This window comes from Anoplopoma fimbria, chromosome 17, assembly GCF_027596085.1.
Source record: "Anoplopoma fimbria isolate UVic2021 breed Golden Eagle Sablefish chromosome 17, Afim_UVic_2022, whole genome shotgun sequence".
NCBI lineage: Eukaryota > Metazoa > Chordata > Actinopteri > Perciformes > Anoplopomatidae > Anoplopoma > Anoplopoma fimbria.
Genome location: NC_072465.1, coordinates 22,368,859 through 22,422,483, shown reverse-complemented (window position 1 = coordinate 22,422,483; position 53,625 = coordinate 22,368,859). Strand labels below are relative to the sequence as shown.

Below are 53,625 nucleotides of genomic sequence, written 5' to 3'. Positions count from 1 at the left end.
TGTGCTCACTAAGCCTTGTGTGAATAATATGTTACAATGTGAACGCCAAAAGGCAAGAGCGGTCTTGTTAGGACAGAAACGGGTTCGACTTGGTTTTGTTTAAAACACATTCCAACACATTCAGGAATCTCAAAATCACAGAAATTTCACCACAGTCTCCATATCCTTTGAAGTGTCACGCTGTGTGTATTAGAAGTTGCCTGGCAATCAAAGAAGCAGGTTTTGCTGTAAAACACGAGAAGTACAACTGTGGCTTCAACTCATTAAATGTTTGTTTGAAAAAGAAAGTAATGATGTGCTCACTAAGCCTTGGGTGAATAATATGTTACAATGTGAACGCCAAAAGGCAAGAGGGGTCTTGTTAGGACAGAAACGGGTTCGACTTGGTTTTATTTAAAACACATGCCAACACATTTGGGAACCTATCCTTCACCAGCATAACACAAGCTGTGAAGTTATGAAATATATTGAAATATTTCCCAGAGGCAGCATTATCATACTTACATAACTATTCTATTTTGTTCGAGCAAATTCTATTATTTTTTACTTGGGCTATCTTGATCAGTATCTTTTGTATTTAATTGTGGTCAAATCTTTAGATAAGCTACATGATATAAAACTATTTAATGTTTACTCGAAAAACTTTGCAGACTGATACTGGAGAATGTTTACAGCAGGGATGTGTATGCGCTTTTTTTTTTATATAATCGAAACAACGCGGTATGTATACAAGGATTTTTCCAACATTTTACTTTTGTCATCAACATCTCTCTATCTTTTGTGCATGTGTAATGTAGCAATTAAAGCAAACTGAAGCAAAGTAAAACACAAAAACCATCAGTAGTCAAAATTTAAATATGCCAACTATTAAGCTATGCTAGTAGCCCTGTTAGGCTGTAGATAGACACAGTGGGCCTGAAAGCTTAATGCTAACACATCTTAGTTTAGCGTGTTAGCACGCTTATTAGCCGTGAACATGAGCTACAGCTGCAAATGATGGAAATGTCATTAGTGTTACCGGCATTTGGTCATCAACCTAAGTATGGGACAATTTAAAATTTTGACTCAATGGCGGCGCTAGTGGAAACATTAAGGTATAACCAGTGTTATTACAATCCATCACGTAGGGACCATGAATGTGTGTAGCAAATTTCATGGCAATCTATGAAATTTGGAAAAAAATTGGAAATATTACTCTCAAAATCACAGATGTCAACCTCACGGTGGTGCTAGAGAGGTTAAGGGATCACAAAGTCATTAGGACACGTAGTCTGGGAACCATGAATGCCTGCAGCAGATTTTGTGTGAATCCATCGGGTAGATCACTAAAACCAAAGGCACTAGAGGAAAAGTAGGCGGGATTATGAACTGACAATGAATGTCTCTACTAAAATTGTGATAAATCTATCCAGTAGTTGTTGAGATATTTCAGTCTAAACTGAAGTGGTGGACAGTCCAACCTACTGACCGACTGACCGACAGCCTTTGCCGTCCCTTGTGCATGGTCAAAAAAAAATCCCACATTTTTTCTAGTTGAATAAACACAACACAAACAAACTGTATGGTTTGTCTGAATGAAAGACTGATCGGTATGTGTGCCACACGGCTGGTTCTGCTGACGGACGCAAATTCCATTTCATCCACTGTTTTTTCCATTTGGGTATTAGGCTTTTCAAAACACCAGACACAGGGAATTTCAGCTGGGCAATTCAGACCATTGTGCGGTACCAGTCTGATGATTTTAGAGCTATATAAAGTCAACTGTTGGTGTAAGATTCACAGCATAATTAACCCTCCAGTTATGTGGGTTTATGAGAAAAGCCATGCTCGATCATATAGATCTTTGTAGCCAGGACATGTTTTATATTCATGAAATGGAAAAATGGAACTCCTTTGCAAAGTAAAAGAAAAACAACATATATATATATATATATATATGTATGTATATATATACAGTACCAGTCAAAAGTGTGGACACACCTTCTCATTCAACTACTTTGAAGAATCTAAAATATAAAACATATTCTGGTTTGTTGAGCATTTGTTTGTTTACCACATAATTCCATATGTGTTCCTTCATAGTTTGGATGTCTTCAATATTAATCTACAATGTAGAAAAAAATAAAAATAAAAATAAAGATAAACCATTGAATGAGAAGGTGTGTCCAAACTTTTGACTGGTACTGACTATATACTATATATATATATATATATATATATATTTACTATAATGAAGATACTAACAAGCATAAAACTATTGATCTAATAAAATGAACCACATTTTAACACAAGACAGTCAAAGGAAGAGAAGCCATTGATAGACATAGACCTAAACATTTTTGTCAGCTGACTCTCTAAACAGAGTGTCGGGTTGTACAAGCTCCCTCTCAAGGTGATAGTGACTCAGCTGTTTAGAAACAGGATTTTTCATCCTCACTTCTCCCAACATACAGCGAGATGGAACTCATCAAGTTTGTTCCACTTCAGCCCCCAAAGACCACACCACCACCTCCTCCTCCTCAGAGTTGCTTCAAGGTTCGTCAAATCATAAAATCCTGTCAGGCATCAGGGACACAAAGGCTTAACAACAGGCCCTCCCGTTGACTGATGAAAGTGAGACAGAGCATCGTCCCTGCTCTTTGTGATATCCATTCAAATGTATTGTTCTCACCAGCTTTCTATTTTATTTAATATTTAATAAATGCGAGAAGCTATCAGAGCCACTGAAACCAATAAAATAAGACCAATAGGGCTCAGTTCCATACAGTAACCGTCTGAGCCTCACACAGTTGTTCGTTTATCAACACAGAGACACTTTAACATAGACTGTAGATAGTCACTGACAGAATGTCGGTAAAATAAGGTGAAGAGAGAGCAATGTCACCGAGATCCACTACATTCTCCGACCTTGAACGTTTGTGCTATTAATAACCTCCAGCTGTCTTCCCAGATGCCCTTTGAGAATGGGAAACTACACATATAAGCTCTACTTGGGATGAGATAAAATTAGACAACAGCTAACTAAGTCACACTGTAATTCTGGTGTTTGGTGACTCTACTGTGTGTTTGTGCGGATCATTCCGGCTCACTGATAATCCATTTAATAAGAGGAGATGCGTCACCAGTCATGTGCCTCCCAGAGTGTCTGCTCAGCCTAATATAGCATCCTGGGATGACAACATGGAGCGTCATGGTCTTGTGTGTGTGTGTGTGTTTGGTAAACAGAAAGCTAAAGTATAGTTCGGCACAGGATGTGATTAAGTCAAGCACAGCTTAGTCGGGGAGCTATTTAGAGATGTCAGCTTTAATTGTGTTGAATTCAGAGTATCCCTGTCAGAGTAAACATAATACGCCTGGCAGTCACACACACACACACACACACACACACACACACACACACACACACACACACACACACACACACACGAGGGTACAGGAGGATAAATAATGCCGCCGTACGATAAGCACGAGTACGGACAATGTGGATATCAGTGTGTCCATAACAAGCTGAGGGATGACCTTCGTCTCCTCTCAAAACATTCATGGTTCATGCAGTTACAGCTCGGCCATTTTAAGAAGCTAATAACAACGGAGGAATCAGAGGGGGGTCATGTAGGAGGTCTGGCCAGGGTACGGGTAGATACGTCTCACCGGTTTGGTACACCTAGGTCCGCCCATGCTGGCCCTGTGAGCACACTCATCGCTCTCCGTCCTGCAGGCACCGCAGTGGCAGCTGAGAGCCACCGGGTAGCTGAAGACGGGGTCGGAGTCGACGGGGCAGCCGGGCAGTATCGCGGCGCGGTACTCCACCTTGTCATAGGTACAGCCGGTCTGGATAAGGAAGCGTGGGCCGACTATAGCCCTCACGTTGCTGTCCTGCTCAACAGACACAAACACATGAATTAACTCTTAATACATTTTAATTACTTGAGAACACAAAACTCTATTTAAGGGCTTGTTTTCAACTGAAAATTGAAAGAAATGGACCCAAAAATAGTGATTTCTTTTTTTTATGTGACTTGACCTAATGTCAAACAAAGCTGTGAACTTTATAATAAACATACACAACATGGTATAAACTTTAACATAATTAATATTTCTGTATGACGGTTTGCCAGGGTTCTTTTTTCCATCTAAAGGAAAAAAATGACAATCTAGGACATACGTACCCTTGAGTAGCAGAATCCCATGCAGATGGTGGTGTTGATGGCAACACAGTAGTCACACTCTGGCCTCTCCACATACAGGGTGAAGTCAGTGGGGAAACACATGGGAACAGCCGGGCTGAACAGCAGAAACAGGAGCCAGCAGGTGAACACTGCAGTCTCCATGTTAAGCAAAGCTACGTTTTTCCCAATCAACTTGGGATCTGAATGGGAAGGAAAGATAAAAGGACAAACTGACAACCAGAAAACAGAGAGGATGAACAGTTTCGTATCTTAAATATCATGTGTTCCCCTCTGCATGTGTAGGTCACCTGCTCAAGAGATGTGGGCACCTGCAGGCCTGATGGTGCAGTGAGTCTGAACGACATCCCAGCTGAACAGTATTTATGCAAACACATTATGATCCACCTGCATCCAAGTTAGCAGTTATCTTCTATCTGTGACGAACAGGAAGAAATTAAAGTGAAGTCCATTATGTGGATGACATGAATTAATGATTTCCTTCGTGGACAAAGTCCATGCAACAACCGAGGAAATGAAGGCAATGGATTCTGCAGCAGCTTAAAGGCCCCGCGCAAATCTGTATCTGATTCTGTCCAAAGAGGTCTGGAGCAGTGTCCAATAGATGTGGCAAAAGAATAAAAGCTTAAATTAATTATGGAAGAATGCATGTTCTTTAAAGAGCTTAAATTTTAACCATCGTTTTACTTCATCTTCCAAAACAAACCTAATCTGTCTCTCATTTGGGTAAAAATTAACTGAAGTAAAAGCACTTCTTGAACAACAAAACACTTCAGAGCACTTCTTGAATGTGCATGTCACAAAGATGCTTTGTGCATTGTTAGTTAGAAAAACATGATGAACAAAATGTTCACAAACTGTCCAACACGGTTGGAAAACATTCAGAGGAGGTTTATCTAATCTGCTCTTCTAATAAGTCATTTTAAAACTACTGAAGTAGACCTAAGCATTCATATCTAAACACCACATTCTTCAGATACAGACTCCAATGGCAAATCAGTACTAGTCAGCAATGCAGGACTGCAGGGATTTCCTTATCTTTACTTTTGTTTAATGATTGTCGAGGATATTCAAAGTCTCTCCGAGACATTAAGTCATAATTGTGAAGCATGCCGTTGTTTTTAATGTCTTTTTAATCTCTTTTTTATTTATAATTCAACAAGACTCCTACAAGCACATTGTTCTTGGCATTCCTGTGCTGTGCTTATAAATTGTGTTATAAATTGTGTTATAAATCTTACAAATCCATGAGACAGATTTTCTTTTTTGCATTTCAATTTGAATTGTCGTCATTCTCTAGTAGTGTGCAAGTATATTAATGAAAAGGAACAATTCTTACAAAGAACATCAGAATACAGTGAGTGAGTGTAAGTTCAGCCTTTGTTCATTTTAGCAGCTAATTGCTTCTCCCCAGCTCTTACCCCCCTCCACAAACATTAACACTATGTGCCATTTAACATTAACTTTCTCAGATTTGACCGGAGCTGATTTTCTCTTCAAGAGTGACTTGAAGGAAATCAACCATAAAATCTCTGTTCATTAGACTACTAATACAAGTAATGACGCAACATTTCCATTGTGCTGACATTAATGTCCCTGTTTTAACACCTACTTACATTTTCACCCCCTGACATCTTCATGTTTCTGTGTTTGAAATGACATGCTTCCCTATGCATCACTGGAATAATAATCAAAGATAATAGTGGACTATGTAAATCAATGGTAATCACATGACCCAAAGTGACAAACATTAAGGTTTAACCTGCCCTTCCTCCTGAAATTCCTCACGACACAACACTCATACTGAGTAACTTGGATGAGATTGGACACATCGAGACCACAGAACGTCTCAAAACAAAGCTCAGGATCTTTTACAATCACTGAAATTACAGCTGACTTCAGTACCGTGTGTCCTTGATGGATTATTAACTACAGTGAACTAATCTTTATAGTCAGCTGAAAACATCAGACTGTGGCCAGTTGCAGGAGATGAACAGTGGTTGAAGTGTCTCATTCTTGCACAACAGTCGGAGCGACCCTACTCGTTGATAGTTGGATTGGACTAAAACCCTGAACTATTTGGATTTTGCTTTTCCTGGGTTGAAGGTTTGAAAGGAAACTTTTTTAATATGAGTACAGCTGATTTACAAACGTCTCACAGTTGACAAATTCTGAAATGCACTGAAAAGCATTTTTCAGCCTTTAGTGTTAATCTTTGTACTTGGTGTTGGTATATGAACAACTGGAGTTGGGGATAATTTCAGGATAATTAGAGTGAAGAGCATAAACATTAGCAAGATTGCGTAAGACAGAGACATTCTTTACGACAGGTCAGAGTGAACTGAGCTAACCATGGCAGGAACAGGTGGTCAAGTGGCCACTTTCTCTGTCTGGGATTATGTTGTGTTTGCCGGAACAATTTTGGCGGCAGCGGGCATCGGCCTTTTCCAGGCCATTCGGGGCCGTAAGGATACCAGCAGCGCTGAGTTCCTGCTGGGTGGACGGCAAATGACAGCCGTGCCAGTGGCCATGTCGCTCACTGCCAGCTTCATGTCTGGCATCACAGTGATTGGCACACCGACTGAGGCCTACAGGTTTGGAGCTGCCTTCTGGATCTTCGGCTTCTCCTATGCCATCATGTCTGCAGTCACTGCTGAGATCTTTGTCCCGCTTTTCTACAGGCTGGGGATCACCAGCGCCTATGAGGTGAGGACATGTCCCAGACTGTACATGATTATTATGGTGCAAAGACTGGCCGACAGGTGCAGCACCAAATAACTTTGAATGTAAACATTAACTCTCACAGATGTCCATGACTTTTACCAGTTTATGTGGTTAATGATACATCCAGTAACGTAGATTAAAAGTGATAATGGTTTAATGGCAATAAAAGGCCGTACAGAATCCAACAGCTGTAAAAGTATTTCCTCTAAAAGGTGAGCCTGCGTTTGAGTTAAAAATAGAGAAACATAAACAAAGAAACAAACGCCCTCAAAATGTTGTTAATGTGGATCAATAAACTAAACCAATGTGTGTTAAACAGTTTAAAGATGTCTGACTGTTTTCCCCTTTCATTCCTAGTACCTGGAGATGCGCTTCAGCCAGCCCATTCGGATAATTGGGACCTCAATGTACATCATACAGACGGTAACCAAGAGATTATTTAAATATTCAACTTCCTTTTGTATTTAGATAATTAAAAACAAAAGTATAAAACCATGAAGAATGGATCTAGCATCTATAATTAACATGTATAATGTACCGGGGTAATACATAAGCAGGCAGGTTTGACTTTATGTGAAACTGATTCTAGATACCAAAGATTAACATGAATCACATGATTGTTGTGTTTCCACCCAATCAACTAATGGTGGCATCTGTTCTCAGGCCCTCTACACCGGTTTGGTCATCTATGCTCCTGCTCTCGCACTAAATCAAAGTGAGTCCATACAAGGGCCGTTCTGGCAACAAATATGAATAAATAGTACTTTGTATGACGCTATAGTCTTCCAGAGGTACTTGTTTTATTTTTGATGTAATCTGTCCTGAGTTGTCTTTCTCTCCTGTTAATCTTAAAGACAGAAAAAGAGGTGACCAGATGTGTTTTTTTTTAATAAAGTGAAAATTCATCGCTTGTTCGAAGTTAGAAAAAGATGGATTGAGATGCACCATTTCAGAGAGATTATGGAGACTTTTGCTTGGGGTTAATATTATTTATCAACAGGTTTATTTTTTGAAATATTAACGGAGCTTTTTTTTGTGATTACACAGTCACAGGACTTGATCTATGGGGAGTGCTGGTGGCTACAGGAGCGGTTTGCATCCTCTACTGCACTGTGGTTGGTATTGTGCATTTCAAAGAATGTAATGTATTGTTTTGAATGAATGATCCTCAAGACCAAGCATGAATGTATGTGTATTTCAAACTGTTCATTATGATCTTAAACTTAAATATCAGTTCTTTATTTTGGTTTAGGGTAAACAAAACTTTTCTGATCTGCTTGTGAAACTAACACAAGTTCTTTCCTGCATGATAATGTATAATTGCACACATTTTCACATCACAAGCCTCATCTAGCTTTTAATTGGCAATACTTTACAAAAGTAGAAATGACATGCTGGTTCTAACATGGACTTTGTTTCAGGGCGGTCTGAAAGCGGTAATCTGGACCGACGTGATGCAGATGGTGATCATGCTGTCAGGTTTTGTGGCGGTCATAGCTAGAGGAGCTGTTCTGCAGGGAGGCCTGACGAAGATTTGGGAAGACGCCCGCCAAGGAGGCCGACTAGAGGCGTTTGAGTATGTGCACAGGCAGAGTTGTGTCAGACAGTGTTTGTTGTTTGTTGTATTAAATCATTATGTTACCAGGTGGATGGTGAAACTAACTGATCCTGAATCAGATCAATTAGTTTGCAGCCACATGAAAACAAGTCAGCTTAACTTTGCAACAATTGTTTCTTGTAAACGTCTAGTAAACAAAGGAAGAGAGATTCACTGGAAGTGATCTAGAAAATGTAATATTTATTCTGTCTGCTTATTGCCTCAAAACTGTCATCTCACGCTGACAGACGTTTGTTCTGTTGACGTCCCCGAACATTCAACACATTTACATGTCGTTGACTCTTCTCAGTTTTGACCCAGATCCTCTGAAGCGACATACCTTCTGGACCATCGTAGTCGGTGGCAGCGTCATGTGGGTGTCTATCTACTCGATCAACCAGTCCCAGGTGCAACGCTACATCTCCTGCAAAACCCTGAGACATGCTAAGATGTGAGCGTTCCTGCCCTTCAGTGCAAACTGTTCATTATTGGCTGTGAGCCACGGCCCGTGTACTGACAAGTCCTCTTTTTGTCTCTCAGGTCTCTGTACGTGAACATGGTCGGCTTGTGGGTGACTGTGAGTCTGGCTGTGTTTTCTGGCCTCACCATGTTCTCCATTTACAAGAACTGTGACCCGCTTACAAACGGTGATATAAGCACCCATGACCAGGTGACTGTAGCTGCAATTGTCTGTTTACTCATCATTATCGTCATCATCATCACATGGGCCCATTCTGTTTGTTGTGTAACTAAGCATTGTTGTCAATACTAAGAATGGCTTGATTTTGCAAACCAGATGCTGCCCTACCTTGTGATGGATATTTTGGCAGACTACCCTGGAATCCCCGGCTTGTTTGTGGCCGCTGCATACAGTGGTACCCTGAGGTGAGGCCTGAGACAAACAAGGAAATAATATTATTTGAAATCAAGATAAAAAAAATGACGTGTCGCTAGGGAAGGAATGATCTTGTAGATAATGAACAATGGGAAGGAAAGAATGAGCTGTCAATACCTGGGATTATGTTACTTCTTGTGAAAAGTCCACATCATCTGCATCCACCATCTGCATCCACCATCTGCAGGCTACCTGACACTAATCTTATCTGTAATCTATAATCTGCCATTCCAATGCATTAGTCTTCCTGTTCCGTCCAAAGACTTAATAGCTTACTGTTTGTTTCCAGCACGGTGTCTTCCAGCATTAACGCCCTCGTTGCCGTCACCGTGGAAGACTTTATTCTTCCACTGTTCAAAAACCTGACAGAGAAGCAGGTGTACTGGATGAACATGGGCCTGAGTAAGTTTAAAAAACACTTTCACAGGCGCCCGAGAATGAGCAGGAATCAGAAAAACTTAAAGTTATGAGCGACAAACTAATACTGAGAAAAGAGAGTTCTGAAGAACGTCTTCCTTAAAACCTTTCCATATGTCATAGATTAACGACCTTACTGTACATTCTGTTCATAAATACCACCGTAATCATCTCACAGTGTGCCCAAGAAAGAAAGAAACCAGTAGACACCAAGATAACGATTATCTTATCTTGATATTCTAGAGGTAATAAAAAGTGCTTCCAGTTCCCCTCCCGAGTTACGACATGATCAGAACTAGTTAACGCTACATGAAAGCCCAGGCTATCTAGTGTTTGAAAAGCTGCTACGAGCAGACTTCACAGGGCTCAATGTACAAACAGTGGTTAATAATACAATAATCTACAGTTTCAACAGTTAAGTTTACTGAGAAAAACCCGCACAGGCAGGATCATGTAGGTTCTAAGAAGTTATTTTGGGATGGTAAGATCAAGGGTGTAGCTCCATTATCCATTCAAACAAGATCACAATGTTCTATTTCATTACAGAATAGTAATAGGTGTTAAATAGAATTAGAAATAGAAATAGTCGCTTTGTAATTAGAACAATCTTTTTTTAACAACTAATTCTGGAAGTAAGTAATTAAAAGAACATTGAGGATGATGTGGCCAGGGGGAGGGGAAGAAAACGGTTGAAGTACAACCAGATATTCATCCACGCGGCGGCTTGGATTGTGAAGAAAGGGTCATTGCTGGACCCGCTTGTCCCATACATGCTGAGTTTCTGCGAGTTTGTCACAAAGCGTATGACGCAGGACAAAAACATGGAAAGTCTAAGGAGACATGGTGGCTGGAAATATTGTCCCTACCAGTGTCAGCATTTGACTTTGACGATCCTGCCGCAAAATGAGCGACCCACTGTGGGCTTTCACATCAAAGCCTTTCCATCTGTCCCCATTCAGTTCAAGTGGGGAGAGGGACAGGACTATTCTCCATTTTTGGAAGAAAACATGTCAACTTTTGGACACTAATAGAGAACAGAATCTGCTGGTGGTATAAAGACAACAGGACGGTCAACACCAACGGTCTTATTCTCACCGGAGGTGGATCCTCGAATCAGCGTCCTCTTCAACATCGTCCTCAGCCTCAGACACTTCCTCCTCCACGTCACTTTCACTGTAAAAGAGCTGTGACAAAACATCATCTGCAGAAAACCTTTGTGTAGAGGTTATTTTCAATTGAGAAAGAGTATAAAGAGAACAGGGCGCCAAGAGAAATGGTTTAGAAGGCTGCTGTACAAACTGTTATAGTCTATAGTATAGTCAACTTTTAGTTTATGTATGTTAACAGCTATCAACAGCCGGCAATCGGATACAAAAATATTTTATAACTATGATCGCTGCCTATTAAAATATTTAGGACTTTTGTAGGGCTTTTTAAAGACTTTTCAAGACTTGCAGATTCCTTGGAAGAGTAAGACAAGATGTCTTTTTTAAATACATTGAGCACAAAAAGCACTACTGTAATACTCAAAATTCAGACCTGTGTTACATCTTTCACTAAATAGTTCACATGAGGACATTTAATATATGTGGGACCTTAAGAAAACGTTAAGCTAACCTGCCATATCATTTGCACCAAAGAACATTTGATTCTGCAAGCTGTTTGTGACTAAAGCCTTTCTGTTGTTCAATAAGTTGATTTGAACTCCCCCCCCCCCAGGTGTATTCTTTGGTGCCCTGTGTATCGGGATGGCTGGAATTGCTTCACTGATGGAAAGCGTGTTGCAGGTAATCACCATTCACCGATAGAAAGGCATTCAGTTATTGCTCTACAGCACCACCCAGAGGTGAATATTAAGAACTACAAGCCTCCTGATAAGTTTTCTGTTTTCAGGCAGCTCTGTCCATATTTGGGATGATCAGCGGGCCTCTTCTCGGTCTGTATCTATTAGGCATGCTATTCCGCACATCCAATTCAACAGTAAGTACTGTCTCCTTGTGGAACATTCACTTGCACGGCTACAGCCAGGGGCACCGAAAAGGGGGGTAAAGGAGACGGATTCTAGGGGCCCATGATGGAGGGGGCCCAGAGAGGCCCCTAATGATGATGAAATTATAATACAGAAAAAATAATGACACTAAGTTATTAACTAACATATAATCACACATGTTTTATTTTCCATGTCCTGGTAACAATTCCTTTATTTGTTTTGGAAGCATCAACCCCTGCAGGGCCCAAAAATTTTGCCGCTGTGTTGGGGGCCCTGTAAAGATTCTTTTCATGGGGCCCAAAATCCCTAGCGGCGCCCCTGGCTACAGCCTCAGACAAAGAGCTCTCACCAAGAAAACAAGTGTGACACATCCAGGAAGTATTTGCCAGCAGTCATATTTACTTTGCAGGGAGGACTAGTGGGTTTGATCCTTGGTCTGGTGTTGACTCTGTGGGTGGGGATTGGAGCCCAGATTTTCCCACCAACATTTGAAAAGACAAATCCTCTCCCAGTCAGCATCGCGGGCTGCAACAGCACTATGGGAGAAAACTACACAACGCCAGCTCCGTGGACCAGTGCAGTGACTGTGACCTCACAGATTGAGTGAGTCATTTCACATCTAACAAAAGGTCCATATGCTGTCAAACACATTATATGGTCATAGAAATGAACACAAAGGGAAAAAAAGACTTCATTCTATAAGTCGATTCATCCGGAAATGTAGAAACTTAATAAACTTTTAAAGTAAAAATGAATAGATTTTGCTGTCACCGAGGTAAAACTGCTCTCACACCATATAAATGCTCCAATGATACATTACTATATCCATAAACCTAATTAAACTAAATCAAATCTGCTGCACCCAACTGCTTTTCTGGACTACATTTCAGCAATAGATTTTTGTATAGGCTTTAAATGCACTCCATTTCCACAGAGAGAGGATCAAAAGACGCTTGGTCTAGCTGGACATGTAAACCTGAACTTCAAAAATTGGTTGATTATAGTAATTAATTAGTCAATTGACAGAAAATGAATCTGCAAATGTTTTAATAAGCAAATTAATTCCTCAGGTATTTTTTTTTTAATAAGCAAAAATGCCATATATTCTCTGGTTCCAGGCTCAATATGTGATGATTTGCTGCTTTTCTCTGTTTGATATCATTGTAAACTGAATATGCAGCCTAACTTCATCCAGTATATCATCAGAAAGAAGTGGCGATCATGTTGGTGTAACGTGGAGGATGATTACTAAAGTTCTTTTCTTTGTGTGTCAGTGTGAGGCCGCCTCTGGCAGACTCCTGGTACTCTCTGTCCTACCTCTACTTCGCCTTGTTTGGTACTCTGATCACAATGGTGTCTGGCCTGCTGGTGAGCATGATCACAGGTGAGTCATTATATTCTGACTTCTACTACCACGGTAGACACACATTAATGCTGGTATGATCTACAGATGTAATATTATAATCTAAATCTTTAATAAAAGAGTTATGAGAATATGTCTCTGTTTCTTTTCAGGGGGATGCAAACAAGAAGAAATGAACCCTGATCTGTTTGTGAAGATGAGTGACCTGATCTGCTTCAGTTGCTGTAGTAAATCAGAGGTAGGAGACGGACCCTTTTGTTAGATCATTTGTAGCAAAGTAAGGATATATGACATATAGATATAACGATTTTGTCATGTTATTAATAGTTTGTTCTTGACCCACTGCAGGCATCAAACGTCACAGAAAAGGCAGCAACAGACTTCCATATGAAAGCTGACGACTCAACAATCAAAGACTTTGACCCGATGTGTAAAGATGCTGAAAAGGCCACCAAACTGTAACGCCGACATATGCATACGTTTTTTTCTTTGTTGAGAAATTTAAATGCCATTGTTTTTATGAACATACAGATGCCAAGTCACAGTTGTTCTGCTGCTACGTCCCCGTGGTTCATTTCATTTCCAAAAACAAACAATTGTATCTCCAGTATTGGTATATGCCTTTTTCATGTTGAATATATATATATATGATGTGTTTTAAACATGCTGCTTAAATCAAAACAGAAAATCTATTTAGATTTTAAATTAACAAAAGAGCTTTACAACAAGTGGTAAAGCTTGGCATAACTAAAACAGAAGCTTGCCTATTTATGTTGCAACCATACTGAGGGTGCTTAAACAACAGAAAAAAACAAGAAATATACAGAAGAATGTTCTGGAACATGAGGTGGAAATCCTTTAATGAAACCGAAGACGTTTAACTATTGTGGTATTCGTCAGAACAATAGGGAAAAGGGATAACACAAGGCTCTTTTATCACACTGTAACTGAGCTGCTCCCATTTCCTATTTAGCAGCAATGTTGCAACTTGACTATTATTGCCCTTTGTTCAATTGTTCTCCCCGTTAGCGGCTGCTAGCTTTATATTCTGAACATTGTCCTCCTTTATTACATGACAGGCACAACACAATACTGTCTGACAATTTTACAACATATGTGATGGCAATACTGTAATGAAAGAACAATGGCCATTTGTGTTTGAGTATTTCTTTAGTGGCTAGTTGTTTATATATCTGGAAATGGTGCACTCTTTATGAACTACCTGTATAAATTAGTCACAACATGTACCTGTTAATAAACATTTTGTACAAAGTTCAACCATGTTGTCTGAATACACACGTACACAAGTACAAACACATTCAGCACAGAGAACTCCAGCGGGTGAAGTATGACCTTTGTATGTTTGTGAGAGGGAATACAAGACAGTGATGCCAGTAAATACATTTACAGTGTAGTTAATGCTTTGGCAATGCCGTTTCTCTTCCAGTCAGGGCTGTAAAATCTATTTGAACAAGAAAGGGGGGAGGGAGAGCGATAGAGAGGGAGTGAGCTTTGGTCTGGGTAATAGCCGTGTCCTTTTGTCTCCTTGGCAACATACAATAGAGGAAGTTTTCAAAGAAGTGACCTGCCCACTTTCACCTGCCACTCTGCCAGCAAATCAACACTCGCGGTTGCAGGTTCATAGGAAGTGAAGAGTCGGCAGTGACATGGAGGCAGACTCGCTGCCAAGGAAGTGAGCTGAGTTTCTGTTTTCAGTGATACGAACAAAAGAAGGTGAGCCAGATCTGCCATTTACTTCTTGATCAAAGTTTGGACGTAGTCAAGCTCTTACATGAGAGGGAGATGAGGAATCTTTCCATTGACGTAACTACAAAAGATGAAAGTTGTGTGTCTGAAGTTATTTCCTGCAACAGATCTGTTCATGTGACGCATATGACCTGCTAGTGAAAGGTCATACGCAATGTTTCGGGTATTGTTTTCACTACAGAGATGTTAGGTTTCAGCTGAGTGTTACTAAGATGAGGAAAACATAAATGTAACAGTGTTTTCAAGTGTTTTTCAGCCGTTGTTTTGTTTCCCAGTACAGAACTAAATGGCCATGGAAGCCATCTTTGCTACCCTGGCTTGTTACCTTCTGGTCATTCCTTTCGCTGCGGCACAAACACAGGGGAAGAATTTGACACCAACAATAACAACCCCTGATTTAAACATGACACACACACCTACAATGTTATCTTCTACTAACTCTACTGGACATGGAACTGTTATCTCAAGCTCCACGGAGAACACGACTCCATTTACCAGCACGACCGGGAACAATGACACCTTCACCCAAACTACAGCAGCTACATCTGAGAGCACAAGTCATCTCCAGACTTCTCAGTCAACAACCAACATGACTCCTCTAACAAAAACACCTGGCACTCCTACGTCTACTGCACTGACAACCTCAAAGACGCAGGTCACAGCAGGTTACATAAGTACAGCAGATACGACAGTAATCACAACTGTAAATTCATCTCTCACTGTCAAGACAACCTTAGATCCAGTTAACAAAACCGCACAAGGTAAGCATCAGGCTTCAGTTTTATTAATGATTTATTTACGCAATGTTAGTTGATGTTTAACTCACGTGAATGACTTTAATTTGTTCATTTCTTTCCTATGTTACAAGGTTTGGTACTAAACATTTCAGAAAAAAATATGACTATTGTCTTCAGCGTTGTACTTGGAGTGTTTGCCCTGGCAGTGGTTGTGTTCATGTTTCAAAAATGCAAACATAAAATCCAATACATGCATCAGCCTCTAAACAACACTGGTGACATGGGTAAGGACTTCCCCTTCATCATACAATCAGTACATACTATTTTGTCTATCTTTAATAATTAAAAAATTCCTATTTCATTTTCAGCAGGTGATTTTGTGGCAGACGATGACACACTTGTCATTTCTGGAGGACTTTATGATGGCCATCCAATATACGACAACGTGCCAACAATCCAAGCAGACCAATCTCAATTTCGTCTCCAGTTCTTTCAATAAGGAGACGGGAGTTCCCAAAGTTTGAGGTGTCACCTTCGGAGCTTCTTCTCTTCCACTAATTAATACAATTTCAAGACATTTAATTACTGTGAAATATAAATTCTTCATGAGAGGCTGACGGCAGAGAGGAAGGGAACATACCGATGGGCAGAACATTCAAACAAGGACAACGCTGATCGATTTGAACATTTATTTTACTTAATTTACTGTCAATATTTTAAAATGTTAATATATTAAGTTAGTAATACATAAATAAACCATTTCCGACACCAACAATATAAACTTGTGCAGAAGTAATTTCATTGCATGTGAACACCAGTAAAGATAAGTCATACAATACGACAGCGCTACAAAAAACTCTGCAGTCACTTAAATCTCCTCCAAACCCAACAAAAACTTGCTAAAAACGTTGGAATATGAACACCTAACTGTTTCTGTTGGTAACAATACAGTTGAACCGATCCATAACTATACTTTCTATGCATGTTAAGAAATAAATTGGCATGTTATTATCATTAATACTGTCTATTTGATCCCTAACAGTGCTGTATATGTACGTTAACAAAGTTGGAAATTGAACATCTGAACCTGTCTATTATGATAACTGCTTATCTGACCTTTAACAGCGCTATTTAAGCAAAGATCTTCTCATTGGTCGTCCTCTTTTTTTTGTCACAGCCAGTAACAGCCGTCCAACCAGCATCTCTCATTCTCTTCATTGCAGCTAACTTCAAGGAGTTCCCTGGTGATTTATGAGCGACAGGGCTCTGAATCTGAAAAAATGTTGATCCAATTCTTTTAAATATAAACTACCAGGGATTATTTATTCTTCGTCCATGTATACAATAAATAAGCATGTTACCTTCTTGAAGATGTTAAGTTTGCACTGTGGAGCAGAGAAATTGGGTACAGGTGCACTTGCAAATGTCTGACAAGAAGAGAAAGAGAAGGCCAAATAAGCTCTACTGGCAATGTTGCACAAATGATCAAAAGCCCTACACACAAACAAGGACAATGTATTCTTCTGACAAACAAACCATAGCAAAAAAAGAAAAAAAAAACTCACCAAGAGATCATTTTGGTCGGAGCTGTCAGACTTGGGTTCAAGCTCTATGGTGCTCTTCCCCCAGTGTGCTGCCTTTTCAGCAGAAGGAGGAGTCCTTATTCTGTACGACTGTAATGGAATACAAATAGGAAATGTCAGCGAAAGTCATTCATATTTTTATGCATTTTGGAAAATGTCAGAAAAATATAGGATATTACTTTGATCTTTGATGTTCCGCCAACTCCATTTGTATTACATCTCTGGGTTTTCAGGTCTTCATTGTGAATTTCCTTAGATACAAAGTCAGTGTCAGTCTGTGTTTTATGATTATGAATGCTACAATAGTGGTTACATCCACATAGACTTAACTTTTAAGTTATGCTGGTCTTTATCATCATATCAAGTTAACAATTAATGAATAAACAGAATAAATTGTTGTTACCTTGGTCTTTGGGGTTGTTCCACACGATGTTCTTATGGATTCAGTGTCAGATTGCTTAACCACAGAAGACATAAAATGTTAATATAGTTTGATTTATTTATTGGCAATGGGCTACCACTCAGTAATAACCTCTAGTGACAAATCCCCCGACACATGAATGCACATATAAATACACAGCTTTTGCATTCACATGCATACACACCAAACACCTTCCATTGTTTATCTCCACTCAGTTTAGGTAAATAACGACCAGTATGTCTGTGTGAAAAGGGCAAATGCTGTTTAATGGTTATAGGTTGGCCTCTTTCATGGGAAGACGGTCTAATGGGACTAACAGGTGAGTTAATACACAATGCCAACAGTATTTTTACTCAACCTGTCTTGAACATGAAAATGAATTAAACTGTCGGCAACAATTACACAAGAATGCAACATAAGTTAAGTCAATATGAAGATTTGATTTCCAACTCTCCTCAAAATGTAAGAATGTGCCTGAAATAAGACAGTCTAAAACTTTTGGTGGATTAAACTCACAGCTTTCTTCTTAATTGCAGTTCTTCCATCATCTTTGCTGTAGGAGGGAGTTTTCTTAGCCTTGGAGAAGTCAAACTGGTGTCTTTTTGAAGAGCTGTCTTTTGGGGTCTTCGAACATCTCCCTTGTTTATAGTCTGAGGCAGGTGACTGGAAATGAAAGGATTCATTCTTGGTTAAGTACATGTGATGACAAACCACGTCATCAGTGGCTGCCTGTTAGATGTTGTACCTGCTTTTTTCTTGCTTCTGACAGCTGACTGTTTTTTATTGATGATATTACCTTCTTCAAGTCAGTCAGCTCCTTCTGCAGGTTTTCCTAATAGCAATGAAAAGTGTTTCTCCATGAATGAACTGTCGCTCAAAAAGTTAAGTACAACCTGTTTCAGTGAAACTGATTCAAACTGGGTCATACCTTCTCTGTTATTTCTGTCTTCAGCTGTTGCTTCAGCTGATCAATATCAGCCTTCTGCTTGGTGAGGTCCAACTCCTGATTTTCAGAATTTAGTTTTCCTTATAATTTATTGATTGTTTTATATGTAAATAAACATTAATTTATTATTTTTCAGCAACATACCAGAGATTTCCTTGAGGCAACAGCTTCCATCTCTTTCCTCTTTTTCTCATCAAGCTCTGCGTCCTTTTCTTCAACCATCCGGTCATACTGGCTCTATAAAAAAAAAGTCAAGTTCCTTCCAATGCAACATGTATTTGGATTGACAGTAATGCTAGAAAAGACAATCTTCAGACGGCACAACATTAACTTCATAATGACCTTACCTTATGTTTCTCCATAAGTGCGACCATATCTGCTATCTTGTGTTGACACTTGAGTTCTATGTCTTCCTTGTTCTTGATGGCCTCTGATGCTGTTAATCTGAGTTTTTGTAGCTGTAAGAAAGGTGTTTTTATTAAAAAATGTTATTATGAGGAACTTAAAATGTGGTTAACAACATATCACACAAGTAACCTCATTCTCAAGCTCTGCTGTAAAGGATGATTTGGACTCAAGATCCAAGAGCATTTTCTGATGGTCTTCTTCATTCAGTCTATTAAGGTTCTGGGATTTCTCCTGAAGACTGCTTATCTGAAGACAAAGACAACCATCTACATCATACAGGGCTATACTTATTATTTCACATGTTTTATATGAATATTACATACTAGAAGAAAAAAAAAACATACCACAATTTCAAGTTGACTGGATTTTGCATTCTCCTTTGCTATTTGTTTCTTAAGCATTTTATTCTGAAAATATATAATTTCACTGTTAACAGAATATATAACAACACCATTCCGTGTACCGCCAATCTACAGCTTTACAGTCACAAACCTCTTTCTGGTATCCCTCTTGGGCTTTAAATTTGATTTCAAATTTTTTTCTGAGATTGCACAGCTAAAAACAAACAATTTATTGTTATTTCCACAAAATTATCAACAATATTAGCATTTCACATTTCAGTTTTTCAATAACCTTTGTTTCCACAGATTTGATCCGATTTTCTCTTTCTGTAATTTCCTGCTGTAGATGTTCACACTATACACAAAATCACAGAGAAATCATCATTCCACACTTTCAGAACAGGCACCATTATGAGGCCTTGTGTTACTGTTGAGAAATGGTTTAGTTGGCATACTTACATGTTCTTCAATTTTCTTCTGCAAAGCCTCTGTTTCCTGATATGTCCCATGGCTTTTGGTATTAATGGAGTTCACTTCCTCTCTATTTAATGAAAATATAAAAATATTAACCTTGAAAACTACACAACGTCAAACCTCTTAATGTCTCTAAAGTGCAAAACTCACCGTAAACATTGGTTTTCTTCTTCCAGTCTTTGAATTTCACTTGTGAACTTCACAACCTTCTCCTTACTCACCTGATCGGTCAAAACAGCTTTCAGCATGTGGCATTCATATGATAGTCGGAAATAAAAAACAAAAACGGAGACAGCTAATGTACATAAGAAAATGATCACATTTGAATGGATAATTCAGACCTTCATGTTTGCCTCAATAGCTTTCACATTAGAAGATCGACTCTCAAACTGCTGTTGAATGGCTGTCTTCTCACACTGCAGCTCGTTAAAGGTGGATAATAGCTTTTGGTACTTTACTCTTAAAGAAATACATGAATTAAACATTATACATTAAGATTACTGCAGTTCAATATAATATTTTATATGCTAATATTCAGAATTGGCTGGCTGTAAGAACTCACTTATGCTGTGTGAAGTCTTTCCCCAGTTGCTCCATCTGAACGGTTTGTTCTTTATTCTTCTTTAATTCACTAGTCAATTGTCCCTCCAGCTCTTGCACTTTGATCTGAGAATATAAAATAAGCATAATGTGGTGAAGCCATATTAGTGTGTATATACACAATTTCACTGAATATTTTTCCATTATAAAAAATATTTTCCAAAAATAGATCTGAACTGTGGGTAAGAGATGATGAGAAGTAAACCATGTAAAAACCTGTGTCACTGCAGCCTTCTCCTTTAAATCCTCTTGTGCGTTTTCAGCAGCTTCACAAGTCTTCTTCAGTAGTTCCTTTTCTTTTTTCTCAATCTCTGCTTCGTTCTGTGTTAACAAACAATTTATACAGGTCTAACATTTCTGCATCTGTTTTAGACTATGGTATAAAAAAAGCTTTCTTTATTTGTCTATAGATAGAGGTATTTATTTGTATCACCTTAAATAGCTGGACTTCTTCAGTTTTCCTCGACAGCTCAGCTGTAAGTTCCTCCACTCTGAGTTCAGTGATTTCAATCTTACCCTTCATGGACTCAACAGATTTAGATTTTTCATCCTAGGAACAACATAAGCATACTATGAGTGTCTTGAAGTTCTTATCTGTAGTGTTCGAACTATGATGACTGGTTGAGAAACAAAGAATGCACTCTTCTAGAAAATTAAGATCCACCCTACCAGTTCATCTTCAAGGGTTTTGATCTGCCCATCTTTCTCTGCACTCTGCTCCATGCTCTCTTCTGTTGAGTAAAACGTCTTATTTTAGCTTGAAAGAGCATCAAATAATAATATCTACATATTTCACTCAGTGAGGCTTACCTAGAAGTGTGTTTCTCCTTTCAAGTTCTTTGTTGTTTGCAATAAGATTATCCTCAAGTTCCTTGCTCCTTTAAAATGGGTCAAAACAGGAACAAAATGGTATGAGGGAAAACTGCATTTGGTCCAAAAAATGCTCTGAATTTACATGAGCTGTTTATACCTCTGTATCTCTAAGGCTAGTGAATTCTGCAGCTCCGTAATGCTAGTCTGAGTCTCCTCCAGCTTCTCTGCTTGCTGATTTTTAATTCTAGTGAGCTCCTGCAAGGTCAAGTCTTTGTTTTGAATCATCTCTCCATATTCTTCTTTGCTTTGGGCCAGCATTGCAGCAATAGCTTCACGATTTTCCTGAGGGATAGGACTCTTTTATCAAAGCAGATAATACATGAAACAATCATGTTTCAATGAAAATGAAAAGAATCTCAACACACTCACCTCAGTTTCTCTACAGTGCTGCTCTGCAGCGTTAAGTCTTTGGAGAAGGGATTCTTGTTCGTTTTTTGAGCTTTTTAGAAGTTCACGTTGGTAATCTGTAAAGTCAGTAGTTATTTAATGATAACATCTTTGGTATCCTTCTCTAGTGATCCTTCAAATAAGTGTACTAGTGTACTCATACTAACAAATATGTTATAGTTTTATAGTAAGGCCTACTTTTTCCCCTTTATGTGTCATTTTAATAAGCAGTTATCCCGAAATACAGACATAAAAGACATAAGAACTATTATAACAAATTAGTAATAGTTCAGGTATTCGTTTGTTGATGTCACAGTCAAAGCTTCTGTAACGTTTAAGACAAAACCTCGAGAACCTTGATATGGTTTCTCACTGTTACCTTCATTCAATCATATTGCTTACCAACTATTATTATCTTTAATTAAACCTTATTCATCTTTGAGCATTTTAATTCTCCTTATTACAGCTGCTGGGAATGTTATTCAAAACGTTGCTGACAAAACATTGAAAGCTGTTGAACAGGAAACATTGTTTTGGTAAACAAAACAATGTTCACGAAACAAACTTTAGCAACACTTACTTTTACAAAACTCTGAATCTAAAATCAAACAGTTATGATCACCTAATCTTGAAATCTAATCATGTTCTTACTTGTTGTCTCTTGTAGTTGTGTGCAGTGCTTCTGGGTTTCAAGGAGGTCAAGCAGGAGTTTTTGAAGTTCATTTTCCTTATCCTTAATTTTAGTTTGAAGATCTGCAACCTGTGAATGTGAGTGAACATCCTTGTTTTGTTTCAAAAGTTCCCAAATAAACTGATCTGAAAATACTTTTATTTGACTTACCTCTTTTTCTTTCATGTTATATTCTTGATGATATTTCTCTTTTAGATCTTCAAATTGCAGCAAGGCCTCTTTGACTGGAAAATATAAAATGGTTATTTATTGCTTGTGGACACATTATCTGGCTTGTTAATCAGTCAATACTTCTTTTTATGTCCTTTAATTTATTTATTTCTGACAGATTCAAATATCCTGAGGTGAAAGGATCATGAGAAGAAACCTTTCTTCATCTCTTGTTGATCAGCTTCTGTTTGAGAACGAAGGCTTTCAAATGCTGCAGTCAGTTTCTACGGAAAAAAGTTACATGTAAACTTATCATCAAACCTTAAATCAAACTGTTTAACTGACTCCTTTCTAACAAATTATCTTCATTAAAAAATAACTTCATTGTAATATAGATTTAGAGGTGTTTTACCTGAATAGTACTACTATTTTCCATAAAGAGGTGATGTGTTTCTTCTCTTTCGGATTCAACTAGAAAATGTAAAGATTTTTATATAAAATATGCAGCAATGTGTCCTTATTTTAAACACTTTAATAATTTTACTGGTTAAGACACAAAAAAATGTGAAGCACTTTTACTTACATAAATGCATTTTCTCAGCTGACCGCTGAAAAGTATCTTTGAGTATATTACACAAGTTCCTTGTGCCGTTGTTTCTGTATTTAAAATTTGTAAAAAATATATATAATTTTACGAATTAGATTATCATGTTTATTGGGCTTTTACAGAGCATGTTTAGTCTTAGAACATTTTCAAACAAAACCCCTACTTGTTCCTCAAATCCTCATTTTCACTGATCTGTTCCTCCAGCTTCACGCTGAGACTTTCATTTCCAAACTACAAAGACAGAACAGACATAATACACACCACTATAGGTATCAAAGGGTGTTATAGTATGCAGTTCCTCTTTTATCAGTAATCCTTTGATTAAAAAAATAAATGAATATGTGGTTAGAGAGAGAAAATAACAGATGAGACACATACCTGCAATTCCTGAATGGCTTTGCGCTGAGTTTCAATTGTTCTTTTGTTTTCTTGGAGCTTCCTTTCCTTTTGCACAGTGTCAGAGTCTACTTTAACCTTCCAACACTTTATTTTCTCAACTTCATCAAACAGCTTGGAATACAGCTGCCCAGGAGTGCAATTATTCTGGGGAATATTAACAATAATGGGAGGTTAAATTGACATGCTTTTGAAATAAACACCAAATCTATCCGATTCATGCTTCACATATTTGAATAATAAAAAGATTACATCGCCTTTTTCCATCGGTGGCACAGCTTTCATCCTGGGGAGTTCTTCAGAGGAGAGACAATAATGAAGTTATTATACGGTTTTGTGATACTTGCCAACTCGCTGTCAAATAGGAAATACCTGTTCTAGTCGGTGCAACCACACTTGTATTTGGGAAAGGCATGCTTGTCTCTTTTTCAAATCCTTCACTGTTACCCTAGGGGGGGAAACAGCATTTATGCTTAGTCACCATCTGTATTCTGTATGAATGATTACTGCCTTTATTCATTACTGCAGTGGGTCTCACCCTTTTTTCAGTGATGTACCCTCCTGTGAAATATATATTCAGCCAAGTAACCCCCTAACCAGCGCAAAGCATTTTTGGTTGTAAAAAATATGTAATACACAGCGCTGTGCCATCAGTGTCTGATTTCTGTCAACACTGAAGATTGCATTGTTGCATTGAATTCAGTTTATGAACTTACACTTATATTTTATTTAATATGTATTAAATAACTATTTTTAAAGGATTTCTGAGTGGATGCTAATTTAAAATATATTTTTGCATTACTGTGTCAGTGCTGAGCTGGCATTAGTGTTTTACCTTGGTGTTATTCATTAATGTTTCCTGGTGGTTAACTATTGGTTCAATACCTGCTGCAATGCATTCATGAAGTCAGCACAGGTCTCAACAACCTCCTGAGGTCGAACGGCTGATACCTGTCCGTTATTCCCCCTGGACGGAACCACCAGTTTGAAGCTAAATCCCCGGTCTCTCTCCATCCTGAAATGAGCAATGGATACAGTTTATATCATGTAACATAAAGTAACGTTACAGTTTATATCATGTAACATAAAGTAACGTTGCAGTTTATATCATGTAACATAAAGTAACGTTACAGTTTATATCATGTAACATAAAGTAACGTTACAGTTTATATCATGTAACATAAAGTAACGTTACAGTTTATATCATGTAACATAAAGTAACGTTACAGTTTATATCATGTAACATAAAGTAACGTTGCAGTTTATATCATGTAACATAAAGTAACGTTACAGTTTATATCATGTAACATAAAGTAATGTTACAGTTTTTATATCATGTAACATAAAGTAACGTTACAGTTTATATCATGTAACATAAAGTAACGTTACAGTTTATATCATGTAACATAAAGTAACGTTACAGTTTATATCATGTAACATAAAGTAACGTTACAGTTTATATCATGTAACATAAAGTAACGTTACAGTTTATATCATGTAACATAAAGTAACGTTACAGTTTATATCATGTAACATAAAGTAACGTTACAGTTTATATCATGTAACATAAAGTAACGTTACAGTTTATATCATGTGACATAAAGTAACAGTTTATATCATGTAACATAAAGTAACGTTACAGTTTATATCATGTAACGTTACATAAAGTAACGTAACGTTACAGTTTATATCATGTAACATAAAGTAACGTTGCAGTTTATATCATGTAACATAAAGTAACGTTACAGTTTATATCATGTAACATAAAGTAACATTATCAAAGACACATTTCGTCGGGAAAAGCATTACATATATACATATATTTATATATTTAGTCAACCTAACGGTGAGCCGTTGGTTATGTCAACTGACGTTACCAAGGTAACCGGCGTCACTTGACGTTAACGTCTTTAATGATAAGTTTAGCTACTTAACCTTATCTAACCTCACTTACCTTTAGTAATTCATACGAAATAATAGCAAAATATCGGCCAAAAACAATTAAAGTTGTTCTTTTGGCAAACAACGGTTAACGGTTAACGTTCGTCAACTGTCATTTATTTACCGTTGGTTAACTGGTAACAGTTAAAATGTGACGTCCGCATGCGAGAATTCTCCTGCTAACGGTTGAGTTCAAATTTGGAGTGACGTAGGGAGATTGTTTCCATTATCGGACAGCAAGGGATTATCTGTCACCGTGTAACGTGTGTTAGTTTACCGGCGTCACTTGACGTTAACGTCTTTAATGATAAGTTTAGCTTATGTAACCTCACTTACCTTTAGTAATTCATACGAAATAATAACAAAATATCTGCCAGGCAAACAACGGCCGGTTAACTGTCATTTATACAGTGACCATGACTTAATGTTGATCAACTGTCATTTATACTGTGACCATGACTTAACGTTGGTCAACTGTCATTTATACAGTGACATTTATACAGTGACATGACTTAACGTTGTTTAACTGTCATTTATACAGTGACCATGACTTAATGTTATTTAACTGTCATTTATACTGTGACCATGACTTAATGTTATTTAACTGTCATTTATACTGTGACCATGACTTAATGTTGGTCAACTGTCATTTATACAGTGACCATGACTTAACCTTGGTCAACTGTCATTTATACAGTGACCATGACTTAACGTTAGTCAACTGTCATTTATACAGTGACCATGACTTAACGTTGGTCAACTGTCATTTATACAGTGACCATGACTTAATGTTGTTTAACTGTCATTTATACAGTGACCATGACTTAATGTTGGTCAACTGTCATTTATACAGTGACCATGACTTAATGTTGTTTAACTGTCATTTATACAGTGACCATGACTTAATGTTAGTCAACTGTCATTTATACAGTGACCATGACTTAATGTTGTTTAACTGTCATTTATACTGTGACCATGACTTAACGTTGGTTAACTGGTAACGGTTAAAATGTGACGTCCGCATAACGGTTTATTTCAAACTTGGTGTGACGTAGGAAGATTGTATCCATTATCTGACAACAAGGGACATATTTCAGATTATCTGTCACCGTTTAACATGTGTGTTAGTCAGCTAGATAGAAATTGTTATATTTCCAAGTCACAGGTCAATAAAATGTTCCCCAGATGCTCAACTACCTGCAGATGGTTGTTGAACAAGAGGCCTGTTCTGTTTGTACGATAAGGGACCTATAGGATGTCTAATCAATGACGGTCTATCAAATGATACAAGAGTGGGTTTATGAGCCTACCCCTATATAAATTATATAACTACACATGTAGCTTATATAAGGTATGAAGTTTAAAAGTTACTATCTATCAGCACAGAGAGGTGAGGCCTGGAGGTTCATAATTATAAATTCAGAAAAGGCCATGCATCTTGAATATAATCAATGCAACCTTGAGTTAAAATCTAAAAAAAAAGGAGAAGAAGAAGTACCAAAGTTATTAGATGGTCTCATTAAACACATTGGGCCTCTTTGGTACTTCCTCCTTTTTGGTTAGGGATTACAAGGACGTGCATTATGCAAGGGAATTTTTTAAAGCAAAAGTGAAATCCTGTCTGTGTCCCTGAAATTCAGTTCATTTAAAAAAATTCTGAAATGGGGAAAGCATGACTGCACATGTTTAATACAAAGACATTGCATCAGAATGAGTTTGCAGGTGAAATAGTTGTATACAGAGGATCAATGCTCAGGTTCTTTCACACCACAACAGTCTCGTCTAAAGTGAGATACTATCACTACCATTCTCCAAAATCTGCCCAAATTGCAATATGTTGTTATCTAATTACGAGAACTTAGTTCTTATTAGGCTAGAGATGCACTCTCAGAACTATTCTGTCGTGTGCTACATTTTCTTTAAATTCATTTATAATGCAAGAGGAGGACTTGATTGGTGCTGACAAGCTGCTCCTTAATCATTAAGTAGACCTTTGCCCCCAAGTGAAGCCTTAGTTCTGCTGGTTGAATGTCATTCTGCTTAATGAGAAGCACAATCTTGTATCAATTTGTATCTTTGATACTATCAACAATACTTAATCAGTTTTGCACATTAGGATTACAAAGGTCAACCAGCTGAAAATAACATCAGAGGTTATTATTGTCTGGACAATATTTTATTAAGCCTACTTCATATTATTTATTTATTTATTTTTACTGTTGTTGTTATACAATGGCAAGAGCATAATTTGATAAACTAACCAAATGCTGTGGAGGCATTTGTCCAATAATACAGCAAATATAACAGATGACAATACAGTAAAGCTAATTATTCCTCCACCCAGTCTGTTTAATAACAGTTAATGGGCATGATACTGGTGCAGTTTCTACAGAAAAAAAGAGAGAAAAATAGAGTTCGTGCATCTTTAAAGAGCAAACATTTTTCTGATCTCAGATTTTGAAGAAACATTAAATACAGACGACTTTTGTCTTCTTGTCCATTTTCTAACGTGTTTAATATACAGTGACTTGCAGTCAGTGGCACATTTCCTATCATGTGAATACAACAAAGTTTAATGCCCTCGGAATTATAAATATTTCCCATCATTCATCATTGAAAATGGACCAAGCAAAATTACTTTGAGAATTTGTATGAATATATTTGTTGCATATATAAAGTGAAAGTTGCACCAAGGATGTTTTCAAACCTTCCAAAACTGCAAAGAGCCAGACAGTCCTTGATAATAGGAAATAAATGTGTTTGAAAGATAGTGTGGCAAACACGGTGAGGTGAATACTATAATTATGCACTTTCGGTGAGAATGTTTGCAATTACAAATTTTTTATTTATTTTTTAAATTGAGCACTTCACTTTGCATGTTCCCCATTGGAAAAAAAATTAATTATCTGATCTTAAATTTAGATATTTAGAAATACCACAAATTGTGTGCTGGAGGAAGGTTAGAGTGATACCATCTGAGATTAAAAAAATCTAAATATCCTAACAATATAAGTGTCATAAAAGGCTACGCAAACCTAAATCGTCTACCCAACACATACAATGGTCCCTATATGAATATCAGAGGTATTTTATGTGGATTGTTTAAATGGCTTCAATTCGGTGTAAATGTTTAACATTAACTTCCAGTGGAGGCTTTCTGTGGTGGTCTTCAAAAACAATTCATTATAAAATATGTTTTTTCATATATAAACGCCTCACGGACAAGACTAAATTGAACGTATCACATAACATGGTACAGAATATCAGACAGTGTCTTCTGTGTTCTTCGCCTCTGCTATCTCCTTGGTAGCGACGTCCCCGTTGGACTTTTGTTCTGTACTTCCCACCCTGGGTCTCCTCTCCTCCTCTTTTTTCTCTTTGGCCAGCAGGTGATAGTTGAGTCCCATCCCCACAAACAGGATGAAACTGGAGACGATGAGGACGATGCCGCAGCCCTGGTATGTGTACTTATAATCGTGATACACGTCTTTGAACTTCCCTGTGACGAGAAGGGGTCATTGCATACATCTTTTAGTCCACGTCGAAACACAGAAATATATGTAAATTGGTGACAGTGTACTTGGAAGTTCATTTAGGAGGGGATTTACTCACCGAGCAAAGGGGGTCCTAACAATACAGGACCACACTCGAGAATGGTGACCAGCCCAACGGCGCTGGAGAAGCGCTCGGTTCCCACCAGGTCCATCAAGGTCTCGAACAGCACTGAGCTCAGCCAGCCGAAAGCAAACCCAAAGAACATGGCGTAGATCACGAAGCCTTTGTAGTCTACCGATAGCGGTGCCAGAACGTGGCAAACGCCGTTGTACAGCACCGAGGCGGCGAAGAAGTACTGTATTCTGGGCCGGACCCATTTGGTGTTGGCCACAATGCCCATTGAGGGCCGGGCGACCATGTCCACAAAAGCCAGCACAGACAGAAGGAAAGCTGCCTTGTCTTTAGGAATGTCTTTACTCTTTGCATAATTACTGAGGAACACCAACGGTGCAAAGAGACCGAAAAACATGATGATATTGCCCATAATATAGAGCAAAAAGCCGCGGTGCTTGAACAGAGAGAGGTCGATGAAGCTGTCAACGGTCTGCACTACAGTCTTCTTCTCTGTGCTCTTCTCGGCGGGTTTGGGTTTTGGTCCAATGGGACGCATGAGGGAACCAGCGACACAGCAATTGAAGAGAAGACCGCCCAGGATCAAGAAACTTCCCCTCCAGCCGAACTTGTCAAAAAGCCAGGTGTTTAGAGGAGCCATGGTGGACAGAAAGACGGGGCTTCCCGCCATCGCGATCCCATTAGCGATGGGCCGCTTATGGTAGAAGTACTTTCCAATCATCGTGAGGGCGGGGTTCAGGTTGAAGGCCAATCCCAAACCTAAAAGAATCAATAAAAAAAAGGAGTGTATTTGAAATCTATAAATATTTGAGTTGAAAAATAAGGGAGCTTTAAACTGTTTGGAGATTATTTCTTGGTATTTTTTACTTTTGAAGAACACTAGATGGCAACAGTGTGCAGTAAAGAAAATAAAAATAAGGTGACTCATGACCAAACTTAGAAGAATAGAAAGTTAAATTAGATACCTCCCACCACACCAATACAGAGGTACAGTGCTTGAACAGAATTGCAGAAAGAGGCAGCAATGAGGCCGGATCCAGACAGACATCCTCCCGCTATCATAACAGGGCGACTCCCATATTTATTAACCAGGATGCTGCTGATTGGACCTGAAGAGAGAAAAAAAACACACTGATATTAAAAGATGAATGCCAGTGATTTCTATCCAATCATCAACGCACAGGTCTCTATTTAACCACCAGAGGGCTCTAGTATCACAGCAGTGACACTGCACATTCAAACAACTTCTGCAATGTATTTTGTCAGTGCTGCACTGCAGTAGATGTGTTCTTGTGCCATTAATAATGCGATGTGTCAAAAAAAATAACATGAAGGCTCTAATAAAATTAGCATTTATTTGTTTCAGAGGTTCATAAAAATTGACAGAGGAATAATTTTGTCGGTGGATTCTTCTTAAATGGACTCTAAATGCATTTGAAATGATTATTGGATCAGATGAGTGGGTGGGTGTGTACGTGTGTGTGTGTGTGTGTGTGTGTGTGTGTGTGTGTGTGTGTGTGTGTGTGTGTGTGTGTGTGTGTGTGTGTGTGTGTGTGTTTGACTGGGAGGGTTGAAGGGACTGGTGTGTGTGTGTGTGTGTTTGTTTGGGGGAGGTGGTTAAAATGAAAGCTGGTATCTTATTATGTGCAGTTTTTTTGTTGCAATTTTGGAACCTGATACATTAGTTTCCAAAGAAAGAAGGGCAGAATGAGGTAACACTAAATCAACTTATCAATATGCATGCACCTCGGATTCAACATCAATTCAGGAAAAATCTGTATGACTTGTAAACAAATGACTAGAATGTGCCGAGGGTTCACGTCGCATAAAACACACACCATCTCCATCCTGGGTTTATAACAAGCGGCCTAAATGAGTATGAGGACCCACATGGAAGACACTTCTGCCTTCCTGCCAAATCCCTGCACTCCCCAATGAACCTAAATGGAAACTGACAGTTTTTGTTTAGAGGTTGTCCAGACTCATTTGCCAGCACGGTGCAAGACAAAGAGGTTTTTAAATTGTAATGCAGCCAGTCTCCGCACCAACAATGAGTTCCTTCCTTCCGCCTCGCAGGGAGAGCTGCTTGGGATAAAAAGGTTGGAGACGAACCAATGTAGAATATTATGAACTTAATGAATCAAAAATTGAAGGAGTACAGAGGTGTGCAACAGTAGGGTTGTTAATGAACTTCTCCCGCTGTTGTGCTCAGAATGTTAAAACGTACGATAACAGACTCGGCTGTCATCCGCTCATGACTCTGACAAACATTTGATCACTTAACTTTCAATTACCATGCATAGCTTGCTTTCAACTGTGTATATTTACATCAAAACATTTGAATTAATTAACAATGTTACACCTGAATATGCAAGTTGAGTCCAATGGGACTCATAACTTGTCAAAACAGGTATATATCTCTTTTACAGCATTGAAAAAGGGGGTTAACCCACCCTTTTGGTAAATACTGCTGTTAAACAACACACTTTAGAAGTGACAGACAAATGAAGAAGAATTGGATGTTCTCACAGTGAAACTCAGTGACCTTTAATAACTGCAGGGAATGTGCTGCTAAAAAATAAGCAGCATTGATTATTTTAACGTTCTTACTTTGTACAGTAATGAGGGCGTAACTTGGACATGAAGTTTTGCTCGCCTTTGACATGCAATACTGTAACTTGGAACATGTTTTCACACTTGTCACGTAGCAAAAAAAAGAATATTATGTTCATCATTATGCAATACCATCATAAAATACTGTCTCCACTTTTTATCTTATTGCTTTTCGATTTCTTGTAAATATATTTTACACTCAGGCCACAATAGAAAAACATTTGATCTAAAGGAGTTTTATATGGTGTAATATTTTCTATATCACATCAGTTTGGCACACTAAAGCAACTTTCCTGAAACTTCCCTGATATTAGAAAAAAGATGCCTAAGTCATCACTTTTTCTGGTTTATCAAAAGAAAAGAGAAGTGCAGTCGTTTGATTTCAGAGCAGACGGTCTTGAGGGACGAGGAGAGCTCCTTTGAACTGGGTTCTTGCCGTGTTGAATATCACGCACATAAACAGAGAGTTTTAGTCACCTGACTGGCCATGATTCATCTCATCAGTTCAGGAACACAACCAAACCTCCAGTAATCTCCCACTCTCGATGGGAAAACAATAAACAGGTATACACAGCTAAAAACCCATTCATGTGCTCCAGAGACAGATTATGTAACACATTTGTAAGCAAATCTTCAATAGAGGAGTTACAGTGTTGTCTCATCCCAGTAGGAAATGTTTGATTGACGCCGCACTATACTTTTGAGAATCTGTGGCCTCTTTGTAGACAAACTGAGGCTAATAGGCTAAAAAACAAGACTGTATTTAAGCACTGGATCGGCTTTTTAAAACTCCAGGAGTAAATCTTTTACAATATGTGCTAAGACCCAGAGACTGATTCCATCTATAAACCCTCTTGATGTGCTGAATGTCAAATGTCAAGCAATGTTTGACAGGTTGAATTTCGGGGTCTTGCTCACCTCCGCCGTACATGCATGCTAACATGATGGAAGAGATCCAGGACACCTGGCTGCTGGTCACATCGAAGATCGCCTCAATCTCTTTGAAGAAGACAGTGATGGACTTGGGGAACGCGTAGGAGAAGCCAATAGAGATGAAGGCCCCGACCACCACCATCCAGCCCCAGCCACCCTCGGGTGGGGTGTAGCCTTGAGGACCACCGACGGAGGGTGCCATTTTCTGTCACAAAACTCCTCTTCGATTTTGACACGTTTTACGGATACGAGGATCTGTTCAGGAGAGAACATAACTTTGGTTACTCAAACTCTGAAGGGCTCTCGGCCGGCCCACATAACTAATTCTTCTTTTTATAACCCTTCACAGCTTCTTAGATATTCCTGTTTTTAAAAATACAAACTATCACACCAATAAGCCAATTGGCAGCTCAGCCTTTTTATACAAAGACTATTACCCCACTACCCTACTCAGAGCTATAAGAGAAGCCAGCTCATCGAACGACAATTGAAACCTTTTTTATTCCGTGTTTCCTTTAACTAGCTGTCGCTTTTGTTTTGTTTTATATTCATCTTTTACATGTTTTATTATTCTAATGCCTTCCTTTGTTTAATCGCTTGGATTTTATCGTGCAGTATTTGTATGTTTTAATCTGTTTTTATTTATTCTCTTGTTCCTTCACATTGTTGGAAAACACTTTAAACTACTCCCCCTGTAATAAAAGGTACTTTATAAATAAAGTTTATCATTATAATAATACTTCATGTTTTGTCCACAGCTTTGAAACGTTTGACATCAACAGCCTTGAACTTTTTTTTTTACAATTCTGTGAATGGAAAACGTCAGCAACAGTTAAACTTAGTATTCAAGATGATCTTGTCACACATAAGGAGTCTTTGCTAATGGTTTTAAAGCCATTCATCAAGCGTTACCTAATTGGATAATAAAAAAGGGGTATAAAAGAAACTAAAAACATAATTAATCAATTTTATGACGATTTTAACATCAATGTTACTGCTGAATTCACAATGACATTTTATACTGGTGTCAAAAAACTAAGGATTTTTTAACCAGTTGGTTTGACTTTTACTTCTCCATTTCCCTACTGTGTATCGTTTACAGTTCACTTGAGGTGTCTTCTGTAGCAACGTTTTTTTAATATTGTAGCAACAGTCTGTTATTTGGTTATATAACAGGAGCTCTTATTGGCTAACACCTGCATGCCGACAGACTCGCCCTTGACCTTTTCCATGATGGTAGAAATGTAGCACAGCTTTGATCTGTTGTTCAGATGAGATCCATTTTTTGCTATTTGCAAAGTGTAACAAATCCTCACTTTAGTTTAATTTTGTAAACTTCAAGGTGCTTGACTAATTCAAGTATTTCCTCAGCTTTTTATTTAGTGTTTCAATGACATGAATGTGGATAAATACTAGTTTAACTGTTGCTGAAAGTTTTCATTTGCAATCCTGATACAAAGCTGTTCAGAGTAGCTGTTGTCAAATGTTTCAAAGCTGAGGAGAGGAGAGGAAACTGTGTTCATCAAACAGACGATGAAAGAAAACAAGTGCAAAGAATAACAACATTCCTTCTGCATAAGTACAAGTGGTTCCATCCTTTAATTCTTCCTCAATTGTAGACACATTTTTTATCTTTTCAGAGATGTTTGGCCTCTACTAAAATAAATCACTTCCCATGTAGAAGATGTCTATGCTGTTTCTTGTCTATATTCCCTTTTCTCCATCTGTCTCATGGCATCTGACCTGGGGGCCTCATCTCCAGTACTAACTGACCAAACTTTCTGGTTTTAATGTATAAATTCCCTCAACATTTGCAAACTGCAGTACATGCTACGCACTGACCTATAAGTACCTCTGAGTACCTCTGCTTTGCTGGTGCCGCATGCGGAAATAGATCAGATTTGTCTCTGAATATTTCCCCGACTCGATAAGAGAGTTTAAGATTAAGGATGAAGTTTTTGGCCTTGCATTGCTTTGAGTTGTTCTCTGCGTGTGTTTACTGAGCTCCCACCCGCCGAGCTCCCACAGTCTCACTTTAGAGGTGATGAATAAGAGTCCATCTGCAGAGTCAAACAACTTACTGTATTGTTTACACAGGGGAGACTACCCAGAGAAACATCGATCAGACCATGAACCCTGGTAGAATTCACGCTGCTGAATAGCTCAGGGCTACGCTCAGGAGTGGGTGATGATACAGTGTTTTTCAGCCAAGGAGGACTTGATTTGGTTGATGAATTGGTTTAGTGCTCTGAAAACTTATTGGATAAGCCAGTTGTGTGCAGCGAGTTGTGAATATTTAATGTGCTAAAGAACTTTTCTTATTGAGCTGGGACTTTGGCTGCTGCTCTGCAGCTGTAAATGTGCCTCCTGCATTATTCTACATATGCAATCGGTAGAGGAGGTGAAATAAGAGCTTATGTCTTTTATTTATGCATTCAGATTTTAAGAGTCACTTAGAATAATTAGATGGCAACCACTTGGGTGTAACCAATTCTATTTGCATATAAATTATATTTAAAAATTACATTTGAATACAAAGTGCTGTATTTCATAAAATGCATGTTTTGCGTTCGACTATCAAGGATTTGTCGCCATGTTTTTATATTAGATAAGATAACAGGCATGTTCGCTGTTACATGCTTTTTTTACTTTAACAAGAGGAAGTGGAATTGTTAGGAACAACAGCTGACGTAATACCTTGGCGCTTGTAAGACAGACCAACACAACATCAACAAGTTGGTGACGCCAACTCGGATTGTGAGGAATCTGGGTGTGACCCTGGACGACCAACTGTTGTTCTCAGCAAACATTGCATCGGTCACACGCTCCTGCAGATTCCTCCTCTACAACATCAGGAGGATTCGCCCCTTCCTCACTGACGAGACGGCGCAGGTGCTCATCCAGGCTCTGGTCATCTCCCGCCTGGACTACTGCAACTCACTACTTGCCGGAGCCCCGGCGTCGGCCATCAGACCTCTGGAGCTTGTCCAGAAAGCTGCAGCTCGTCTGGTGTTCAATCGCCCCAAGTTCTCCCACACAACTTCCCTTCTCCGTTCTCTACACTGGCTCCCTGTAAGAACTCACATCCAGTTTAAGCCCTACACCCTCTCCCGACCACTTCGCTCTGCTGCCCCTGCGGCCGATCCACCCGGTCACAGCTTTTGTCTGTCCTGGCCCCACAGTGGTGGAATGAACTCCCCACTGACGTCAGGACAGCAGAGTCGCTGCCCATCTTTAAACTCACCTCTTCATGAAGTACTACCCTGAGCCTTCCTCGTAGCACTTATTGTATTCGTATCAGTTCGCTGCACTTATTGTATTCGTATTCGTTTGCTGCACTTATCCTATTCGTAGTAGTTTGTAGCACTTATTGTATTAGTATTAGTCTGTTGCAATTATTGTTTTCGTAGTAATTTGCCTCTGCACTATACTTTTGCTCTGGTTTATGCTTTAAGATGCTTGTAGTTCTGTAGTAGTTCTCTTGAATACCTATGTTGAATACACTTCCTGTAAGTCGCTTTGGATAAAAGCGTCTGCTAAATGACTGTAATGTAATGTAATGTAATGTAAGTAACAACTTCACTCAGCTAGAAGCTTCTATACCAGTGTTCAGGAACAGTTTATACCTGCTACTAACAAAGACTACATTAAAGAGAAAGTTAATCATTTGGAAAAATGTGCTTAATCGCTCCGAGAAGGTTGATATCAATCTGTAGGTTGAGTACTTGCCCAGGTAACTAGCCTAGCTTAGCATAAAGACTGACGGTCGGGGAAAACAATTAGCATGTCTCTGACCTAAGTTAACAGTTGTAAACGTAATTCACGCGTAATTAACTAAAACAATCTGTAACATCCTTCCATGATGTTAAATGAATACCATTAAAAATGATTAGGTTGGTTGATAATCACCACCGTCTATACCCCTGACAACATTAGTCTAATTGATGTTATTTAGCATAGCTGATACACCTACAAGCTGTTGTTCCTCTACCTCCTCCTGGTTTTAACATTCCTCGGTCAGTGTCTATACTTATATGTCAGTGAAACTCCTGTTTTTTGTGTTAAGGCTTTACTTTCTATCTATGTTGTTTAACGAAGTCTACATTAAAAGTATGAGCATCATTTTTCTTTTGTTATGTCATATTTTATTCTAAAAGTTAAGAATTTTTTTCACCTTTTGATAAATCGAAGAGCTGGATGTTCCTTCGGTTCACACCTGTCAAGTCTCCCACTCTGGAAATGGAGGGTCTGCACAATTACATGAAAGGTCAGTTGAAAGATTTTCACTGTCTGAGAATAGTCGCCGCACATCCAGAAAAGCGGCCTCTCAAATAGGACAGTATTCTGGGGAAATGCTCTTAGCTGGCAGCAGAGACAGCGCTGCGATTTTAAAGAATGAAAAATTCAGTGGTTGACTTTGGATGATGAATGTAGGAATGAGTTGAGACAGACAGGACTCCAGATAAAATATCAAAAACTGCAGGAATAATGAATAAACCGGATAATTTCACGCTCAGGATTGATCGCTTGGCTCTAAAATGGAGAGAAAAGCATCAAACAATTGAGTGAAAACTGCACAGTTGATTAATTTAAGCCAGGTATTGGAGAATGAAATAAGTAGACAAACGGGCAGAGGCACCAACGCTAACCTCCGTCACAATGTAAAGATCTAAATAAAGCAGTCAAAGTGCCACTTGACAACGCAGACATTCCAGCACAAAGTACAGTCTGTTCAGCAGAGGACAAAAGAGAAGCAAGAAGAGCTGGTGTTACTGAGAAAAGAAACACTGTACCTTGGAATTAATCACTGTTCGACACCTTGAGCTTGTTATGTGAAGCGATGTTTGACATGACCATCATTAGCTGAAGGACAACTGAGGCAAAGCACTGCTTCGTATGGAAACATCATCCATGTGGTGCATTCAAGGCCCCCACTCCTATACATCATCTCAAGGAGGAATTAAATATTTCTTCTTCTCTTCAGATTTATTTTTGTTTTGATTAACAATGAACTACACTAAATGAAACAGTCATAATAGATGTTAAGGTCAAATAGAATGCATTTTTTTAACAAAAGTAGCTGGAATAGTCTTGAATGAACATGAAATTTTACATCTTTGGCTATATGTTTGTGCTTCTGGCTGAAGAACTTTTCATTAATTCTCCCTGCAGCCATGCTCGAGGCCTTTTACGACCTCAGGTTTCTAATTCAACTTATTAGACCTGGTGAATTTGTCTGATTAATTGAAGATGAAGGAACCTTGTTAAATATTTGCTCAGGGAAATCACACACTCGCGTACTGAGCACTGTATTGTTAGAACACTGACAAAGCAACACGTCTTTCATGAGTATCCGATTGAAAATAGCCTACTTACGCATGCAATTACTTTTAAAGTGATGTCTGTTAAGCGTTGGAAGTGCACAGTGTCTCTGTGTCAAGTGTCTTACCTTGGCAGGAGCTCTCCAACGGGGGCCAGATGAGTGCTGCAGATAAACAGCAGTCTCGGAGGCACGTTAACACACTGCAGACATCATCGAATGGGACTGAGCGTCTCTGAATATGCATGAAATGAAATAAATCGCTGCGTATGTTTCACAGATACTCCAGACGTTATCTGTGGGGTCTATATCTGCTGTGACAGCTCAAAAGTTGCCAGTGGCGCCTCGGCCTCAGACTTCATCTGACGTGACTTAGAGTGAAGCTGAAAAAGAGTTGAGTTCATCCAGTGGCCCCAGATCAAACCGTTGGACGATCTGGACACTATGGTGCTAAGTGTTGAGGTCAGTCATGTTCTTATTGGCCTTGGGAGGCTTAGTGCCGTGCCCCTACAATACTTTCTCTCCACCCCTCTGTCATGTGGCCAGCTCACACACAAGGTTGGAGTAATTCGCTGCAGGGCCCTATAGCATGTGTGACCCGAGAGGATATCCAATAATGTCTGCACTCTAAGAGATAAGATGCTTTAAGAGATGCTGATTTCCTGCATCGGCTGATTGAGCAGCGCTATTCAACTGAACATGGCGTCGATAAGAAATCCGGTTTACTTAAACAACAGACATTGTTAACCTCATCCACCTGAAAGAAAGCTCTCTGAACTGTTCAGGGGTCAGAACAGTTTGAGCCAACTCTCCAACAACTCCCCAAGGTGCTATAACGAGCCTGTTTAAGGTCTTGGGAAAGGAAAGGCCTGCGTACACGGTGTTATTGAAACAGTGTGTTCTTGCAAAGTGCCTTCAAATTCTTGACACTATTGAAACATTATTTCTCTTTTTTGTTTTATGTTGTTCCGTTCATTTTTTCGACACCAATAAGGACTTTTATTGCTTCTCAAACAGCGGATGCAGTAGAGCACCACCTACAATTTAGAGTTTTCTCCTGGGCCTGAATTTATTCACAAGTGCAAAGAGTGTGAAGAATGGAAGTGGATTTGAGAAGAACATATTTACACTCACTCAAACACAGACTTACATACAGGCATGTATTTATGCAATTTCCAACAAATATTGCATTCTTTCTTAAATATTCTGCTTTTGCTTTAATGTATAACTTTACATTTTTAAGCCATGCTAGCTGCATTGCTCTACAGATGACAAAGTTGGTGTGTTGATTGATTGGAAAGTCGGTCCACCACCTTGGTCCAGAGTAAAATATTTTAACAACTATTTCATAGATTGTCCTGTACTTTGTACAGACATTCATGGTCACCAGAGGATGAGGCCTCCCAACATTGGTGATCCCCTGACCTTTTGCTTTAATGCCACCAGCAGCCTGACATTTCTGGATCTGAGTTACGTATCTTGACAACTCTGGGATGGATTGTTTTTACACTTGCTACATGTATTCAAAGTCCCCAGAGGATAACCCCTAATGACTTGTGATTTTCTGACTTTTCCTGCAGTGCCACCAGCAGGTCACAGTTTTCACTTACTAAGTGAAATCTCTCAACAACTACTAGATATATTGGTACATTTTGTTCACACATTTATGACTCCAAGACGATAGTCTGATGTTTCCTCCAGCGCCACCATGAGGTTGATATTTTTGTTTTTTATTGAAATATTTCAACATGGATTGCAATGGAATTTGGTGCAAACATTCAAGGTCCCCTAAGGATGAAGTGGAATAACTTTTCATCTGGCAACATCATCAAATCAACATTTCAATTGGTCCCATATTTTGGTTTATGTCCACCAAAAATATTGTGCCACAAGCCTCAGCTGCACTTTGTGTTTAGCTTTAGCAAATAAAAGCATTCTAGCAGACTAAACTAAGTTTGTGAACATAAAATGATATCTGATTAACATAACCATCTTGCATATTCATTGTGTGAATATTAGCATTTAGCTCAAAGCAGTTCAGCCTCTAAGGGCCACAAGCATGCAGTGGACTCAGTCTTATTTACTCATGTTAGCCAACTGGTTGCAAGAATAAATATTGCAGTGGTGTTGACCTAATGTACTGATGAAATACTTTATGTCAAAATTAGTATCCTATTGTGGGCACATCAGGGATTGATAAGTGAAGCCTATGAAGTTGAAGAATTATTATTCAGCTCTTTAAATTAATCTTAATATTTTCTCTCTCCACCTGGGAGCCAATGATCCGAGGTCTGGCTCAGTCTGCAGCTCGCTGGTTAAATGACCTCATAGCATTGTCAGAGGGATTAAAATTGATTAGCTCAGCTTTGTGGAACACAGCTCCTATACAGTATAATAAGCTGCTATACGTTCTCAATCAACGGAGCACATTCACAATCAGCAAACACCACCAGTGTTCTTTGTTCAATACAAGCGCTGCCTTGATTTCAATAGCAACGCTTTGTTCTGTATGTACCCTATGGCATCAAGTCCACAGCACGCACCTCCTCTATTACTCAGATATTTAAAAAACAAATCTCTGCTGCCATATAATAAGAGCATTAGGTCTCTCATGGATAGTTATTTTACAAAAATAACACCAGCAGTGTGACCAGGAAACTAAATAAACATTGCACCGCCTCCAGCTTCCTGTGGACTGAATGTAATTGCACTTTGGCCCATGGAAACTGACACTCACAGGTCAAGGGTCAGTGGCAATTACCTTTTGCCCAGGCATGGTGGTGCAGATGAAAGTGGCATAAATCCTGGTTTGGTGAACCAGGAGAAAGAATGGGGTCTTCATTTCGGGTCAGGGTGAGGGCACTGTGTTGCAAAAGCCAATTATCTCACTTGCACAAGTACGAAAATATCTATTCCAGTTAGAGGCTGCAGAGAGAAGAGAGCTTTCACCTGCTACAGTGTGTAAAAAGGCCTCACTGCACTTTCAGCTCAAACACACACATCACGTTAACGCTTTGCGTGTGTCTGTTTAACTCTTTTCCTCTCAGGACAGACAAGACGTTTTTTTGGCAGACATTTTCTGCTCTGCAACAACAGCAGGCAACAAAGTAACCGACTTGCTGAGCCTTCAATGGCGATGCATCATTTGCTCAGGAAAGTGATTCAGGGGACATTAGTCTTTTGAATGGCTTACTAAAGGATGTTATGCACTTATTAGATCCTTAAGAGTCGAGACGATACACTCATCACACGGCGAGACAGAGCACTATTTGGAGAAATGAAGTCTGTTGTAAATCTCTTGGGACCGGAAGTCAAATACTGAACTATGGCTGGGTATCAAAAACTAACACTACTTTTTAAGTACTGACTGTTCGAATGATTGATGTACTTTTAGGCACAAGAAGTAATCAATGACCTGCTGTGTCAGGTCTGGTTTACATGTTTACATGCTTCGCCTTACTGTTTATTCCATATATTGACAGCAAGAGCAAAAATAGCTAATCCAGGTGGCTAATTTCTGTGTTTTTTGGTCCGATTTAGAGAAATTACTCATTTTTGATGATAGTGCTCTATATGCATTTTTTTCATGCGCTTAAACAGTGCCATAAAAATGTCAGAGCGCTTGAGATGATCTGAGAGTAATTAATAATTTTACTTTGACCATGTTCACACTCCTGGCTACTCTATAAATTATATATTGTGAAGTACATCTTTACATCTTGGGAGGTGAGTCAAAAAGTTGGACACCGGCCACATTTATGAGAATAAGACCAGGTTGAAAGAAAACACTGGAATTTACCTTTAAGTGTTAAATTCCTTAAACAGGCCCTATTATGCTATTTTCCGGGTGCATATTTTTATCTCAAGTTACACTTACAACATGTTTACATGTGTTAATGCTCATAATCGGCCTTATTTTTCTCATCCTGGCTGTCCTGCAGCACCTCTTCTCACCCTCTCTCTGAAACGCTCCGTTGTAGCAATTGCTCGTCCCTCCAGAAAGCAAAGTCTGCTCTGATTGGTCAGCTAGTACGCTCTGTTGTGATTGGTCAACATTTCACATTTAAAAAAACTCTTCCTCTGGAGCTTCAGCTCCGTCTCTCTCTCTTTTGTTGTTTGAGGGCGGGCCAAACTAGCCGGAAGGAGTTTTACGTCACTTCCGTTACATTATGACCTCATAAAGTTACAGAAGTGACAGAGAGAATTCAATGGAGCCGTTTCAGGCAGCTCAGGAGCTTCTGAGGGGGAGGGTAACTCCTTTTAGGCGTGGACTTCAGGTTTTACACTCTACGGACCTTTTACATGTACAAAAATATATATAACACACTAAAGGAGAGGGACAAGTTGAAAAGCATAATAGGGCCACTTTAAAGTGATAGCAGTAAAAGTAGTACTGTAGTACAGCAGAAAGTTAACTAAAAACCTACTGACCTACGATGTTGGTCGATATTGAGAAAACATGCCCCACTGCACTTAATGATCTATTACTTACTTACTGGAGTCGGCAGATTCCAAGATCTAGACCCTGGCAAACAACAGCCAACTGATTCAACATTTAAAGAAGCAGCATCCTGCATTGGGATAACAACAGCTACAGCACTCAGTTTCTAGATACACCTTAATGCATTAATGCCATTACACAATTTGATCTTTGTAATTTGCACTGCAACTGGGTGACTGTGCATCCTAATGTGAGCAGCCTACAGGTCTGTTCCAGGGCTTCTGCATCATGCACAGAGATATTTTATCAAACAACAAAGCCTTTTTGGAGGAGAATTTGAATGCTTTGTTACATGTCAGAGCACATTTCAATGTTATCACGCAGCTTTTTGGATACACGTGTTGCACAGTGATATACACCGATGGGCGCAGTGAAAGAATGGAAAACTACAACTCTAGAAGGGTTCTTGTGAATAATACGAGCTTTGTTTGGATCCTTTGTTTGTTAATGAGCCTCCTCTCCTTCCATCAGACATATGCAGTGTATACTTTCTCTTTTATGGAGCACTTCAAGCACTCTTTGTGCCGTAAGAGATTGTGGCAACACAATACTTCCTGTCATTAACGCTTCAGCCCACTAGAGGTTGTACAGAACGGAGGGCACTTTTCTCCACCTAAATCTCTTGCACTGGACTTTTCTGTGGTGTTTACAGTTGTATGCGTAGGGGATGGTATGTTTTTATGAACGTTTGGAATACTAGTATACTTTCATCTTAAAACGCAATCTGACGATTCACACTAAAGACAGAAAATCAGAAGTTTCCAGATATTGTTGTTTTCACTCCAAATTGTTAGGTTTCTTGTTAAAAGGTTACATGCAGTGTTTCTCACCAAAACACATGCTAGTTTTCCTTTTTCCTTGAACGTGTTTTAGGCAGTTTCTTCCCCCAAAAACGTTTGCAAACATTTTTTTGGGAATACTTTTTTATTGCCCGATGTTGCATGTTACAGGATTAATGTAAAACCGGGGTCTTGGGTTGCATGTGTCCCTTGTGAACTATTCAAATTAAACCCACGCATCAAATCATTGCTCCATAACACTAGTAATGGTAAAAAATATTTTAAAATCAAATTCTGGAGCAAAGTCTATTCATCTTTGTTTAGTTACTAACTGTTGTAATCTTCAGTGTGTTCTTTTGTGTTTATTTATTACATTATCTTCCATATTCTCTGTTCCTTCTCCAGTCTTATCTATAACTGATTTTCCTGCAGCTCAAACAACCTAATTTTCCCGGGGGATCATTACAGATTAATCTGATCTACAAAAATAAAAATCTTATCTAATCTAAAACACACATACACACACACACACCAATCACAAAGCACACAGATTTTTCTGGAGAGAAAAAATTAAGTTATGAGTTAGAATAAGTTCATCCAACACTGTGGGGAACGTACAGCCTGGTGGAGATTTGTCACACATCAAACATCTGTGACAACAGATGAAAATACCTACAGCCGGGCATGTTTCGTCATCACAGGGAGTGCTATTGTTTCATGAAGAAGCACTTTAGGAAACGAGGCTAGGACCGCTGCAATAGATGGCCCACAGTGCAGATTGAACGACTTGGAGAGGGCAATAAAGTCCCTTTTGAGTTTTGTTTCCTGCTGTTTTTTTACACCGGAGCTTAATTTTTGGCTTTTGTCTATGAACAATAAAAACACATCCTAGTTTTATCATGAATAATTCAAGTGGAAAACAAATAAAACACTCTCCTTCTCACAAACTCATAAGCAATAAAACACACCCTTGTTTTAATTCAATACGTTTAGGGATGCACAAAAGTGTCATATTGTTTCTGGAATCACTATTGCAGCCATACAGACTACACTGACATGAAATGATTAAATTTACGGGCTTTCTTTTGTGACTTGCCGTTTTATAATCAAAATGCATATGCATGCTAAAGATGGTTGGATGCCTTTAGGCTTTAATAGTGTTTCTAAACCCCTCGTTGTCTCAATAGGAAGCCATCTTATGTCGTCAACATGTTGCTCTCCAACTCCAGCTGTGCTGCAGGAAGGTGGCTGTGGTCATTAAGGTATCCGATATGTGATTGGAGCACAGGGGGCGGAGGGGTGGAGGCCCAGGGGAGCTGGAGAGAGCGCTGGGTGTGAGGTGAGACAGGCAGTAAGAGGAGAGCTGTTCTGCTACTTTGTCCAACAGCACGGAGCGCTGACCTTGAGGGGAATGGGGGGGAAATTGACAGGGGGGGGGGCCTGGCGGTAACAAGGGCCAGCTATATATCAGGGAGGCAATTTGGAGCGGTTTATCCGATGAGGGTCAATTCCTGCCGCAGTACCATAGATCAGAGTTTTCAAGCCTGGGCGTGCCGTCGTTGGGAGAGGTTGGGATGGATCCATTTTCGAATGACTCAGCCACTGATCAAGCCGCAGCAAATCATTCACACAAAACACAGAAGACCGGGGTAATCATGAGGATTTGTGATGCAGGAGGGCGCGCATCAGTAGATTTATCTCCTGCTATTTGTGGCCTTGGCGCTCTGGCTCTGGTCCAAATCAAATCGTTTTGAGGAGCCAATTTCACAATGTTCCTTTCAATTATTTTACATATCAAGGACATGGAACAGGTTATTATCTAGAGGATACAGGCATTAACGGCGTTATTATTACCAGCATTAGAAACAGAACACGATCGTTTGTGACTCAAGCATATCCCCTGTATAGAAAAGGCATCAAAGATTTGCACTAAATCTGTCAGTGTGATGCTGCGATGCCAAGAGAGAGAGAGAGAGAGTAATTTTACAGATGCATTTACTCAACGTCTGACCTTTTTCCATTGCTGCTTCTATTTTGGATCACTGTCTCTCTGCACCTCTGAGACTGGCCAGATGGCAGGTCTATTGAGTGATAAAATTTGAGAGACAAGAGCACTGTTACACCACAGGACTCTTTGGCTCGGGCCCCAGCTTGGGTAAAGGCTGGAATGAGCACATAACTCCGGCATAACATTTGAATTCCCCTTCATTATCTCCTCCTCCTGTGTGGCCAACAGACTGAGCCCGGTTCATATGCTCTGCTGTTCAGGCCTACATAATGAAGATGGTGACTCGTATAGGACATCCACGTGCAGATTGGTCCGAACTGAATGGACTACTTGGGAGGAAATGAGGCGTTTCTAAAGTCGAATACTCATTGTAAAGCCAAATTAAGAGACTCATAAAACATAATATATTAACAAGGGGACATCTTGTGGACAAAGTTTATTTTGCACCATGTGGATGTTCCAAATGTGAAACAGGAGGCCTGAAAAGGCTATAAAATAAGGAGAAATCCCTGCATTAAATGTACATTTAAGCTTTTTAATCCTTCTTTTTTCCTACTCAGTTAAATTCAGCACCACCTGTTTAATAAATGGGTAAGAGGTTATAGCTTGGCCCTTCATTCCCTTAATAAACTCCCAAAGGAAATGGCTAAAGTAGGGTGGAAAAGTCTGACAGCAGTTGATTTCTTTTCAAAAAACATCAGCATCAGCAGCTATTTATGTGGTGAAGAGCCGATCAAAGCGCTGTACGGTTTTAAACCCCCTTTCTATTTTATTATAATTCAAATCTCGTCATTGTGTTGCTGCGTGGGTCAATGACTCATTCATTACGTGTCAGTTTTAACTGCATCCATTAGTGTCTTTGCAATGCCACGGCTGCATCACAAGCATTTACTATGAGTTTATTAAATCCATTTATCCATGAATTCATAACTATATAGCTCTGTCAGCTTGAAGACTGAAGTGTGTGTGTGTGTGTGTGTGTGTGTGTATATATATATATATATATATATATATATATATATATATACACACGCACACACACACACACACACACACACACACACACACACACACACACACACACACACACACACACACACACACTGGCTAATACCTAATAAAAGCACAACAAAATCAAATCAGAGCCAGAAATGGTCTGATGAGTCAGGCACATTACCATGGAGATCACAGGAGAATATTTATGCAATGTGATTCGAGGTACAGTCGGTTCCTGCTTATACAGGATTTTCACTGTATGCCATCATAAAGCAGATATACTACACAGTCCACGAATGCACTATCGCATCTTATCTGTGCTCTGCTCATTTTCCACTTGAGGAAGTTGGGAAAATTGACTTAGAATTGCTCCATGCAAAGTAGCTGCACTCTCCGCTCACATGGTTAGACACAGGGCATCAGAGTGTGGCACAGGTATGCATGGGTTTTCAACAGGCGGAAGAACAGGGGCGTCCGTGCTGCAAATAAAAACCATCAGCACCCCCCGCTCTCACTAATGTACTGAGGTTTGCAGATGAATTTAAGATGCAGCTTCTTTCCCCGTGGAGGCGCATAAAAATGCTGTGTGTGCTTGGGTAAAATAATGGATTATGCAGCCAAAGCGGAACCTCTGTCTTCTTCTGAAACACAATTTGTTGACTATTTAGAAAGAATGACACAGGCGGTTCTTTTCTTGTAAATGTAGGTGTGCTTCTTTTCATATGAAACACAATCTGGATATATGCAACCAATTCCCATGTTGCACTTCTTTTGAACAGCCCACTCTTTAGACCCTGCACTGCAGCGGTCAGCACAGTAATTTGATTTAAACCCTGAATACATCAACACACCGGATCCTTGTACAATGTGTGTTCTTTTCCTCTTCAGCTAAAGAGCGGTAGCATGCAAAGCAGCCACATCCATCATAATAATCTAACGTTTTACAGAGAATAAAAATGCTAATTTGGAGACAAATGCGAAGAAAACAAAGTTCTGAGAAAGTGAAGAAGCCCGTTACACAATACCATTTGCATTTCTTACATCTGTTTCTACGACAGGTACATACAATCCTTTATTTCTTCCTTACAGAACTTTCTCTGAATGCTAATTCTGCGTCGCCTTCAGAGGCTTTGTCAGGAAAGGTATGTAGGCCTCCACTGCCTGAAAAGCTCCTAATGAATAATTAATTGGTGCCACTGCAGTTAGGGCATAATTTACCTCACTATTTCACAGTGATTTTATTAAGTACTGCGGCTGGCTGGCCAGTCAAGTAGGACTCCATGCAATATTCATCAGAGGAAAAGATGGGACAACAGCTCATAGCCAGAGGATTTATTTAGAAAAAGCAACAATAACATCAACAAATCCCACCCTCTTGTAAAAGCCTGGCGTGCTTCGAAGCTCCTCCAGCCGGTTGTGCGTGGAGGATTTGTGGAAACCTTTCTGTAGGAAGCCAAAATGGCTTGAGAGGAGCCTGCAGCCTTATGGCCTCCAGGGGATAAGAGTGGTGGTGGAGAGCAGGGAAGCAGTGAACGCACCACCACGCTGTCCTGTATGTGCAGTAAATACAGTATGAGCCAAAAAGTTATAGATATTTTTTTTATTTTACACATTCAGGACTAGAATGCAACTGCTGCTACTACTAAAACTGCTGAGTGGTGGAAAAAGTACTCAAGTAATACAAGCAATACCAAACTATAGAAATACTCATTCAAAAGTTTTGTCACGTGAAAGTATGTACTATGTAAGAATTATGAACAACATGTACTTGAGTATTAAGTAAAAATACTTATTATGCAGAATGGTCCATGTATCAGTATGTCAGTGCTAATTATTTTATTATTTGATCATTATTATTATTATTATTAACATATAAGCAGCACTTTAAATGTTATATGTTGTATGTGTTACATCACAGTACAGTCATATCATTTAATTTATAGCTTAAAAAACACTCTTTAAATACTTTGGGAAGTAAAGCCACTGTTTTTACATTTTATGACACTGCTTCTGTTCTGCATTGGAACCCAATTTAGGGGTGTACACATAATCTAGTGTTTTTGCTTTTGCACAATCATGTAACTGACAGATTTGTTACCAATAAGACTTTTAAATATCTATGTCCACTAATAATACTGACATAATGCAGCATCAACAACTTACTTATGTTGTTTCCTCTACCAAATCCAGCTTCAATGTTCCTGCATGGGATCAATAAAGTTTTCTTCAGTATCGGATCTGCAATGCTTAATTTAATCATGAGCTGGTCTCTTATTTTGTTCCATAAATTTAAATCTGTGATTTTATTTTGAACGGCAAACAAAGGACCAAGAGCAGCTTTATGACTGACTGGTGAACAATCCCATCCCTGTATACAGGAAGCACCACGGGCCAGAACAGGGGTTTAATCCAGCGAACATCTGTATGCAGGCAGGAGAGGTTCGGTAGGCAGCAGGGATGAAATATTCATCCGTTGCTGTCTTTTGACAATGAAACTACATGGCAGTGGTCTCACTTTCAAATGTCTGAGACGCACAAATCCAAACGGGAACTTACCTTACATCATTTCTATACTTGTTTCATTCAGTGCTCAAGTGTCTAGGCAAATTAGACACTCGAAATCCAGCGGCACAATTAAATGAGAGGTTAGTGAATCAGCGTGATAGAAATAATGCCCTTGAAAAAAAAAAAGGCTCACCAACACAGAAAAAACCCCATTGTATGTAAATATGAGGAAAGCAGACCATGAATATTTGATTTTCTGGCAATGTAGAACAGAAGATAAAAATAATTCCTCCTTCAAGTTCGCACCTCTTTATGAAATCGGGGTAAAAGCTATTCTGTGTTATCAGATTTTCTTAGAAGCCCTGGCATTTCTTTTGAATTGCATCATATTTTATTTAAATGTCAGGATGTGGCTTTCCGGTGCTGGTGTTGGATGATGATTCCTGCTTTTCGAGATCGGGAGAACGAGGCGGACACGAGAGTCGGATAGGATTGAACTTTGAACACAAAAGGTCACTTTAATGAAAATAAAATGCTGATTTTACATATTTGCTATGTTGAAGGATTTTTTTATATTGGATATACACCATACAGGGGATAGTTTCCTTCCAACAATAAACATGGCAATCTGTATTTAAATCCAAATATGTTACTGACCTAAATCCATTAATATCAACAGACAAGAGGATGGATCTAAATCTAAATCTACAGTATGGTAATCCCTACTTTCTGAAGACACTGAATGTCCTGATAGACTATCTGATATTGTAGATTGGGATGCTTCATTCGATACAGATATCTGGGCTTTGAGTACCGAGTACCGATCTGATACCAGCGTTTAATCAATACGCTGTATGCCTCACTGGGTGGAAGTGACTGGGATCATTCTTTTATGTGTAAGTCAACAACAGGCTTCAAGTCAACATTGCTTTCTTAACAATGTAAAACAAAATGTTACAAATGAATGCATTGATATAAATGTACTGAATTGTTATTTGCCAAATGAATGGTATCCGATACCAGACTTGCCCAATGTCACTAATACCACATCCAGTTATTTAAGTCAGAATCGGATCAATATCCGATATAAATATCAGTAAATCTCTAATTGTAGATATTGTTTTAAGCCTTGATTCCTGATGTCTTGCATATTCATTTTTATAGGTCACATACTAAACATAATTCACACTCAGAAAGAAACTAATTGAGAGGAACATGTGAGGTAAACTTTATCCTTATCGTTTTTTTAGTGACTTTGTTGGGCAAGTTACTTAGGAAGTGTTACTTTTTTCTTACTGTTCTTAAAAAAGTAATACTTTTATAGTACTTGGTATCAAAGGTAATCTATTACCTTACTAGTTATATGTTGTCCACATCTGCTTTACAATGTATGAAAAGAGCGTCTCGTTTTGTTCATGAAATCCCTACAGCATCTAAATGCATCAGGACAAGTGTTGTCACAACAACTAATGAAGACCATGTGATGTGGTAAAAAGGTTAAGAAAAAAGAAAGAAAAAAGGGCAGATTTAGAATGATTGGATTATGACTGGTGCTCTTAAAATAAGAGGCTTACACAGGGATTTTTATAATAAAGTATTTCTGCCTTGACGACATTACCTCCCCACATACAGGATGTTTTTATTGAAATGCCTTTTTTTGATATTTTTTGAAGATTTTAGGAGAAAACTGAAGATCCCTCCATTATTTATACCCTTTTCTGAAAATGTATAAAACATGAAACTGTTGGGCATTGTTGTGGAAAAACAGAATCGCACTTGTGATGAGTTTGACATCATGTATAGTCAATGTTCTATTCATTTCTTTCTTTGTTTTGGGAGCAAAGATGCTTAAATAAAAAGGTCATGCACTGCTGGCCGGAGATGCCAATGCTGATGCAAAACTTGCATATTATCTTGCAATTGCAGTTCCCATGAGTCCAGAGCAAACATTATCAGTGTACTCACTCTCATTGCTAGAAGAAAGTTCTCTCTCCACAAATCACAAACGCTGACAAGCGTAGAACAATTATGGCTGTGTTTAATAAGGATGACTGTCAGGAGCATATATTATGCATTTTATGGCCTGCATAAATAAATGGGTCCACTATGAAGCATATTGAAAGTTAATGTGTTGTTCATTATTGAGGCCAACAGATCATGTGATGTTCTCCAGTATACACACACTGCATATGGGATTTTAATGCTAAGAAACTAACAACCCAATAAAAGGGAATATTTTATTAATGCTCCACTGACATCACATCTATGGGCCGCGAGAAATCCTTTCCAACTGTGAAAACAAACGCTTCTGCTAATTTATTCAAAATGAAATTCTTACATCAACCCACAATAAGGAATAAGTGTAAGGATGTTCATGGTTGGTACTGAGGACTCAAAATATTTCTTCTTTACTTTTTGCCACAGGTCTGACAGGTGATTCCAGTGTTGCTACTTGTCCCAATGCCGTCTTTGTTGTTTTATAATAAGAAAACCTAATTAAATGTTTTGGTTTAGCTGGATGGGATCTATCAGTACTCTCACTCTCAGAACTAAATTGCTCTGTATTTCAAAGTGAGTGTTCAAATTAAAGATGCAAGATAAAATAGTTAGGAGACTTTTGATTGCCTGGAAACGGCTCTCAACATGACATCGGCTTTCCAGCGGCGCAAAGCTAGCTAACGTTTCTAACAGTGCAAACAGCGCTAACAGTTATAACAGCGCTAACAGTGCAAACTAAGGCAAAAGGGTTTAGTTGAGGTTGAACCAGAAGGTGGGTGCTACGCTTCTGTTATGATGCTGTCGTTCAGGACGGTGTACTAACATGCACTTAAAGCAAGTGTGGCCGGCTATGTCAACAAAGCAACTAGAAGCTGAGATACCAACACACAGAGGCAGAGCAACTTCCTTCTCTGATCAGTAGTCATTACTCCACTATATCTTTACATAGATAATTATAGTTGGTTGCTGCTACATTAATGTTCAGAATGTTAATTACAGCTCCTTTAAGTCCCCATAAGAAGTACAGCACAGTTATTATAGTTAACATACAGAGTCCCCAAGAGTTAAACACTTGATGTTAGCCCAACAATAATTCAACAGTGACTCAGAACGTTGCTTTAGCAACACATTAGCCTCAGACAGCTATTATAGTGGCCAACTTGGTCAGCAACAAGCTAATCATAGAAAACTAAACTCCACTGTCACAAATCAACTGACAGATATAATATAAAATAGATTGCCATAATACTCCAACAGAGATAGTAGATAAAAGATGCTATCTGAAAAAAACACTGGATATAACAGTGTCAGTTAAACTACTGTGGAGCTGTGTCAGTAGCGGTTGCTACAAGCAACAGAATGTTTAACTGGAACCAGCTACTTACTGCTAAATGTGATAATTTCAAAGTTGTACATCAGTATGCCAGTCAGGAAATGTCCCAGAAAATGGAAATTTAAGCTAAAAAGACACACAGTCTGCCCTGGGTTCTCTTTTCTTTCCTTCTGCAAAACAAGAATTTTTTTTCATGTAGGAGAAGCTGGTCTGAACTCACCAGAGAGTGTCTTTAAGTGTGATCTAGAGTATGTCATATGATGTACAGATTATATAAGACTTGGTGACTTTGGGCTGTATATTTACTTGGACATTGACTATGATTGAGACAGTGTATTCTATTTAATCCTTGGAACCATGAAATGTTTGCCATTTTTAAGATTAATAGGTTATCAAATAGTTGAACATTTTGTAAATAGAATGATCAATGATCTGTTATATCAGCTCTGATATATTTTGCTTTTAAATAAATTAAAAATGACCTAGAATCAAACCTTGGTGTCAACAGAGAAAGAAAAAGATGAAAATGCAGAGAAAGACCTGCCAGTTAGGTTTGTAAGAACATTGGGCCTGTGGCGTCAACTCATGTTTCTGTCGAGTAAAATGGAGCAATCATCTGTATCAAAGGCACTGATGAGATCAGGAGTGATTCAAACGGAGCAAACCTCAACACCAGCAGCCAGTAGCAGATCATTAGTGAGTTTACGGGTAGCTGTGTTGGTGCTGTGAAGGGCTTTAAAGTCAGATAATGAAAAAAATGCAGTAATTCTTCAAAGCAGTTACTTAAGGGGAAGCTACTTTTTTTCTAAAACCTTAGATAAAAGAACTAGGTCTAAAATTGTTGACACAAAGTAGGCTTAAATGATGCACATGAGATTAAACAGGATTTTGTTGTAATTCTCCACATCCGATACAGAAATGTATTAAATAAGAAAGCCTACAATTACACCAGCAGTTGAAAAGGGAGGAAAGAGAATTTAAAAAACTCGATATAATACTTGTTGTGTGTTACACAAGCTTACAGAGGGTCTTTCATGGCCTGTCACACCAGACTCTCTGAAGAGACCTGTGTGACTGAGATACAGCACAATCCAGCTCCTCGGCTCCGCTGAGTTTATAACACACGTTGCCAACAGATAGTGATTGATGATAGCAACCGATGCAATTTACTTCATGTCCAGGGTTGCTGGTTCACATTCCATCGGTTAACGGTGAAAGTTCAGGTTGCAAAAAAGAAAATCTCCTCTGAATCTGTCGGCTGGAATTGAACTCCGGGGCTTAAGAAGCAAAGCCTCGGGATTGGATTTCTTGTTTATCTGACGATGCAGATGGGAAAGAATTCATAGGATTTGTGTGGCGTGTAAATGACAAATGCACGGGCTTCAAATAAATATGCTCACTGACCAAACATATACAGTATTTGATCATAACTAAATGTACATTTCATATAATCAGGGCGTATAAAAATGGGAGTTTGGATTTTGTGTCACTGGGCTGTTTTTTTTCCAGATTGGCTG

The 53,625-nt window shown here is 38.9% G+C and overlaps 5 protein-coding genes across 8 annotated transcripts; 2 read left to right on the top strand and 3 right to left on the bottom strand.

Moving 5' to 3' along the window:
- Nucleotides 1–3,597: 3,597 nt before the first annotated feature.
- On the bottom strand, nt 3,598–4,331 carry tshba (thyroid stimulating hormone subunit beta a). Its single transcript, XM_054617344.1, has 2 exons — nt 4,170–4,331; nt 3,598–3,876 (listed from the first exon to the last, which is right to left on the bottom strand). Exons 1-2 carry the CDS (start codon nt 4,329–4,331, stop codon nt 3,598–3,600), a joined length of 441 nt encoding a protein of 146 aa, XP_054473319.1.
- A 1,796-nt stretch (nt 4,332–6,127) lies between these two features.
- Nucleotides 6,128–14,416, top strand: slc5a8l (solute carrier family 5 member 8, like). Its single transcript, XM_054616750.1, has 15 exons — nt 6,128–6,893; nt 7,269–7,334; nt 7,575–7,626; nt 7,959–8,026; nt 8,333–8,487; nt 8,819–8,959; nt 9,049–9,178; nt 9,305–9,393; nt 9,693–9,805; nt 11,540–11,607; nt 11,714–11,800; nt 12,220–12,413; nt 13,085–13,194; nt 13,326–13,411; nt 13,522–14,416. The coding sequence occupies exons 1-15, from the start codon at nt 6,540–6,542 to the stop codon at nt 13,633–13,635; spliced, it is 1,827 nt and encodes a 608-aa protein (XP_054472725.1). The 5' UTR covers nt 6,128–6,539; the 3' UTR covers nt 13,636–14,416.
- Nucleotides 14,417–14,814: 398 nt separating this feature from the next.
- Nucleotides 14,815–16,596, top strand: si:ch211-105j21.9 (sialomucin core protein 24-like). 4 transcript variants are annotated; one of them, XM_054617496.1, is made up of 4 exons: nt 14,815–14,907; nt 15,221–15,701; nt 15,809–15,961; nt 16,046–16,596. In XM_054617496.1, the coding sequence occupies exons 2-4, from the start codon at nt 15,227–15,229 to the stop codon at nt 16,174–16,176; spliced, it is 759 nt and encodes a 252-aa protein (XP_054473471.1). In that variant the 5' UTR covers nt 14,815–14,907; nt 15,221–15,226; the 3' UTR covers nt 16,177–16,596. The 4 variants fall into 4 exon arrangements, with proteins under 4 accessions (XP_054473471.1, XP_054473472.1, XP_054473476.1 ...); XM_054617497.1 differs by having other exon boundaries at nt 15,216–15,701; XM_054617501.1 differs by having other exon boundaries at nt 14,829–14,907; nt 15,830–15,961; nt 16,046–16,240.
- A 212-nt stretch (nt 16,597–16,808) lies between these two features.
- Nucleotides 16,809–24,568, bottom strand: sycp1 (synaptonemal complex protein 1). The gene is made up of 35 exons (XM_054617734.1): nt 24,440–24,568; nt 23,927–24,002; nt 23,807–23,850; nt 23,537–23,701; nt 23,322–23,389; nt 23,135–23,208; nt 22,964–23,022; nt 22,769–22,835; nt 22,552–22,625; nt 22,362–22,470; nt 21,693–21,787; nt 21,421–21,605; nt 21,261–21,328; nt 21,120–21,181; nt 20,884–21,000; nt 20,667–20,771; nt 20,413–20,516; nt 20,192–20,309; nt 20,001–20,071; nt 19,836–19,917; nt 19,669–19,731; nt 19,528–19,590; nt 19,380–19,442; nt 19,165–19,281; nt 18,975–19,085; nt 18,772–18,864; nt 18,610–18,684; nt 18,427–18,513; nt 18,194–18,344; nt 17,793–17,794; nt 17,664–17,717; nt 17,440–17,511; nt 17,243–17,350; nt 17,039–17,104; nt 16,809–16,949 (listed from the first exon to the last, which is right to left on the bottom strand). The coding sequence occupies exons 1-35, from the start codon at nt 24,566–24,568 to the stop codon at nt 16,809–16,811; spliced, it is 3,138 nt and encodes a 1,045-aa protein (XP_054473709.1).
- Nucleotides 24,569–28,758: 4,190 nt separating this feature from the next.
- Nucleotides 28,759–32,870, bottom strand: slc16a1a (solute carrier family 16 member 1a). Its single transcript, XM_054617489.1, has 4 exons — nt 32,654–32,870; nt 30,088–30,231; nt 29,108–29,881; nt 28,759–28,994 (listed from the first exon to the last, which is right to left on the bottom strand). The coding sequence occupies exons 1-4, from the start codon at nt 32,868–32,870 to the stop codon at nt 28,759–28,761; spliced, it is 1,371 nt and encodes a 456-aa protein (XP_054473464.1).
- Between the last annotated feature and the right edge of the window lie 20,755 nt (nt 32,871–53,625).

Excerpts from the sequence above, each read along its gene's own strand:
- tshba (XM_054617344.1), bottom strand. The coding sequence starts at position 4,331 with ATGGAGACTGCAGTGTTCACCTGCTGGCTCCTGTTTCTGCTGTTCAGC. Across the intron at positions 3,877-4,169 it reads TGGGATTCTGCTACTCAAGG|GACAGCAACGTGAGGGCTAT; the intron begins GTACGTATGTCC and ends TCTGTTGAGCAG.
- slc5a8l (XM_054616750.1), top strand. The coding sequence starts at position 6,540 with ATGGCAGGAACAGGTGGTCAAGTGGCCACTTTCTCTGTCTGGGATTAT. Across the intron at positions 7,335-7,574 it reads CAATGTACATCATACAGACG|GCCCTCTACACCGGTTTGGT; the intron begins GTAACCAAGAGA and ends ATCTGTTCTCAG. Across the intron at positions 13,195-13,325 it reads GCTGGTGAGCATGATCACAG|GGGGATGCAAACAAGAAGAA; the intron begins GTGAGTCATTAT and ends GTTTCTTTTCAG.
- si:ch211-105j21.9 (XM_054617496.1), top strand. The coding sequence starts at position 15,227 with ATGGCCATGGAAGCCATCTTTGCTACCCTGGCTTGTTACCTTCTGGTC. Across the intron at positions 15,702-15,808 it reads AGTTAACAAAACCGCACAAG|GTTTGGTACTAAACATTTCA; the intron begins GTAAGCATCAGG and ends CTATGTTACAAG. Across the intron at positions 15,962-16,045 it reads AAACAACACTGGTGACATGG|CAGGTGATTTTGTGGCAGAC; the intron begins GTAAGGACTTCC and ends TTTCATTTTCAG.
- sycp1 (XM_054617734.1), bottom strand. The coding sequence starts at position 24,568 with ATGGAGAGAGACCGGGGATTTAGCTTCAAACTGGTGGTTCCGTCCAGG. Across the intron at positions 23,023-23,134 it reads AGCTGAGAAAATGCATTTAT|TTGAATCCGAAAGAGAAGAA; the intron begins GTAAGTAAAAGT and ends TACATTTTCTAG. Across the intron at positions 20,772-20,883 it reads AAGAAGTCCAGCTATTTAAG|AACGAAGCAGAGATTGAGAA; the intron begins GTGATACAAATA and ends TTGTTAACACAG.
- slc16a1a (XM_054617489.1), bottom strand. The coding sequence starts at position 32,870 with ATGGCACCCTCCGTCGGTGGTCCTCAAGGCTACACCCCACCCGAGGGT. Across the intron at positions 30,232-32,653 it reads AGCATGCATGTACGGCGGAG|GTCCAATCAGCAGCATCCTG; the intron begins GTGAGCAAGACC and ends TTCTCTCTTCAG. Across the intron at positions 28,995-29,107 it reads GTTAGGACCCCCTTTGCTCG|GGAAGTTCAAAGACGTGTAT; the intron begins GTGAGTAAATCC and ends TTCTCGTCACAG.